Consider the following 72,089-nt stretch of genomic DNA (forward strand, 5'->3'; position numbering starts at 1 on the left):
CCTGTCACTTGGGAGAGACATATTTTGAGGAGTCAACATGTTGTGTGGACCGTTGAGATCGATTTTTCTCTTCCCATTGTGTGGACATTGTTGAGCGTTTTGTGAAGCTTTGAAAGAATGGAGAGGTTTTGATGGAGAATATTTCTTTTTATTGAATTTTTAAAAAAAGATTTAAGAGTGACATTTTATAACAGGTTTTACATGGAAAGAAGGTTTTTCTTCTAGTTTGACGATTTCTTTTTCTTGGGAGATGTTTCTATTGGAAAGATGGAAGGAAAGACGATTCCCACATTGAAGAAGGTTCATGAGAAGCTCGTACGGATCTTGGTTCTCTTTTCGAGCCGATATATCATACGGAATCCGGGACATGTTTTGCAATCGCTCCAGTTCCTCCTCGTATTTTTGCTTGCTCGCCAATTTCATGCGGGGACGAAACTGGTCCAGAATATACAATCCCTGTGGTTGAGTCACTCGAGAAAAAGCGACATATTGCTGAAATCGATTAAAAGGTCCGTGCATGTAAATTGCGATCGACGGAAAGGTGGCTCCTTGGGCTTTATGAGCCGTAATCGCTTCGGCTAACATCAAAGGAAACTGTTCGCGATAAAATGCGAGTCTTTTCGTCGAACAGGTGTCAATACGAATGGAGACGCGATCGATAGGAGCTAGACTATTGGAAAATTGCAGCCAGACACGCGTCACAACTCCGTCTTCGTCCTGGTCTATTTGGTGTAGTGTTCCAATCGCTCCATTCATCCATCCTTTGGATCTGTCGAGCGTTTTAGTCAATTGATATCGCGCTCCTCTTTGCAAATGGAGGACGGATTCGAGATTCGCCATCTGAGATCGATGTAAATGTCGACTCCGTTTCATCATCCTCTTCCGCAATTTTTCGCTCTCGGAATAAATTACGTCTCGAGCCAGACACGAACAGTACGTCCCTCGGGATTGGAGACGTTTCATATTATATTTCTCTGCATCCTTGCTCGAAAAACAGAGAATAATAGCTTCGCGAGGAATTTCGTCGAAGCTGCGAACGCGGGACTGGAAAAATGCCACATCGTCCGGTTCTAAAAAGTGATTTGTCGTTAAACGATCGAGTCTCTCCTCGTAATCCAGAGAGAATCGCATACATTCGACTAGTTCATAGTAGAGCGTGGATTGAGGCGTCCACCACCCTTCAGAATAAAAAATGGGCGTGTCGCGAATCGGTTGGAGCTGCTGCAAATCTCCGAATTTAATCATATGCACATTCCCAAACGGCTTATCCGGCACATGACACAATTGTCGAAGTTGCTGCTCGAGGCGTGAAAATAAATTGGATCCGATCGTGGAAACGTCATCCAGAATCACCATCCGTAAAGGAGCATACAGGGGTCTGTAATAGTCTAAAGTCTCTTGGGTCAGAGGTCGAACAAAAGTCCCGTTCATTTGAAGACGCAGGGCATGATGCAAAGTATCTCCCGTAATGTAGACCGCTCCTTGAGCACTGAGTGCGAGTTTGAGAACCGAGCACGCCTCGCTAAAAAGAGGCGTTCGAATCAGAGTTTGGTATAAAGCTTGGATCAGGAAAGATTTACCCGTTCCGGCAGATCCTTGCACAATAATATCCAGAGGAGGGGGACGTTTCGATTCAGGTAACGCGTAATAGGTGTACAAACGGACGAGAACGTAGATCAGGAAATTGTATTGCTCTTTATTACATTGTCGAATACATTTTTGATAGGCTTCTTCGGACCACATATCCTTATACTGCAAATTCGTATAGCTTTCCCTCTGCTTGGGAGGAAGATGTTTCTTTCGCGGTCGGAAGTTCTTTTTAAGAACAGCATAACGTTCCCTTTGAAGTATTCGTTCTCGCTCTCGATTAGCTGAATTGCTTCGCCAGCGTCGTTTCTGTTCACGCATTCTTTCCCTAAGACGTTCTCTACTGGACAGGCTCATCGTGACACCACTCAAAAAGGTGAAGTGTGTGTATGAAAATCACTTCCTTTAATTTATATATATATATACTTTTTGAGGAGGAGGGGGGTGTGTGTGAAATGACCTCGTCTCGAAACGAACCAATAGCACTTCGAGAAGACTTGGAACGAGATAGGTTTCTTAGAGAGAGAGAGACACAAAAAAAATATATAAAAAATCAGAATGATTTATCCGTCGACCTCTGGGCTAAAAGTAAACAAACAAAATTTGAAAAGGTCAAGGTGAACTCACTGAATTCATCTTAGAAGTCAGATAGGAAAAAAAATGAGGGTACCCATGTTTCCTCTTCAACAACATAGACTCATCTAAAACGAAACTCGGAATGCTTACACAAATAAACAAGAATCCATTCTTAACTAAAAATGGGGACGTCTTGTCGATCGAGTCGGCTGGAAAAAATTTCTATTACTCTGAAAAAAAAAAAAACAAAAAAACTTTTGTTTAATTTTATCGTCTTCTAGACATGATAAAAATTAATGAATCCCCCCTTTTTGTCTGGGAAGGATGTCTCACTCTTTCTAAAAATAGACCATCACTCACACTTTCTAATAGCAACCATTCCAAGAATGAGTCATGGTTTGCTTTTTCGAATGGGTGAGACATCCTTCCCAGACAAAAAGAGGGGACAGTTAATTTTTATCATGTCTATAAGACATGATAAAAATTAACCAAAAGTTTTTTTTTTTTTTTTGAGCTCTGAGAATTTTTTTTTCTAGCCGACTTGGATGGACAAGACATCTCTGGATTCTTTCTGAAATGGACTCTATGATCTATTTAAACATTTCGAGTTCCGAGTTTCGCTTCAGTTGAGTGTGAGCCGTTCAAGAAGAAGAAACCATCCTGTGACTGGATAGAGAGAACTATTCCTTTTTCCATTCACCCATTGTGTTCAGATATTTGCTTTTATTATTATGTTTTTTTTCCTAACCCACCCGTCTTTAAACAATGGAATAGTTTGAAAGGGTCAACCCATTTTATAGATATCAACCTCATACCCTCATCTCAACGGGTCTCGAGTGGGAGGAAGGAAAGAGCAGGCGACGAGAACTAAGCATGTCTGTTTATCGAGTAGACGCATCGGGGAAAGAACGATACCCGACCGACCCCCAACATCCTCATTACGAATTATACGTTACGGATCCTGAAGGAAATCCTATCTTGGCTCGAGACGAAAACGGTCATGAGTATTACGCGGTAGATTTAAACGGAAACCAATACATTTTAGCTCCTCGACGGTATGCCCGAACGTCTTTTGGACGAGAATACTACCCGAAATTTCAAAATGGGGACGAGTATTCGCTTTATACGTCTGTTTTATTCCCTTATGCCAAAGACGAATCGGGGCATGAAATGTATCCTAAACAGGCGGATGGAGTCGAATATTTTTTAACGGCCGGCGATCGAGTTCGTTATGCTCGCGATGCTTGGGGAAACGAGTTTTATCCTCGAAGAGCGGATCAGCAAACGGAATACCTCTGTGAAGAAGTGGGGTATGCGAAAAGAGCCGACGGATCCGAAACGTATCCTAAATTTTATATCTACACTTCGGGTTAAGATCTCTCTCTCTATCGAAAGAGAAGAAAATAATAAAGAGTGTGTTACTGCAATGGAGCATTCTGACGCGGAACCTATTTCTTATTCCATTTGGTGTGTGAAATGCCGAGCCAAGACCGATACGGTCGACGTCCACTATCGCATGTCGAAAAATCGACGGCCGATGGTCACGGGAAAATGTCAGGCGTGTGGAACCAAGAAACAACAGTTTATTACAAATGCTTCCGTTCCACCTGGAATTCAGTTCCTGGTTGAGGAGGAAGAAAAAATAAAATGTTCCGAGTAAGAAGAAACAAGTATATTCAAATCAAAAATTGAAAAAAGATGGATCTTACTATTATCTGCTCTCCTAAAGCGGGTGGTTCTCCTTTACAGTTTGGCATACAGACGGATTCGCATAATCCGTTTCCAAGACTCGTGAATTTTCCTCAACCGGCAACTCCACCTTTAGATACTTCTTCTTTGAATGAGTTTTCTAGCATTCTGAAAGAATATCTAAACGTCGTGAAAGAATTGATTCTTTCCCTGCAACGAAATGTTGAAGAAAAGAGCTCTGAATGTGGAAGCAAGGACACGGATCCAAAGCCAAATTCGGAGGTTTGAAAGGGATAGGTGAAAGTCCATTATTAAAAAAAAAACAATGGTCATGTCATGTCGATCGAGTCAGCTAGAAAAAATTCTCTAGATGAGATTGAAAAAAAAAAAAAACTTTTGGTTAATTTTTATCATGTCTTACAGACATGATAAAAATTAACTCTCTCTTCTTTTTGTCTGGGAAGGATGTCTCACCCTTTCTAAAAATAGACCATCACTCACCCTTTCTCAAGGCAATTATTCCAAGAATGAGTCATGATCTATTTTTAGAAACTGTGAGACAACATTCCCAGACAAAAGGGGGAGGTAGTTAATTTTTATCATGTCTAAAGACATGATAAAAATTAACAAATAGTTTTTTTTTTTTCACTCAGAAAAATTTTTTCCAGAGCTCTGAGAATTTTTTTCCCAGTCGACTCGATGATCCAAACAACAAGACATCCAAAATTGTTTCTAGAAGAAACTCTCGCTTCTCTATTTAAACCCCTCGCGTTTCCAACTTCAGATCCGTGTGTGCTGTGCACTCAACCTAGATAGGCGCTTCTCCTCCCTCCTGGAAAGAGCCTTTTTTTTCTGAGCTCTTAGCGTTTTTTCTCAGCTTCATTTCCATTCTCCAGGTTTCTGTCTCCTCCTTTCCGTTCACTGCAAAATTTCTAAATTTCTCATCACTCGGAGCTTGGAAATCTGTCATCAAAAAAACATGACATAGCTCTGCTTTCAAGGAGTCGATTTAGATTCGTCAGGATCATGGCTGATTTTCCATGACGGCTCTCCAACCTCAATATTAGAGTTTGAAAGGAATAAGGTAAAAAAGTTCGTCCTAGATATCCAACGAAACGTAAAAAGAGCGACGAGGATCTAAAAAAGCTACGACTCTTTCCAGAAGGGGAGGGAGCAATGGATATTCAGGTGAGTCCATAGCATGGACTGCACGAAAATGAAACGGCTTCCGCAGATAACAGAATGTTCGATGTCTCTCGTCGATCGAGTCAGCTGGTAAAATTTTCTAAGAGCTGAGAAAAATGTTCGCATACCTTCACAGAAATTCTTTCCAGGAGGGAGAAGTGTGTATCCAGGTCGAATTCACAGAACAGACTGAACTGAAGTTGGAAACACGAGTGGTTTAAATAGAGAAGGGAGAATTCCTTCTAGAAACAATTTGGATCTGTCTTATTTGGATCATCGAGTCGGCTGGGAAAAAATTCTCAGAGCTTTGGAAAAAATTTCTGAGTGATGAAAAAAAAAAAAAAACTTTTGGTTAATTTTTATCATGTCTTCTAGACATGATAAAAATTAACTCTCTCTTCTTTTTGTCTGGGAAGGATGTCTCACCGTTTCGAAAAACAAACCGTGACTCATTCTTGGAATAATTGCCATGAGAAGGATGAGTTTTGGTTTCGTTTTCGAAACGGTGAGACATCCTTCCTTGACAAAAAGAGAGGACAGTTAATTTTTTATCATGTCTATAAGACATGATAAAAATTAACAAAAAGTTTTTTTTTTCTTTTTTACTCAGAAATTTTTTCAGAGCTCTGAGAAGTTTTTTCTTCCCCAACCAACTCAATGGACTAGACGATGAGTTTTTAAGAATGGACGTTTTGTTATTTATGCAGATATTCCGAGTTTCGAGTCAGGTAAATGCGCGTTCACCTTAGATTGGATTCCCTTCAGACAGGTCTAGAGATTGGATAACCCATCAAGAATTCTTCGACAGGTTTTTGGAAAAAGAAATCGTCAAGAAGTGAGTATTGATTTTGATTTTTCTTTTCAACCTTGGGTCAGTTTCTAGTACATTCCTATACTAATTCCATTGTATTTAAAAAAAATAATGTCAGCACGGACTGATCTGACCCGAAACGCTTGCCCATCCAGTTGGCTGGAGGGAGGAAAAAAAAAGAAATTTGTTGTGAAGGATATGTCAATTCTTTTCTAAAAATAGATTTCTAAGAAAAGAATGAACCTTTGTAGGAAATATATTTTTAGAAACATGTCTAGACAACAGGTTGACAAGAAAAAAATTCTTTTTCTTTTCTGAGAGTGAAATGATATTTTTCTTTCCACCCACTTTTCTTTCTTTGGGAGGAAGGAAGAACTTCCCTTCCTACCGCCTTTTTTCCACTAGTATTTATATAGATCCGAGTTTTTCTGCCTACAGGGTTCATTCTCGTTCTTCCTTCCCAGCCAAGCAAAACTAAAATGTCGACCGATGCCGTTGCAGTTCTACCTACCCTGGTGGAAATCACGCCCGTCTGTCATCTCGAACGAGCTCATCAATGGGAACCTCTCTCCCGTTTCGAAGAATGGTTTCGGGACCCAGAGCGTATGGAACAAATCGTCCAAGAAACCATGTGCTATTTATCCTGTTACGATGGAAAAATCCTGCATTATTTTTCGTCCATCGAAGCTTTCAAGCATTTTGCTTTCCAATCGATGATGGAGGCAGGAACCTTTCGCTTACACGCTTATCTGCGATGGGAAAATGTGATCGCCGTCGATGCTGGAACCTTTTTAAAACTGTTTTACGTTTCACCCGAGTGGGTTCATATTCTTCAAACCGGAGAAGCTTCTATCCGTCTTTATGGATGGGAAATGGAATCAGAAGCCGACGGGTATCGTATGATTCCCTATCGACTGCGAGCTCGCTCCGTGTACATTATTCACGGACCGCTTTACTACCAACTCCAATTTCATGACAAGACGGTGTTTGCCGTAGACGCCCTCTCCAGGAAGAAAATGGAGCCTTTACGAGCGTTGCATCCTGAACAGCATTTCCAATTCCCTGCTCGCGAGGAAGAGAGGAGAAGGAAAAAAAACAGAAGGAGGAGACACCTAAAGAGGTACTAAAAAGAAGTCGGAAGGTAGAAGCATTTTTTTTTCATTAACGGAAAAAAACAGTGAATCATTCTTTGTATATTTCTTGGAAAATAAAGAAAAGACTAATAGTCATAATAGAGGGAGTTAGGAGGGACCCTATCTATATATAGCTCTCTATATAAATCGGAAGCGTCAACAGGACGGTCCACCCAAAACAATCTATCCTATCTTTCTCAGAGCAGAGTGGAAGAAAGGCCAAGATGCGTGGACTCATTGGAAGCCAAATTCGAGTGGTTTAAATAGATAAGTGAGAAAAGATTTTGAGAGGTGTTGTTTTATGGATGGAGCTGGCTGGGAAAAAAATTAGCAAAGCTCAGAGAAAAATTTCTGAATTGAAAAAAAAAAAAAAAAAAAAAAAACTTTTTGTTAATTTTTATCATGTCTTATAGACATGATAAAAATTAACTCTCTCTTCTTTTTGTCTGGGAATGATGTCTCACCGTTTCGAAAAATAGACCATCACTCATCATCCTTTCTAAAATAATAGAATTTCAAGAATGGGATATGTTCTATTTTTCGAAACGGTGAGACATCATTCCCAGACAAAAAGAAGAGAGAGTTAATTTTTATCATGTCTATAAGACATGATAAAAATTAACCAAAAGTGTTTTTTTTTTTTTTTTTAACTCAAAATTTTTTTCCACAGCGCTGAGAAATTTTTCCCAGTCGACTCACTCATCCAAACAAGACATCTAAAATTGTTTCTAGAAGGAGCTCTTATTTTTTTCTATTTAAGAAACTCGAGTTTCGGCTTCCCATCAGTCTGTACTGTGCATTCAACCTGGATACCCATTTTTTGGAGATAGGGGGGGGGAAACATTCGCAGTTTTTTTTCTGAAACTCTCTATGGATCAGAGAATCTCACACATATCCTCCTCCGTGGATCGAAATGGACTGACCGCCACATCTGTTTTAGATAATAGTTTTGAATTTTCCACCTCCTCCCCAAGATTGGACTATCTCAATATTTTTTTAAAGAAAAACAAAATTATTTTTTATGATTATTCTACAATTTTTAGTTTTTCTTTCCCCCCCACTCTTTAAGAAGAATAAAAACATAAAGCACATTGAAACAGTTCCGATAAATTTTGAAACTGAAAGTCCATCACCTTGTTTTCCACGGGACTAAAATAAGTTTCCCTGGTCTGAGGATCTTCTTGGATTTGAAGAGGTTCTCTCATCACACTCTGAAGCCAGGTCGAAAAGAGGAGAGCGTCTGGACCCAAATCGTTGAGCAGTCTTTCCAGGGAATCGAAGGTGATAAAAGGGGTATGGCGGAGAATCCGGCTGGGGCGGTCCGACGTATCGATCCAGAGATCCGTCGTTAAGGATCGGTAAGGGCGAAAAGGGGCTCGAGAGATCCATTGCTGAAGGGTCCGTTGACTTTTCGGACTCATCCAAGTCCCTTGCTGGGAAAGGCAAGTCACGAGTTCCGATCCTCGAAAATAGAGCGTGCCCGACCCCAAGTAAAACGTGAGGGTGATCGTCTTGGCGAAACGGAAACGAATCGTGAGGGAAAAAGACTCTCGCCGTAACCACTGCATGGCATTTGGTTTTCTCTCTCTCTCTCTCTCCTGAAGACGAGATGGAAAAAAAAAGAAAAGACAACTTTTCTCTCGGCTTCTTTTATATATAGGAAGAGAGAGGGGGAGAAGTGTTCTCGAAAAGACTCTGGGAAATTTCCTCTTCTTCTTCTTTTTGGGGTAGGTGGGAGGAACTCTTTTTTTTTTTTTTTTTTTTTTCGGAGAGAATGCGTCGGATGACATCCCTAGACATTTAAAAAAAGAATAGATAGGATGGGTTCTTCAAGTGGGAAATGCGGGGTGGTTAAGGGATCTTATTCCATTTTTTTACTTTTCTAAATAACAAATAGAATCGGGTGGATTCCATTTATCTCCGTCTAAAAAATATAGCAACACTTGATCCTTCCCGTCCTTTTTCATTTCCTGTTGACGTGTTAGATACTTTAGAGCCTCTTCGATTTTAATTACGTAACCCCGATAGACCATCCGATCATCAATACTCCCGATATTGCGTTCGAGAGCCATTCTATAAGCAGCTTGAGATTGGAAAGGAGAATAATTATCAAAGTAGGTATTACGGCGTAAATGTTTAGGATGTTCGACTATAAAAAGATATTGTGTATAAATGCATTGATCTAATCCCGTAAATTCTAGTTTGATTAAGGGATACTGAGCCACGTCCGAGGTTTGGTAGGCGAATCGGTAGCCGGACTCTTCTTCAAATTCCTGATACGCGACTCTGAACCATTTGAATCGAGGGTCGTAATCTTTCTTGAAGCGTCTTTTATCCATTTGTCCATGCGGGAAATCCCATTCATCTTCATAAGCTAATTTAGCCTTGTACCGATCATAATCGTCTTGTAAATTGGGATGGAGAGTCGGATAAATATGGTTTTCAAATTCATCTTGAAGCACCGATATTTTTTCCAAATCGAAGGGTGGTTCGATACGTTTATTTTTTAAAAGCTGAATTAAATAATTTTGAAAACAGTATGGCATTTTTCGATGAATCATCACCACCTGTCCTGATGAGGTCTTTACCACTAAACCATATGAAGTAGAGTATTTGTTTCTCTGGATCATCTGAAAAAAGGAAAAAGAGAGAAAAATTCCTTGATTACCTATCCACTCAATGAATACATTTATGAACAGCAAATTTCACTAATTGTTGGAGCGCTAGCATGGCCATAAATCGATGACAAGATTTCGATCGACAAGATGGACATTGCTGTGGCTGACGATGTTGAGGTTTGTAAATAACAGTCCATAAAAACTTGAGATGTACCTTTTGATGAATTTTTTCTCGAGTGGGTTCATTCGCCACGTAGAGTTTTTCAATATGAAGTCGTTCCAGATCCGCATTCAATTGCCGAATAAATTCCTTCGTATGTGTTTTCAGGTCTCTGGCTATAAATCGGACGCAGTTCGTAAGAGTATATCCATCAGAGGTGACAGCCAACACACCAACAATTTTTTGGTGGAGCTTGGTCTGCGAGGACTTCTTCTTCTTTCTAGAGCGCTGATGAGTGGATGACGAGGGAGGAGAAGACAGTATTTCCAAAGAATGAGTTGGAGAAGGAGAAGACTTTTTCGGTACTCTAAAAACGGGTGAAAATGGTCCATAGAAAGTGGGTTCCGTATCTGGAATATCCTCAAAGGGATCTTGTTCACATGAAATGACTAAGTTATCCGTTGCCATGTGTTCGCTATCTTTTTACGAAACAGAATGAACCCCGATTTCTTTTTCAACCATTTATATACTAAGAGAGGGGGAAGGGGAAAATAAAAGTAGGTAGAGGTATCGAGACATCGTAAATATTTTTGATTGAGAGCTGGGAGAAAAAATTCTTTAACCTTAAAAAAAAAAAAAAAAAAAAAAAAAAAAAAAAAAAACTTTTTGTTAATTTTTATCATGTCTTTTAGACATGATAAATTAACTCTACCCTCCTTTTCGTTTTGAATGATGTCAATATGTTGTCTACACATGTTTGTAAACAATAGACTTCAAGGAAAGTATGATTCATTCTTAGAAATCTATTTTTAGGAAAGTTGAGACATCATTCAAAACAAAAAGGAGGGTAGAGTTAATTTTTATCATGTCTTTAGACATAATAAAAATTAACAAAAAGTTTCTTTTTTTTTTTTTTTTTTTTTTAAGCCTTTAGAATTTTTTCCATCTGATTCGATTGACAAGACATCCCAGTTTTTTTTTAAGAATGGAATTTCTCTTCTATATATTTCAGCATTTCAAGTTTTGATTCAGATCCCTCTGTGCTGTTGAAAAAGCCTGCACTTCAACTCTCCTGGAAACAGTTTAAGCCATGTCTCTCTCAAGATTCTCTTTAGATCCAGCAAAGATGTGGATTGAGTCTCGTGAAAACAGTTCATTGTTCAAGAAATTCATAGAAGGATGGGGAGGTCTTTTTAAATGTATTATTTCTTTTTATTAACTCTTTTCTTATGTTTACGACCTTGACAACTTGTTGCTTTCTCAACTTCAGGTTCTTTGGTCGGCTGTCTAAAATCAGCTCTTATCTCAGTGGACGATGCATCAAATTCCATTGTACTGAATTCTCCATTTCCCGAAAAGACTTCTTTCAACATGTGGATGGCTTCTTTGGTCAGTTCTAATGTTTTATCTATCGTCTTATTCTTTTCATTTTCTCTACGTTGGAGGATAGCGGGAGTTAAAAAAGGATTTTGACAACAGGGTTCAAATTCTTTCGTTTTGTCTTTGCGATCATGACGATGTATTTCTATAATCTTGTCATCCGTATCATCGGGGTTTATCCATATTTCTAAATCTAACTCTTTACCTTCAGAATTTTTGGGAGATAGATGAATAAGTACAGATCCATCGCCATGGTTAAATTATTGCTTCTTCCTTTTTTATTACTCTTCTCCCTCTTCATTTTTTTTTCAAAGTTTTTTTATATAATCCACTCTTCAAGTCTCATATTCAACGAATATATTTCTGACTTTCTTTAAAAGCTTGCAATAGCCACTGAAATCGGTATCGTATCAAGTAGGCCAGAGCTCCAAAGTAAAATAATAGAATTAAACAGACCACATAATAATGAATTTTCAATACGTTGCCCAGTAAAGCAAAAAGAATCGTAGGACCCGCCGTTACCAGTAGTAAATGAATGGCGAACGTTTGTCTCTTCGACCATCCTTCCTCTTTGGGGCTTTCGTCTTCCTTTTCAAACCGACTCAATTCTTGGTCCGTTTGAAAATTTTTCTCGATTCGTTTGAAATGAGATGTCATTCTTGACCTCTCGAAATTTTAGGAACACTTGTTCCATGTACAATGACATAATCGTACGCTGTGTTGCCTCGCAAGACCCGTTTTGTGAACCGTAACACCGACTGATTCTCTGGACAATAAATCGGTCGGAATTCAACAGATTGGTCGGTCATACATTCTCGTTTTCCCGTTAACCTATGCTTTTCGTCTATGTGTGTATATTCCAAAACACAGGGGGAAGATAGATCGCCAGGACTCGATGCACGTAGGGTCCACATTCACAGACGTGTCGTTCGGCGTCCCATCCTAGTCCGGGCACGTTCGACAAATCTTGAACGCAGTAATCGACAGAACAGACCCACGGAGATGTTTGAATCATTCGATTACCTCGTCGATCTAAAGAATGGCATTGACACTGGTATCGGAACGATCCATCTTCTAACGTTTCGTAATAATCGGCTACTTCTTGAGCGGGTTGTTGGGTTCGACGATCTATTAAAACATTGAGAGAAGGATCACGGGCTTCTGGATGTTGACAGGGATGGGTGAAAGAGGAACGAGGAGCACAGAGCCATCCCGAGGCCGAAAAAATGGGAATTTCCGAGGAAGAAAGACAAGCGGTCCGAATTCCTTGGGAAATACAATAAGTACCCGGTTCGAGATGATTCCATGTTTTATCAGAAAGAGTGAGTTTTTCGTAAAACGTGGGATTTGTTTCACAGAGCTGAGACAATCGCAATGGCTATCGGGACACTGAAAGATTTGGAAAGGGCAATACGTCTCGGTTGAAATTTCTGGTAAGGCTAATGATGATGAGGGAGGAATAGAAGGCATCCGGAGATCGGGTTTATAAAAAAGATTCAAGAGAGTCACTAGAAATATAATGCATAGAATGATCGCGCTCGGGTGTATCATTTTTCTTTCTTTCCTCCTTTATAAATTAGAACCGGTTCCAATCCCTACGAGTTCTCATTATACTGTGATTCGACACTTTTCCAAGGACAAGTCGCTTCTGCAACTGTTTCCTCAAGACGTTTACGTGTTCGTCGATCAAGGTATTTGTTATTTGTACGAGAAAACCAACGAAGAAAAAACCTATATTTCAGCTATCCGGCTCGATACGCTGAAGCGGCACGATCTTTTACATTATAAATACATGCTAAAATGGCCTCATACGATTGAAATCGTGTCGTATCCGAATCATCTCACCCATCCGATGGATATTTTAAATTACAGAGCTTGAGGTTCGGTTTTGATGAAAGGAGCCGTATTCTTCACGGCAATATCGTTTTTATTCTCCGTAGTATACCAATGAGCATCGACCTCCCAAATATTTTGAATAGCCTTGCGTTGTGTTTCATAGACGGGATCGTCGAGCAATTTGAGAGGTAATAACGCGTTCGGTTGTAACCGTTGTTCGGCATTCAAACCTTGGTGAACGATCCGTTTCAACATAAACGTAAGAAACAAGCGACGTTTTCCAAAGAAAACCAGCGACTCTTCTGTATGGGTATCCATAGCCGGATGAAAAAGTGTGAAATGGCGTCCTTTTTGGGGATCCATCACGTATTGGATGACGATATGATGATACCAATCGCGTTGCCGCATTTGCGAGAGGAAGTGAAGCCGTTGCAATTGACGAAAATAACGTCGGGTTAGACGATACGAATCCATTCTGACTTACTTTTTTATCGCGCCAAGATCTTTCTTTTTTGTTGACAGGATAAACATTCACGATACAGAGCCGGCATTTCATCCAACGCGCGATCTTGTTTTAAAAAATGTCGATAATTCGGTTTGGAACAACACGCTGCTGCGTCCTTTTTCGGAATTTTTTGCTCTTTCCATAATTGGCCCATCTCGTTCATGAATAAAGGCTGGATGCTCGCCATACTTTTATTCGTTTTGGGTTTATACTACTGCTACTTGTATTTCTATAATTTTTCGGTCCCGTCCCCGAAAGTTCCTTCTTCTCCTCCGACAACGACGCGTTTCCAATATCAGATCGAGACCTCAAACGACAACGAGGTTTCGTTTCACACCTCCACGGGAAAAACATGGACGTTTCCTCTCCCACTCGAATATTATTTCGCGGAAGGACGGATTTGGGAAAAAGATGAATGTTTTGGACAGCCCGATGATACTCAGCTCCCCGCAACGGGGAAAAACCTCTACCTGTTTTTATTACGATCGCAGAGTTTTGTACCCCGCGAAAAGTCCATGATGTATTATTATTATCGATGTCGGCACGGTCGTGTTCTAGACGTGCTCATGTGTCAAGAAGAACATTCTCCTTCTACCTGCATTCCTGTCAATCCCTGCATCGATCAGCATGACGGATCGGTTTTACCCGATCCAACCAATCGACGTTTTTATTACGAATGCCAGAACGAACAACCGATTCGAATCGCCTGTCCGCCCAAGACATTTTTCTACTACGACGCTTGCACTTCGCGAAAACATTTCGTATCTTACTGTGAAGACGGTCAACATTTTCCGATTGACGAGGTGACGTATATCGAGTGTCGTGGTCATCGACCGAAAATGATTCGATGTCCGCCCGGAGAAAAATATTCGACACATTATCGGCGATGCGTGTCTGATCTCTGCGACGGATTTCCGGATAATACGCAACGACCTTTCCCTATCGTCCAAAAAGGATCTTTTCTGTACTCTCCGGGTTACGCGATTTGTGAAAACGGAATGGTTCGCGACACTATATCCTGTCCTCTTTCCTGGGACACATGGACCGGCGATGCCTTATTCCATTTACCGATGGTGTACGACGAAACGTCCCAAACATGTCAACCGCCTCTTTTCTGTGAAAATGTTCAACCGACCTCGAAAGAAACTGTCGTTCCCGCTCACGAGTATACGAAACATCTCCCGTCCTATCCATTTTCAACATCCTTGGATCGAGCTGTAGCTTACACGTGTGATCCAACGTACGGTTTTAGAACCAGGCTATCGAGTGTCGGATCAATATACGGTTGAATGGGCTTGTGAGGATAAGTCGTCGTCGTCGAAACTCGCGATAGGCAATACGAGCGATCAATATTTTGATTGCGCTCGGAGGGAAATTCAAACGTGTCCTCCAAAAACATTTTTTGACGGAAATGAATGTCGACCGCGCATCCCCGGCGCGTTTCAGTATCGGCATCTCGATGTGTTTAAATTCGATCATTTATCGATCGTTGCGAATTGGATTCGGCCCTGGACGACTCTTGATCATGAACCTCGTGCCTCTTGTGACGAAACCAACGAAGAAGTTTATATTCCCGGCTATAATATTTGTTCTCATCCCGACAGCACGCCGTACCCATTTCTCAAACAATTGAAAACGGCTATTTATTTACCCACTTCTCCTCACATGTGTCTTTTCGAAAAGGGAAAAATTCGAAAGAAACGCGTTCGACGGCAAGGTTTGAAATTTTGGTCGCAGCGATTCGTGAAACAGGCTTCGACTTATAGCGTTCCCGAAACGTGTCGTGAAGGCCATCGCATACGATCGGGACGATTTATTCCCGATTCCGTATTATACGCCACTTGTAATTGGCGTCAACCTTTTGTCTTTTGTCCTTCTTCCTCCACAGAAGGAATTCGAGCCACTCCGTACGGGTATCACGTATGCATACCCAAAGAAGAAGCCTATGAAGGGATTTTACCGGCTGGATTAACCCTTCGACTTGAAGTTCAAGAGTTGAGTCGTATTATACCGGAACATGGAGCGCGATATAAAATAGATGGACGAGAAGCTGTTTTTGATGCGACGCAGCATCCCGAAGGTATCCCCCTCCTTACCTCAGTCTATGAAATTTGGACCGAGCGCGACATGAAATTGTTTTTTAGAATTCTCGTCACGCATCCTCGTTCAGCTTACTGGGAAGACCGAAAATTAAAAGCCCTCCCCGATCCTGACATGACGTTGTTGTACACGGGTGAAATGACCGAAAAGCCCGTCACGACCGATGACTATCCGGCCTCGGCCGACTCATTGATTCAAATGGAATAAAGTAGAAAAAAAATGGATCGTCATTTAGGTCAAGGCATATTGTTTTACTCTACGGTTTATATCAGCATCATCCTAGTCGCAGTCACTCTCAACGAACAGCCATAAAATAATATTGTCTATAAACATTTCCATACGCTTCCACATAATCCAAAACATTGTAATACTTTTCATTATCCATGACAGAGCTTACTTTATCTCGTCTTCCTCGAAAGGAATAAGTCTACAGAGCCAACTTACACGCTTTATATATACAGGAGAGATGACGTCATTCAAGGACATAAACAAGGACGTTTATGTCTAGAAAAGTAAAAGCTGGCTGGGAAAAATTTCTCAGATAATCTGAAATGTAAAAAAAAAAAAAAAAAAAAAAACTTTTTGTTAATTTTTATCATGTCTTTTAGACATGATAAAAATTAACTGTCCCCTCTTTTTGTCAGGGAAGGATGTCTCACTCTCTAAAAAATATACCTTGACCCATTCTTTTATTGGAGTTCTATTTTTAGAAAGGATGAGTCATGTTCTATTTTCCGAAAGTGTGAGACAACATTCCCAGACAAAAGGGGAAGGTAGTTAATTTTTATCATGTCTAAAGACATGATAAAAATTAACAAAAAGTTTTTTTTTTTTTTTTTTTTTTTATCTACTTTAGAATTTTTTCTGAGCTCTGGCTAGAAAGAACTCTGGTTTATCTATTTAAGACGTGCGAAACGAATTTCACTTTAAATCATTCTGTGCCGTGAATTCAACAGTATATAGGAACAGACTTTATGAAGGTAAAAGTGCTCAGTTTATTTATTCTTTAGAGGAGCACGTGGAGATTTTATAGGATATTTACTTACAAAGCATTGCTTGTATTTTTTTTAAGAAATATTAATCAAGTTAAAGATATATAATCATGTCGCAGAGCCTCCATTATTTAACAAGGATTAATTCGGTTGGAGATGCGCCCAACGATGCTTACATTTTCTACCAGATGTCGGGAGGAATCTTTTACTGTAACCGAAAAGACTACGCACAATTTTCTCGATTTTATACTCGAACGTCTGCCGAAAATCTTTTTTTAACGATGGATCTTTGCTCGACGACCCATCATTCCCTTATCCTAGATATTGATATTAAAACCGAATGCGATGCATCCCTTCCTTCATCTATGCTCTACGATTATGTAGATTCTGTTATTCTCTCAACCTTAAAATTTTACTTTTTATCCCTTAAGCATTTTACTTTTATTGTGGCTGTTCGTCCAGGAGGTGGTATTCATGTCCATTTGCCGGAAATCTCGATCGCTCATGATGATTATATTCAATTCTGCAGCCAACTTCAACCCCGGTTCTATCACGAAACATCTGAATTTATTTTCCAGTTGGACGTTTTAGCGAATGCGACGCTTGTGAATTCCTCCAAGCCCTATACGAATAAATACGAACCCATGCTGATTATTTATGTAGACGAACAAACCACCTGGCGTTTAGATTTGACCAATCCCAATGCTTTCAGCATGCGATTGTTAGGCATTCAATCAAAATTTAAACGTCGCAAGGATAATACCAATTCCTTTTTTCGTAAACTGCTCCACCTCCAGCCAATGGATATTCAAAAACAACTTTATGAATATATGATGCCTGTGGTGACACTGTACGATCCTTTGTATCGAGTATCGTATCCCACGCTTATTAGCAAAGATGAGGAAGCTGGACCCGACGATGAAAAAGTGGCTACATTTGTGTATAAACTAAAAACCCCGATGTATATTTACAAAGGGAAGGATTTTGGAACCGAAGGTCATCATTGGTTAAAAACGTTTTACTTTATCAAGTTTAACGGGTTTGTGATTTCAGACTTTGAATCTAATAACCGGGCTCTAAAACGATGGTACCGGGAAAGTCAAAATTCTATCGTCATCGAAAACGATGTATTCCAGACGGTGAATCAAGCTCTCAAGTTAGACAATCCTAGTTTGCATTCCGATCCCAATCCCCTTCGTACGATTATGCAGTACAATCAAGGTTACTATTTTTTACCTGTCTTTTGTGCCTTGTGTCAACATTTACGAATGTCCTCCCATACACTCGCATCCCATTTGCGTACTATATTATAATCTCACGAACTCATAGATTCTGTGGAAAAAATCAACAGTAAAATTATAGATATCATTTCCCAAGATTTTACTCTCGACACGATCCTCTTTTGTGGTTCTAATCTCAATCCTAAAATTTACAAATTTAAAGATAAACTGGAAGCTATTATCAAAACCATGAAAGGCGTTATTTTATATTCGGTGTCTGGAGGAATATTTATTTTATATTCTGTGCTCGTGGAACAAATTCATCGAATTCAAGAGCGATATTTTCCGATTCTCGTCATTACCATGCACAATTCCTGTAAGAAACCTCAACGCCATATGTGGAATAATATCCACGAGTACTGGCAAGAAGTGCCCCACCAGATAGAAATTCTAAACCTGATGAATGCCATCTGGTCCTCCATTCAGGCCTATGCTCGGAATCAGTTTGCCGATAAAACTAAAAACATGTGTCCTTTCACAGACATTATGAAACAGGTCAACATTAATTATGTGGTCTCGTCCATTCTGAGTCGAACCAACATTGATCGTAAAATCATTCAAATGGATCGACATAAATGGCATATTCGAACCCACGATGGGGTTCTGAATCTCTTGACGGGTCATGTAGTAGGGACGGTTCCGGAATTTTACCTATCGGATCGACGTCTGGGCATCAATTTTAGTCGACACGAGTTGATACAATTTCGTCACGATCCGGATTTGATAGCCATCTATCGTTTATTAACCGACCGGAAATTTTTTCGACAATACCTGAAAAGCTGTTTTCTCGACCTCACGGACGATTTACTGGATACGCTGCGGGAAAAAGTGCGCGAGTTTCATGACAAACTAGAAACCAACCCGCTCATTCAAAGCATGCTTCATTTTTATGTGCACATGTGTAAATATACGTGTTTCGAATACGATCTGTTCATGTACCTTTTAGATGTCCTGGCCAGTCTTCTCATTGCGACCAATTACGGCCGCAAATTTTTTATTTTGAAAGGCAACACGCGCAATGGAAAAAGTAAATTCTTTCAAATGATTTCGAAGGTCTTTGGAGGCTATAGTCATGGTATTCGAGCCGTCAATTTACAAACGACGAGTGGTCAAGGACTATCAGCCCAACCCGAACTGGCCTCTTCGTTATTTTGTTGTCGGGTAGTGACTGTTGAAGAAATGTCGGGAAAATTAAACGAAAACCTCGTGAAAGAAATCACGGGTAATTCGACCACCAGTTTTCGGAATTTGTACGAGCAAAATGTAGGAGCGATTCCCAGTGCCAAACTCATGGCTTCTACCAATACGTTCCCAGTGTGTACGGCCACAGAGGCGTTTAATGATCGCGTGGTAGCAATTCCTTTTGACGCTGTGTTTACGAAAAATGCTCCATCCCTCACCTCAGAACAAGTGATGCAGGATCAATATTTACTCGAAACCAAAGATTCTATCGTCGAAGATTCCTATAAAGGTTTCTTTTTAATGATTTATCTGCATCTGGCCCACAATATTAACATGGAGGACGGCATGATCCGTTACCGTTCCGAACCTGAAATATTAGTAGAATTCAAAAAAGAATTTCTATCTTCGACCGATATTTTTACACAATTCAAACAGTATGCCGATGTACAAATCATTCCCGGTTCTGTTACGACCTTTAACGTACTGAAATCGGCCATTCGACAATTTTTGAAAACGATGCGCGACACCTCCATCCACGAAACGGAACTCATTATGCGTTTCAATGATGAATTTGGACATTTGAAACGGACCGAAATGGATTTCAGTTCCTTTTCAGCCGAAAATAATATTTCCTCGTCTTTGGATATAGTAGAACCCCTTCAGTTTGAAAATGCCGAATTGAATTCGTCTCTCAAACGAAAGCATGACGACGAAGAGGGAGAACACTCAAACACGAAACATTTAAAAGTGGACGATGAACCCATTGATCTGCCTCAGCATAAAAGACAAGTTATTTATTACGATAATGTTATCATCAAAAATCTGAAAAAAGACAAGAATTACTAACCTTTTTACATATGCATGAGGTAGGTTCCCAACATTTCATTGTGTAATGACTTGGAAAAAACAAAAGTTGACTGAAGAAAGCCAGATTACAAGATGTTTCTTCTTCAAAAACACAGAATCATGTGAAGTGAAACTCGCAATGCTGAAATATATAAGTGAGAGTCCATTCTTAAAAAAGGGTGATGTCCGGTCGATCGAGTCGGGTTGGAAAAATTTCTAACAGCTGAGAAAAAATTCTAAAGATTAAAAAAAAAAAAAAAAATATCCCCCTTTTAGTCTGAAAATTGATGTCTTCAATTTTTCGAAAATTGAAGACATCAATTTCGGAAGAAAAAGGTTTTTTTTTTTTTTTTTTAAATAGAATTTTTTCTCAGCCAGCTTCGAGTCATTCTTTCTTTTCTCACTGACTATATATAAGAACGTTGTTCTTACAGTCCTGGTATTGACATTAACGTAGCTGCTAAAATAAAAGCCATTGTAGGTATTTCAGCTAAGCACAAACAGAGGCATGGAAACGACTTTTTAAGAATTTCTTCAACGGGTACCGTGGATTGATAAACGCAGTTTCCTGCAGCATCGCATGTGCGTTTATAATGTTCTGAGAGAAGATACTTGTTCTGTTCAAAATAATTCCAGGGAATGAGGACTTTTCCACTACATGTTTTAGCAAAGTAGATTTCACCTTGGGCATCTTTCAGGACGTTAGGTTCTTCATTTTTCACTAAATAATATTCGTTCCCTCGGAAATCCACCGGGTATCGTTCTTTTCCGTCCGCGTATTTGGCCAGAACGAATTCGTTTTGAATTTGAATAACGAGGGATTTTTTACGTTGTAGAGGATATTTTTCATTTCCTTTGCGATCTTTGGCATAATATGGAAGGCCGTCTCGGGTTTTAGCGAAAGGATCACCTTTGTGGGGATAGATTTCCCCCTTTTGGGAGTGAATGGCATACCTTTCATGACCATATTCACTTTTCACAAAGACTGGATCTTTTTTTCGATATTTGTAATATTCGCTACCATATCGATTCGGATAAAATTCCATTATATTGCTTTATCTTTTCAAAAATAAATTTCTCGTCTAATGATTTTATTTTTACTTTTCTTCGTGAGCATGTTTAGCTAATAAATATTGATGATATTTATTGCCGTGCATTAAATAATCCATTGTGATCCAAGTATATTTCGGATTCGCGAGTAGTGCGTAAAAATATAAGAGATAGATGCAAGTGATATGGTAATGAGCAGAATCTTTAGGAAAAAACTGACTGGCCATTTTGCGAATAGGGTCTAAGACTTCTTCATTCGATAAAATAAATTCTTCATCATTCCATTCCAGGGCATTAAACAGGGGCTGCTGATCGATTAAAAGATATAGGTGTCCATATTGCGACATATTATCTAACACGTGACGGATATGAGCAACGGCCTGTGATTGAAAATCTCGAACGAGTCGAGGCGTAATCTCAAAAAATAAATTCAGAAACCGGTACGTCGCTTGATAGTTTTTAAGTTGAGGATTTTGCCCAATCACGAATTGGATGAGTCGATCAATCGGTAATTGAATAGTTTTCAAAACAGAAATATCGTAATACTCTGCCATGCTTGTTTAATCCTTCGAACCGAAGAAGAAAAAAAAATAAATTAAATTGAAAAAAAAATGAATCATTCAACCTTTCTTCCATGGCGAATCACCGAACGGTTCAATCGACAAATAGGTCCCTCCTTTCGATATATTGTTCTTATTTCCCATACTGCCACGTTTGATTTGGAAAGAGATTTAAAATCGACCTTGGGTCTTCAATCTTGGTCCTTAATACAATTTCTACAAAAGTTTCGTCAACATCGAGTGGGTATAGAATATATAACTCTGTTCACTCGCAAGGATAAGATACGTCTAGGACCTATTGCAGTACAAGTATCAGAGCGGATTTGTTTCCAACAATTAAAGAAAAAATATGGAACTCAATCCATCCACTTAGTTGGAGCCACCTATCTAAAAAACAAATTGAGAGATTTTCATGTGATAACCGTAGAGGATTTTAGATTCAATGTTCTCCTGAAACAAGATGACCGATAAAAATAAAACATGGAATCCTATATCGTTCTCAATTTCGAAGGTTTCGAATTGAATGGTGATCCTCTCGCCAAAGAACTCAATCTTTCTTATAATGATGACTTTTCCGACTATATTATTAAAGAAGTGGCTTATATCACCCATGATCGTTCCCAAGGCATTATCTACGTGGAACCACCCATACCGTGGTCTGAATTATCCTATTCCGCCAAACAAAGTGTATCGAGTGTTCATTTACCGTTAGCGGATATAACGCATGGCTTTTCATGGAATGAGGGTCATTTGCCGTACGATCAATTAAAACCGTTTCTCGTAGCTCTAACGGCAGGATATAAAAACATTTACTGCCCTCATTATTGGAAAATTAATGTTTTGTACCAGATACTGGCCCGTCCTATTTATTTCAATTTCGTCTCCAAGAACAAGGAGGCGTTTCATACCGCGCCCATACCAATGAACTATGAATATTCATCGTTTTGTCCGAAACATATAGGTCGGACCAAATATTGTGCTTTCCAAGAAGCTTTGTTTTATTTTCATCGCCTTCAAGAGTACAAGAAAGAAACCTTTCCGTTTGTCATTCATAAATCTTTAGAAAAAAAATGAAAAAGAAAGAGACTTACCTCCAACATTATCCAACACGTTATAGAATACTTTTCTTTTCCTTCCCCATGAATGAGTCAACTAGGATCTAGGTGGGTCCCTCTTCAACAGCACGTACACATTTGAAGCGAAACTCGAAATGCTTAAATAGATAAGGAAGAGTTCATTCCTAAAAAAAATGGTGATGACTTGTGAATCCAGTCGGCTGTAAAAAATTTCTCAGAGCTATTAAAAAAAAAAAAAAAACTTTTTGTTAATTTTTATCATGTCTTCTAGACATGATAAAAATTAACTATCCCCTTTTGTTTTCAATGATGTCTCACCACGTTTCTAAAAATACACCATGACTCATTTATTTCTTGGAATTTTATTTTTAGAAAGGGTGAGTCATGGTCTAATTTTCGAAAGGGTGAGACATCATTCCTAGACAAAAAGAGTAGATAGTTAATTTTTATCATGTCTAGAAGACATGATAAAAATTAACAAAAAGTTTTTTTTTTTTTTTTTTTTTTTTCAGCTCTGAAAAATTTTTTCCAACCGATTGTATTGACAAGACATCCCAATCTTTTTAAGAATGGATTGTTTCAGATATTTTTCTTTCTCTCACGACTTTAGTTTTTAAACAGTATATTAATGCAGATTAGGAACGCAAGTACGGCCAAGATACCTATCATAGAAAGAATGATTTTAGTCCAGTTGGTGGTGGATTGATGATTATTTTCGTCAGACTGTATCGGGTTGGCATATATTTTCTTCTTTCTTTTCTTCTTTTTCTCTTCCTCTTCCACTGGATCTTCCTGTCCTGGAAGACTGCTTTCCACTTTCTCGACCACTTTACCCTCCGAGTTATTATATATAACTTTATAGGGTTGGAACCCGTGTCGAGAAGCGCGTTTAGATCTCAAATTGGTCAAATAATCCATCGGTTTCGAATGCGATCGGTACAAGTAGCCTATCAAATTTTCGGGTTCAATTCTAGGGTCTCGTATAAACGCAGGCGTCCAGGGCTTGTCATTTAAATTGGGAACAATGATGATTTGATCACACGTGATGGGGTATCCACTCGCAAAAATTTGTTCCTCACTCACTTTCTTGAACTGGACAATGTACTCGTTATTATATCGATCGACCGGGTAGTAATATTCACCCAATTTATTTTGAGCGTACCGGTTTCCTAAAGGTTTTTGGGTAATGCGCTTATCGGCATGAATAATTTCCGGATAGATTTCATTATTGTCTGCATCTTTGGCGTATCGTTTCACGGCCGGATCTTTCATCAATTGATCGTACGATCCTTTGTCCGTCACTAAATATCGTTCGTTGCCGTGTTGATCGACCGGGTAAATAATGACCCCGTTCTTATCATGAGCATAAAAGAATTCTTTCAACCTCGTCATGGCGAATTGACCGCTGTCCGGGTAAATTTCGCCTCCATCCGCTTTCCGCGCATACACTTGGTTCTGATCGGTATCTCTTCCAAAGATGACTTGCTGAGTGAAAGGGTGAAGGATTTGATAAAATTCATCGCCTGTAGCATTTTTAGGATAGATGGGTTTACCCTGAGAATTGATAGGATAGAACGGAATACCGTTTTTATCGAGGGCGTAAGACATGTATTCGGGCTTGTGTTCCGTATCGTCGGCAAACAAGGGATATTTTTCATTTCCTGTCTCATCTTTAGCATAATAATACCGCCCGTCGGCATCTCGAGCAATCATGTCGTTCCCAAACAAATCTTTGGGATACATCTCGGCCCCGGAATGCTCTTTGGCATAAATTTCTCGACCCTGGTACTTTAGAAAGACGGGCAAGTTATTGATTTTTCCATAATACTCCTCAAATTTTTTTTCTCCACCGATATATACGGGTTTTTTAGCATAATGGGGAACTTTATATTTGTCTAGGGCATACAGTAGACTGGGATCGTCAGTGGTAATATATGTTCCAAATTCCCTTCGATCCTTTCTATATCGCTGATTTCCAAGATTGTCGACTGCATAATACTCATCTTTTGCCATCGAAGATCCTTTGGTAATCGTTTTGCTTTATTCGTCATTGTCGTCGTGGTAAATTCTCGGATAATATTCGTCCAAGTTTTCATCTTTCGCATAAATGCCTCCTCCTAAAGCATCTAAGGCCGGTTCGTCCCTATTTCAAATTCGAATATACGTTTCGAGACCGTTGAGTTGCTTGGGATAGTATTCGTCCCCACTCGCTCTCTTAGCGTAATAAGGGGTTCCATCGATGTTCCTAGCCGGCATTTCATTGTGCAAACGATCTCGAGCGTAAATTTCATCGTTGAATTCGTTGACGGGATAATATTCGCCTAGCGTATTGTTTCGGAAATACATTTCGTCCTGATCCGGAGAGAGTTCAAACAGCGGTCGTTTTGTGACGAGATTAAACGGGTATTGGAATTTATTGTTCTCTAAGGGAATATAGATCCGTTGACCGTTGGAATCGAGAGGGGCATATTCGATGGGGAATTGATTGACATCGAGTTTTCGAGCATAGTAAGGCTTTTGATGCTCGTCTTTGGCAAAATAGGGTCGATGGTGCTCGTCTAAAGCATAGATCTGTTCTTTGGTCTGAGGATTTTCCGGATACCATTCGTTTCCTCCGTAGAACAGATACACCATTTTTCCGTTTTCCATGGGAAACATGGGTTCCCCATCACTATCAAATCCATACACGGGACGGTTTTGGGCGTCGACGGGTAAAATAGAACGGTTCAGATGATCGACGGCATAGACAGGGGTTATTTTACCGGTGATGGGAGAGATTTGTTTTGCAAACACAATATTTCCATCGGGATCCAGCATATAAAATTCATCTCCTTGTCGATTCTTAGCATAAATCTCATTTCCGTCAGCCAATTTGGCATAGCGCTTATCTGATTTCATTCGATCGGGGTAGTATTCTTCGTAATTCAGGAGATCTCGCCTATGCCGACGAATTATTTTCTCATCCACGTCCATGGGAATATTGCCTACATTATCATTATTAGGAGGATTGTCATGGATTGGAGGAGGATGGTTAGATGGATTGCTTGGAGGGTGATTGTTAAGGGGGTTGTCAACGACTGGGTCTCCTACATGATTAGGAGGAGCTGCTTCCATTCGAAGCAATTTTCGTTCCGCTTTATCAGATTTGGATTTATCCCTTCGAACCATTTTTTTTAAAATTAATATGAGTTACTTTATTATTATCTCTTCTCTTCTGACTCAGAACAAAGAAAACAAAAATATGGTATCGATCCTCTTATGGATTTTATTATTTCTCTTTATCCACCATCCCGTTTATAATGCTTACCAGAATATTACGTATCGGACCCTTTATTACGAGACATTAGGTCAAGAATAGAGAAGAAGAAGAAAAAAAACAAATGGATTCCTTAACATTAGGAACGCTTTTAGTCGCTGGAGCGTATACGTCCTTCGTGATCCTGTTTTGTCTCATTTTAACACAAAGCTGGTTCTTTCTCCTTTTCCTCCTCATCAACGGACTCATTTTTCTCTTTCTGGCTTTTGGATACATTCGCAAGCTGACGATTCTTACAACCTTCGGCGAATTGCTCGGCAGTTTGGTGCAAAATAAAGACGTGGGAGATTGGTATTGCCGTTTTCGTCAATGGTGGTTTAAGTAAAGAGAATGGATGCTCAAACCTTTAAACGTTTAAAACGAACTTATTTAGAAGATGAACCGATCGTTTCGAACGAACTCCAAGAAAGCCAGGCTCGTGTTTCACCATTCGTGGCTCATAAAATTCATGAAATTTTACACTTCAAAACCCCTTCTTCTCCACCTCCTCCTCCGGGTATTGACGTCACCCACTTTACGACCGCTTTCCGAGAAGAAGAGCCCCAACAACGATTAGATGAAGTCGTCGTCACCTATTTATTATTCATGGCCAATTTAATGAACCAAGATAAATGGGGACGGACGTTTCTACGACCTGGAGCTTGGGTAGGCGAATACAGTTGGATTCAAGTCTTTAAATTGACCACGTACTGCGTCTTAACGCTCCTGTACCGTATTCGATGGAAGAGCGAATACTTTTTCTTTTTAGACGAAGCGGTGATTGAATTACTCCAGGGGAAAAGTCAGGCGATTCGAGACTTGATGACCCGGATCGGCATTTCCGTATCCCCACAACCTTTTTCAGCCGAAGATTATTTTCATCACATCAATTACCACAACACGTTGGTCTTTGGTCCTTATTACTGGCAGCTTTTACATTGGATGGCCGAAGCGTTTTCAGTTCAGGACGAGCAGGACGAGGATATTCGTCTCGCGAAAACTCTTTGGAGAGACTTTGTGACAGAATCTTTATATCGAACTCTCCGATGCGGGATTTGTGTGTATCATTACTTATCCAAACTCAAAACGTATAAAGAACGGTTTTTAGGCGAACACTTTGCCCACGTCTGGTTTCAATTTCATAATGAAGTGAATGCCAGTCTTCAAAAGCCACCTTATCCTGAATCGGAATTCCAGAAAGATCAAGAATATATGCGAGCTGCGTTAAAAAAATAAAGAATAAGAAGCATGGGATCTTTTCTGACTCGTCTCGGGAATCAAGTATGCGGAACAACCACCATGGGTTCAAGATCTTTTCAAGAAATGTCAAGACGCACCCGTGACCGTTGTATTAGGTAACTTAGGAAGGCATCCTTCCCTCTTATCCTATCATTTGGAAACCCTTTTTGTTCGACATCATAAAACGGTTCATATTCTTCTCGACGATTCCAACGATTGGTTCGTCAGCGGGTTAGATCCGTCTTACGAATGCGACGGCACGCATTGCGATCTTCTCATCTGGATCGAACCGAATTTTGGAGACTCGGTGGTCAAACCAGCCTATGCCGATCGTCTCATTGTTTTCACGAGCCATCTTCATCTCAATTTATCTAATTGTCAGTTACTGAATTATCATTTAGGCGATCCCTACGACCTTCCTTCCAGTACCATGAAACCGTGGATCGAAGATGAGGCTGAAATATATCCACACAATGAAGTGCTGTACCCAAGGAAATATCAAACTGGGAGATGGTGGAAGCAAGTCGAGAATGAAATGGATGTTGTCTTTCATTTGAAACTGTGTCGGACAGCTCAAGAATGCTATCTCAGCATGTTAAACGCTCTCGAGATTGTTGGAAAGTATCGTCCCAAAACCTGGCGATTCCTTCTTTCCGAATATATGAAAAAGTCATTGGCTTTAAATCTTCGGATGGGATTAAAGAAATGGGATGAATATCAGTCCCAATCCATTCCATCGGTTCGAGTCCAATCCCTACATCCGTCATCGGCTAATTTACTCAAGCCCATCTATGGTCTCGATTCCTTTTTCCAGTCTCAATTAGTTTCCTCACTCTGGTTTTCTTCCTCAGGTTCGGTTGATTCTGTTTCCTCCTCCTCTTCCTCCTCAGAAGTTTCCCAAGGTCCCAATAATTCATACATGAGTAAATCATCTAAATCAGCCTCATCCTCATCGTCTGAAAACCTGATGCGGTTTTCATAATCGTAAATTACATCATATAAAAAAGAACGTCGCAAAGGGAGAAACAGAAATTAATTTCTGCAGGGCATCTTCAAACGGTTCTCGGCAGACAGGACACGTCAATGCTTTTTCTCTCCAAATGTCAATACATTTCGTGTGGAACTGATGTTGACACGTTAAAGTAGAAATGGTTTCTACATCTTCGGCAATGAGTTCGTCTAAGCAAATTGGACAACATTCGGCCATTTTGTTTCTACTGTTTCTTCTTCTTATTATAAATATATTTTTTGATTCAAAACCTATTAAAAAATTATAAATAAGTAAGAGTTCTTCATTATACCAAAAATAAAAGAAGCATCATGTCTCCCTCAAAAACTAGTAAATTAGTCTACTCTATTTATGAAAATCAATATGAAACTTGGTGTTTACAAATGCATAAAGATCTAAATCATACCGAAACACTTCAAGAATATCACCAATATCTTATCGATCAAAAACAACGTTCCGCGGAATATATTTCAAACGCTTTAAATGCTATTCGACGAAATGGTTCTTACCTTCTGCAGATGAGGTGGTGGTCAAGAAACCTCGTAGTCGAAAACACCAACGTTTTACAGCAGAGCAGATGAATCAAATCCGTAATCACTGTCTCTCCAATTATGAAACAGATGAACTGTCGCTGATAGTCTTATTACTGTTAGAAACGGAATTGAGGATGATTCACATCTTGGGCTATCTAAACGATGATCCAGAGAAACGAAAAGCGTTTGCGTCTAAATCTTTAGAAGTCTATAAGGATCCAAATCAGATAAAGTTATTCCAGTTTCTTTTCAATGCTCCTCCATCCAAACTATTTGGAAAAAATCATTACCAGTATTTATTTAATCTAAAGCGACGATTGAAGAAACAGTATAACATCAAAGGGGCTTCCTTCGAAATGCTGAAGCGGTCTTGATATCTCGTGAAAGCAAAGGCGAAAACGAATGAATCAGAACCCAGTGAGTGAAACTTATATATCGACTTATATATCGTTATCAACATCTCCAAAAAAAAGAAAGTAAAACCGACCGACTGGTGGAAAATATTTCTCAAAAAATTCTAATGTGGTAAAAAAAAAAAAAAAAAAAAAAAAAAAAAAACTTTTTGTTAATTTTTATCATGTCTTAGACATGATAAAAATTAACTCTACCCTTATTTTTGTTTGGAATAATGTCAACATGTTGTCTAGACATGTTTCTAAGTATAAATTTCCAAGAAAAGCATGATTCATTCTTAGAAATCTATTTTTAGAAAAGGTGACATCATTCAAAATAAAAAAGAAGGTACAGTTAATTTTTATCATGTCTAAAAGACATGATAAAAATTAACAAAAAGTTTTTTTTTTTTTTTTTTTTTTTTACTATCAAATTTTTTTTGAGAAATATTTTTCAACAGTCGGTCGGTTTTACTTTTCCATTTGGAAATAGATCTGTTGATATAACGATGTATAGGAGATGGATCTGTTGATAACGAAATATTATACACCAGTCATCAGTCTTACTTTTCCATTTTTGTTTACTGTTTTTATTTTTATTTTAAGAATCATCTAATTCCTTCTACTTCGTCTTTGTCGTCTCATTTCTCTCCAAAATGCATTCGGTCGACCAAAATAAGGATTGACTTCCCGTTCTTCATCATCTGAGGTAGGTGAACTTTGTCTAGGTGTATCCATATAAGCATAATCTCCCACTAAATCTTCTCTTCTCTGTCTTCTGGGTCTCGTCTGACTGGTACTAGGCCCTGAAAAAATGAGACCATGGCCTCCCAGATCGACTAATTCTTCTTCGGGTCTTCGTCTTCGTCGTTGCCTTGGCGGTTCTTCCACCTCTGGTTCTTCCTCCTCCTCCTCTTCATCCGAATCTATTCTTAAATGTTCCATTTGCAATGTTCCGCTGGTGAAATAGAGCATATCATCCTGGCTGATACGAGTCCGACAGGTCGGGCATTTCTTTTTACCATACTCTCGAATCCATTTCTTTATACATTTAATATGAAAGGAATGCTCACAATCGAGATTGTAGACTTTATGGCGTTTCGTTTCTTTGAAGGCTTTCAGGCAAATTCCACAGATTTCTTCCTCTGCGTCTGCCATTTTTCCCAATGATTTACTTGATTATGACATATCCATCTCTTCGCCGTCTTCGTTTCTTCTTCTTCCTCCTCCTCCTCCTTGACATATTTCTTGACGAGAGGGAACTTGAGATTCCTTCGTCGCTACATTGAGTAACATTCTCAATTCTTTTTCCATATACCCGTCGGAACTTAAGAACAGTTTCACCATTTCCATCGTCCAGAAAATTTCTTCGTCGGATTTTTCAAATTCGCGTATTTTCAAGGCCACTTTCTGTACAAGACGGTAAAATTTCTTACCCGTCGCGATCGAACCTTTCACTAATCCTTTACCTTTGAGCTTTGAAATAATAAACCCGGTCCCGAAAAGATATCCGAGGTACTCATCAATTTGGGTGGCTTTTTTCGTCGTCTCTTCGTCTTCTTTCGGAACAAACAGGACGTAGGGGAAATTTTGTTTGAACGCAAACTGCTTTATTCGATCATCCGCTTTTCCTAGGAACACTTTCGCTAAAAAGGTTTTGATTCGACTCATTTTTTCAATAAATTCTTGTGATAAGGCATCGCACGTGCCGCCTTGTTGAATCTCTCGAAGGAGGTAGTAGAATTCTGTATTCCGATGGTACGTAATTTGAGAAGTGACCAGTTTTCGCAATTGCTGGGTCAAGAACGATTCTTTGAAGAAGAAGGGGCGACGACAAATGCGAACTCCAAACTCAAACACGAAATTCGCCACCACGTTGAGTTCGTTCCGGCATAAATTGCAATAAATCATGACGTGCACAAGATCAAATAGGGTCGTGTAAGGAGAATAACGAGCCCGAATTTGATTCGAGGCTTTCATTTCCAAACATAATTGATAAGCGGGATCCTTTTCAACATCCTTGGAAGTAGGAGGTAGAAGGAACGAAGCATCGTCGCCGTCACATATTTTTACGTAGGGAGCTAGGACTTTGTGATAATAACTTAAGAAATTGAAAGGTTGGTCCTCGTCTTGATGGACATTTTCCATGAGCGATTTCATGTTGGTGAAAAGAGCGTGCAGAGCCGCTTTATCGACTTGGGAGTGATTCTCTTCGTTGGCGATTTTTTCAATATGCTGGGCGTATTCGTCCATGTATTCGATCATGAACCGTTCGAGCGATTCATACGATTCAAAAGGTTCGGCCTGGGATCGAAAAGGGGCATTCACGCATAGTAATAATCGAATCCCGTTTAATAAAATACGTAACGTGACGGAAACATTACGGATCGGTAAAATACCAGGAATCCCTATGAGAGGAAATGGGCAGGGTACGTTCAAATCTCCCGTCCAATTCGCATATTCTCGAGCTAGACGAGCTGATAAGAACGGATCACTGTCATCAGGAAAAGACGCTTGTAAAATAAAAGCATACGCATCTTGAATTTGATCACATTCCGTGCACTGCAATTGACCATTGACACCTGCTACGATTTTATCGGGACCGTGACACGTTGAAATGAAATCAAGGAAAATGGTAACCAAGATCCTACTTGTATTATTCTTATTCTTATCATGCCGTATACACCTATTGAAATAAGACGGGAAATTCGTCGTTCGTATTATGAACGAGGGCAAACGGTTCGTCAAATTGCTCGACACTTGAATGTCGCTCCTTCCACAGTTCAATATTGGATCTCCCGATCCTCGGAAAATGAGGAGAACTATCAAACCAAACACAAATCCGGCCGACCTCGAGCCACGACCCAAGAAATGGATCAACGTATTTTTGAAATGTCGACGGGTGATCCCTTTTTACCCGCGACGGATATTGGTCGTCGATTACAAGTGCCTTGCACCGCTCAAACGGTTCGTCGACGATTAAAAGAAAAAGGATTAGTGTCGCGCATCCCCGTCCGAAAAGATTATTTGCGGGAGATTCATCGTCAACGACGCTACGACTTTGCTTCTCAGCGTGCGGAATGGACGGTTGACGATTGGTCCCGGATTATATTTTCCGACGAGAAAGTATTCAGTTCGATCGGGTACGGTCCTATTCGCGTATGGCGGCCTCGACAGGTCCTGCGTTATCAAGACGAACGTTATTTTTCTTCTGCGTTAGAAGGCCGTCAACGTTCCGGTCGTTTTAATCTCAGTGTCTGGATGTGCATGAGCGGAAAATTTCCCAACCAAATCCGTCGAATCGGGATCCAGCATTTAAATGCCGACTATTACCTCTCTAATATTTTAGAGCCGGTGCTTCTCGATCATAGTCAACCTCCCGATGTTTCTTTAAACCCTTTGATCACCGAACACCGTCTCTTGTTCATGCACGATCTCTCTCCGATCCATACGAGTTTACGCGTCACACAATGGATTCGAGAACATGAAATTCCTATGGTCGAAGACTGGCCTCCTAAAGGAGCCGATTTGAATCCCGTCGAAAATGTTTGGGCGGAATTAGAACGTCGATTAGCGAATCGGGTAGCTCGAAACCGACTGGAATTATGGGACTTGGTCCGCGATGCTTTTTATAGTTTGGAAGAAACTTATTTTGAAACATTAATCGCGTCCATGCCTCGACGAATTTCATCTGTCATAGAACACAGAGGAGGTTGGACAAAATACTAATCATCATCCATAAAAAAAGACACTTCATTTGGTTCTTCAATGAATATATTTATTGACACCATATTTCACTATTTGTTGCAGGGCGATCATAGCCATAAATCGATGACAATATTTCGTTCCACAATACTCACATTGCTGTGGACGACGAGAAGGTTTATAGCTTACTGTCCATACAGATTCAACACGGAGCAATTGATAAATTTTTTTTCGACAATGTTCATTCGCGATATACAGTCTTTGAATATGAAGTTTTCGCAGATCCTCATTCAATTGCTGAATCCATTTGGTATGCGGTCGATACGTTTTCATGTCTCTAGAGGCAAACCGGACACTGTTTGTCAGAGTGTATCCATCAGACGTGATGGCCAGCACACCTATGACACTCGGATGAATTTCAGTTCGATATTTCTTTTTTTTAGTAGAAGGAGTAGAATGAGATGGGGAGGGAAGATCTTCTTCGATTGTAGAACGCATGCGTGGTGGAGAGGATTGGTCCATTATTTCTGAATAATGAGAGGAAGAAGACGAAATGGGCGATAACGGCGGATTGAAATTCAGAGAAAGAGTATCACGAATTGGATTAGGTTTCTTCTTTTTGATCCTACGGCGGACAGGTGGAGGAGAAGGAGTTGGCGATATATCAGACCACGACGTCATATACTCATTCTCCGAAGAAACACATTCATATAAAGGCGAAGAAGGTTGCAAGTCCAAACAGGGTTCATCATCGTCTTCACACGTCATGATTAAGTCTCCCGTAGCCATCTGTTCTCGACCTATCTGCTCAAGAAAATGAGCCGCGATTCCTTCTGCAATCGTTTATATAGAGAAAGAGTGAGAGGGGGGGAATGAAAGTAGGTAGGAGTAAAAAAGATAAGTCGTTGGGGAAAATATTTCTCTCAGAAAAATTTTCAACCTTTAAAAAAAAAAAAAAAAAAAAAAAAAAAAAAAACTTTTTGTTAATTTTTATCATGTCTTTAGACATGATAAAAATTAACTATACCCTCTTTTTCAAATGATGTTGATAACCTGTTGTCTCGATATGCTTCTAAAAATAGAACATGACTCATTTCTTTCTTGGAAATTTATTTTTAGAAACATATTCGAAAGGAGGAGACATCATTCTCAGACAAAAAGAAGAGAGAGTTAAATTTTTATCATGTCTTAAAACATGATAAAAATTAACCAAAAGTTTTTTTTTTTTTTTTTTTTTAAAGGTGTATAGATTTTTTTCTTGGCTCTCAGAAATTTTTCCCAGCCAACTCGATGGACAAAACCATCCAATTTTTTAAGAACGGACTATCATCTATTTAAGCATTCCGAGTTTCGCTTTAGTTCAATCCGTGTTTCCTTTTAGAATGAGTGTGTGCTCTCCAACCTGGTTCTACCCTCTCTTCTCAAGAAGCCCGTCCAGTGAAGAATTTAAGGATATCTCCTACCTATCTATCAAAGAAGCTACGCGTAAATTTAATAGAGTTGAATTCAATATGAGTTTTTCTAACAGTTTTCATCAATGGATATTCACAAAATTAATAATAAACGCGAAACCATCCGTTTTTTATGAACACACAGGCACGAAAAGAAATGCTTTACATTTCGCTATTTTGTTCTCCATGGATAATATCGTTCGGCAACTGATTCTTCTTGGATGCGACATGAACAAACATGATATTTTTGGTTTTACCCCTTTACATTATGCCTGTCAATTACGATGCAAACTCATCGTGGATATGTTGTTGCTTGCTGGTGCAAATGTCCGGTGTTGCGATCCCAAAACAGTTTTAGAACGCTGGTGAAAAAATGGAAAATTGGAAGAGGAAAATATGCGGTTACTCAATTATGCTGTTGAACCACGTATTCTTAGCCTGGAAAATTTATGTTACATAACTATTAGAAAACATATGAGGCATGTCAAAAGGAATGCTCATCATCTCGGATTACCTGACTTAATGGTAAGACGTCTCACCCTCGAAGAATGGTAATAATATTCTTTAAAATAAGATCCCTTAGCCACCCCGCATTTCCCACTTGAAGAACCCATCCTATCTATTGTTTTTAAATGTCTACGGATGTCATCCGACGCATTCTCTCCGCCAAAAAAAACGAGTTCCTCCCACCTATCCCAAAAAAGAAGAAGAAGAAGAAGAAATTTCCCATGAGTCTTTTCGAGAACACTCCTTCCCCTCTCTCTTCCTATATATAAAAGAAGCCGAGAGAAAAGTTGTCTTTTCTTTTTTTCCATCTCGTCCTCAGGAGAGAGAGAGAGAGAGAGAGAAAACCAAATGCCATGGAGTGGTTACGGCGAGAGCCTTTTTCCCTCGCGATTCGTTTCCGTTTCGCCAAGACGATCCCCCTCACGTTTTACTTGGGGTCGGGCACGCTCTATTTTCGAGGATCGGAACTCGTGACTTGCCTTTCCCAGCAAGGGACTTGGATGAGTCCGAAAAGTCAACGGACCCTTCAGCAATGGATCTCTCGAGCCCCTTTTCGCCCTTACCGATCCTTAACGACGGATCTCTGGATCGATACGTCGGACCGCCCCAGCCGGATTCTCCGCCATACCCCTTTTATCACCTTCGATTCCCTGGAAAGACTGCTCAACGATTTGGGTCCAGACGCTCTCCTCTTTTCGACCTGGCTTCAGAGTGTGATGAGAGAACCTCTTCAAATCCAAGAAGATTCTCAGACCGCGGAAACTTATTTTAGTCCCGTGGAAAACAAGGTGATGAACTTTCAGTTTCAAAATTTATCGGAACTGTTTCAATGTGCTTTATGTTTTTATTCTTCTTAAAGAGTGGGGGGGAAAGAAAAACTAAAAATTGTAGAATAATCATAAAAAATAATTTTGTTTTTCTTTAAAAAAATATTGAGATAGTCCAATCTTGGGGAGGAGGTGGAAAATTCAAAACTATTATCTAAAACAGATGTGGCGGTCAGTCCATTTCGATCCACGGAGGAGGATATGTGTGAGATTCTCTGATCCATAGAGAGTTTCAGAAAAAAAACTGCGAATGTTTCCCCCCCCCTATCTCCAAAAAATGGGTATCCAGGTTGAATGCACAGTACAGACTGATGGGAAGCCGAAACTCGAGTTTCTTAAATAGAAAAAATAAGAGCTCCTTCTAGAAACAATTTTAGATGTCTTGTTTGGATGAGTGAGTCGACTGGGAAAAATTTCTGAGCGCTGTGGAAAAAAATTTTGAGTTAAAAAAAAAAAAAAAACACTTTTGGTTAATTTTTATCATGTCTTATAGACATGATAAAAATTAACTCTCTCTTCTTTTTGTCTGGGAATGATGTCTCACCGTTTCGAAAAATAGAACATATCCCATTCTTGAAATTCTATTATTTTAGAAAGGATGATGAGTGATGGTCTATATTTCGAAACGGTGAGACATCATTCCCAGACAAAAAGAAGAGAGAATTAATTTTTATCATGTCTATAAGACATGATAAAAATTAACAAAAAGTTTTTTTTTTTTTTTTTTCAATTCAGAAATTTTTCTCTGAGCTTTGCTAATTTTTTTCCCAGCCAGCTAATTTTTTTCTCCATCCATAAAACAACACCTCTCAAAATCTTTTCTCACTTATCTATTTAAACCACTCGAATTTGGCTTCCAATGAGTCCACGCATCTTGGCCTTTCTTCCACTCTGCTCTGAGAAAGATAGGATAGATTGTTTTGGGTGGACCGTCCTGTTGACGCTTCCGATTTATATAGAGAGCTATATATAGATAGGGTCCCTCCTAACTCCCTCTATTATGACTATTAGTCTTTTCTTTTTTTTCCAAGAAATATACAAAGAATGATTCACTGTTTTTTTCCGTTAATGAAAAAAAAAATGCTTCTACCTTCCGACTTCTTTTTAGTACCTCTTTAGGTGTCTCCTCCTTCTGGATCTTTTCCTTCTCCTCTCTTCCTCGCGAGCAGGGAACTGGAAATGCTGTTCAGGATGCAAAGCTCTTAAAGGCTCCATTTTCTTCCTGGAGAGGGCGTCTACGGCAAACACCGTCTTGTCATGAAATTGGAGTTGGTAGTAAAGCGGTCCGTGAATAATGTACACGGAGCGAGCTCGCAGTCGATAGGGAATCATACGATACCCGTCGGCTTCTGATTCCATTTCCCATCCATAAAGACGGATAGAAGCTTCTCCGGTTTGAAGAATATGAACCCACTCGGGTGAAACGTAAAACAGTTTTAAAAAGGTTCCAGCATCGACGGCGATCACATTTTCCCATCGCAGATAAGCGTGTAAGCGAAAGGTTCCTGCCTCCATCATCGATTGGAAAGCAAAATGCTTGAAAGCTTCGATGGACGAAAAATAATGCAGGATTTTTCCATCGTAACAGGATAAATAGCACATGGTTTCTTGGACGATTTGTTCCATACGCTCCGGGTCCCGAAACCATTCTTCGAAACGGGAGAGAGGTTCCCATTGATGAGCTCGTTCGAGATGACAGACGGGCGTGATTTCCACCAGGGTAGGTAGAACTGCAACGGCATCGGTCGACATTTTAGTTTTGCTTGGTTGGGAAGGAAGAACGAGAATGAACCCTGTAGGCAGAAAAACTCGGATCTATATAAATACTAGTGGAAAAAGGCGGGGGGAAGGGAAGTTCTTCCTTCCTCCCAAAGAAAGAAAAGTGGGTGGAAAGAAAAAAATCATTTCACTCTGAGAAAAAAAACGATGAATTCAGTGAGTTCACCTTGACCTTTTCAAATTTTGTTTGTTTACTTTTAGCCCAGAGGTCGACGGATAAATCATTCTGATTTTTTATACATTTTTTTGTGTCCCTCTCTCTCTAAGAAACCTATCTCGTTCCAAGTCTTCTCGAAGTGCTATTGGTTCGTTTCGAGACGAGGTCATTTCACACACACCCCCCTCCTCCTCAAAAAGTATATATATATATAAATTAAAGGAAGTGATTTTCATACACACACTTCACCTTTTTGAGTGGTGTCACGATGAGCCTGTCCAGTAGAGAACGTCTTAGGGAAAGAATGCGTGAACAGAAACGACGCTGGCGAAGCAATTCAGCTAATCGAGAGCGAGAACGAATACTTCAAAGGGAACGTTATGCTGTTCTTAAAAAGAACTTCTGACCGCGAAAGAAACATCTTCCTCCCAAGCAGAGGGAAAGCTATACGAATTTGCAGTATAAGGATATGTGGTCCGAAGAAGCCTATCAAAAATGTATTCGACAATGTAATAAAGAGCAATACAATTTCCTGATCTACGTTCTCGTCCGTTTGTACACCTATTACGCGTTACCTGAATCGAAACGTCCCCCTCCTCTGGATATTATTGTGCAAGGATCTGCCGGAACGGGTAAATCTTTCCTGATCCAAGCTTTATACCAAACTCTGATTCGAACGCCTCTTTTTAGCGAGGCGTGCTCGGTTCTCAAACTCGCACTCAGTGCTCAAGGAGCGGTCTACATTACGGGAGATACTTTGCATCATGCCCTGCGTCTTCAAATGAACGGGACTTTTGTTCGACCTCTGACCCAAGAGACTTTAGACTATTACAGACCCCTGTATGCTCCTTTACGGATGGTGATTCTGGATGACGTTTCCACGATCGGATCCAATTTATTTTCACGCCTCGACCAGCAACTTCGACAATTGTGTCATGTGCCGGATAAGCCGTTTTGGAATGTGCATATGATTAAATTCGGAGATTTGCAGCAGCTCCAACCGATTCGCGACACGCCCATTTTTTATTCTGAAGGGTGGTGGACGCCTCAATCCACGCTCTACTATGAACTAGTCGAATGTATGCGATTCTCTCTGGATTACGAGGAGAGACTCGATCGTTTAACGACAAATCACTTTTTAGAACCGGACGATGTGGCATTTTTCCAGTCCCGCGTTCGCAGCTTCGACGAAATTCCTCGCGAAGCTATTATTCTCTGTTTTTCGAGCAAGGATGCAGAGAAATATAATATGAAACGTCTCCAATCCCGAGGGACGTACTGTTCGTGTCTGGCTCGAGACGTAATTTATTCCGAGAGCGAAAAATTGCGGAAGAGGATGATGAAACGGAGTCGACATTTACATCGATCTCAGATGGCGAATCTCGAATCCGTCCTCCATTTGCAAAGAGGAGCGCGATATCAATTGACTAAAACGCTCGACAGATCCAAAGGATGGATGAATGGAGCGATTGGAACACTACACCAAATAGACCAGGACGAAGACGGAGTTGTGACGCGTGTCTGGCTGCAATTTTCCAATAGTCTAGCTCCTATCGATCGCGTCTCCATTCGTATTGACACCTGTTCGACGAAAAGACTCGCATTTTATCGCGAACAGTTTCCTTTGATGTTAGCCGAAGCGATTACGGCTCATAAAGCCCAAGGAGCCACCTTTCCGTCGATCGCAATTTACATGCACGGACCTTTTAATCGATTTCAGCAATATGTCGCTTTTTCTCGAGTGACTCAACCCCAGGGATTGTATATTCTGGACCAGTTTCGTCCCCGCATGAAATTGGCGAGCAAGCAAAAATACGAGGAGGAACTGGAGCGATTGCAAAACATGTCCCGGATTCCGTATGATATATCGGCTCGAAAAGAGAACCAAGATCCGTACGAGTTTCTCATGAACCTTCTTCAATGTGGGAATCGTCTTTCCTTCCATCTTTCCAATAGAAACATCTCCCAAGAAAAAGAAATCGTCAAACTAGAAGAAAAACCTTCTTTCCATGTAAAACCTGTTATAAAATGTCACTCTTAAATCTTTTTTTAAAAATTCAATAAAAAGAAATATTCTCCATCAAAACCTCTCCATTCTTTCAAAGCTTCACAAAACGCTCAACAATGTCCACACAATGGGAAGAGAAAAATCGATCTCAACGGTCCACACAACATGTTGACTCCTCAAAATATGTCTCTCCCAAGTGACAGGATGCTTCTTCTTCAACGGCTGACACTCATCTAAAGCCAAACTGGGAATGCTTAAATAGATAAGCGAGAGTTTATTCTTTAAAAAAATGGCGCTGTCTTGTCAATGGAGAATCGATTCGGCTGGGAAAAAATTTTGAGAGCCGGGAAAAAAAATTCTCTATGTCTAAAAAAAAAAAAAACATTTTTTTGGTTATTATTAACTCTACCCTCCTTTTGTCTGGGAATGTTGTCTCTCCGTTTCTAAAAATAGACCAGAACCCATTCTTGGAATTTTATTCTTTTTAGAAAGGATGAGTGATGGTCTATTTTAAGAAACGGTGAGACAACATTCCCAGACAAAAGGGGAAGGTAGTTAATTTTTATCATGTCTAAAGACATGATAAAAATTAACCAAAAGTTTTTTTTTTTTCAAAGTTAGAAAATTTTTTCCTGGCTCTCAAAATATTTTCCCAGCCGACTCGATTCTCCAATTGACGACACAGCGTCATTTTTTTAAGAATGGACTCTCGTTTATCTATTTAAACATTTCGAGTGTCACTTCAGATGAATGTTAGCCGTTTAGGAAGAAAAACGCAGATTCCCATTTTCTCATTTCCTTCAGAGAGAGAGGCCTAGATTTTCGAGACTCGATGACTTTTCAAGCATTTTTGTTTAAGCTATTCGACTTCATATTTGTCTGACGTTCAAGAGTATGATCTCTCGTGGATGGATCTCTTCCACCTCATTCTCTTTCCAGTCGATTTGGAAAGGGGGAGGGGAGATTTTTTTCCCTCATGGAGGATGTCTCCTGAATACCGTTCAAAGAGTCTATGGAGAAATTATATGGTCAGAGTCACGGATTTCCAGGACAATCTGCTTCTCAGCTAAAAAAAAGATCTCTCTTTCCCAGTCTGTCTTCGATTGCCTCGTTAACTGTGAAACCCATCGCTTTTCCGATTTCATGGTTCTTCCAGTATAATCAGACAGTCGGTCACAAAAGTATTCGAACACCGGTACCCTATCAGAAAATGACAAGATGGCGTTTTTTTCTCTTTCTCTCTGTGTGTCGTGTTATTCCATCCTAGGTTTTCTTCTCCCCCCATCTTGGGAAAAACTGGAAAAAATTGGTCACGATCTCTTTTTGAATGGGAAGATGCCATTTTGAGAAAAAGCTGACGACCCTATCTTGGAGAATGAACATGACCGCTCTACACACCCTTTCACTCTCTCTCTCTCTCTCTCTCTTTGAATTGGGAAGTCATTTTGGGAAAAAAGCAGACGACCCTATCTTGGAGAATGGAAATGAACACCTCTCCCTCTCTCTTTGAAATGGAAAGCCATTTTGGGACCCTCTATTCTTGGGGAGGGAGAAAACTGAAGTCTGCACTTCGCTGTCTCTGAATGCGGAAAGCCATTTTGGAAAAAGCAGACCCTCTTCTTCTGATCTTGGAGAACTGGAAATGAACGCTCTACACGATCTCTCTTTGAATTCAGAAGGTATTTTGGGACCTTCTAATGTTGGAAAACTGAAATGGACGCTCTACGCTTTTTCTCTCTCTCTCTCTCTTTGAGATGAGTAGCCATTTTGGAGGATTCTCGACCACCATCCTAACCTTGGAAAACTGAAATGAACGCTCTACACCTTCTCTCTCTCTCTTTCTCTCTTTCTCTGAAATGGGTAGTCATTTGAAAACTCCCTAACTTTGGAAAAAAACAGAAATGAACGCTCTACACCATCTCTCTTTGAAAATGGGGGGTGTCATTTTGAGACCTTATCAGGTTCAATGTTTCTTCTAACTTTCTTCGGAAACATACAATGACCTGACTAGAACAGAGAGCTTACTAAAGCTATGTTCACTAATTGTAGTAAGTGGACAGGATACAGACGAAGGGTATACAAAACCCTTTATTTTTTTCTTTATATACAATGACTTCCGTACTTCGGAATACAATGACCCTCCACTCGGGGTCTAACTTAAAAGATATCAAAATAAAACTAAACTCTAATTTAACTTTAGAATAAGATTGGCCTTATAATAACAGAAAGCGTATGTAGCACACAGACTGTGAACACTACAATACGTTTAATTTATCAAGAGGATTAAAACCTCTGGCCTGGAAGGCAAAGTAGCAACTGCGTAACTTCTAAGGTAAGCGGCCTGCTTCGAACTCACGGCTTCCTCTCCTCTGCTTGGCAAAAAGGCCACACTTAAATACTTGGCGTTCGCCAGACAACTTTGCATAAACTCCTTCACGCTTATAATTCTGGCCGGAAGTAGAAAATAAGAAGTGATAGTAAAGATTTAAAATAAAATAAACGTTAGTAAAACTTAAGATCCTTACATACTTCCCGCCAGAGTTAATTAGTTTGAAACTGAGGTCTAAAACGACCTTGTTGAAAACTTTTAGCTCTAGAAACTAACGCGAGGCCAACCTTTAACAAAAAATGCTTCGCTAGAAACTAGAAAAATTTAAAAGAAAGAAATTTGTTACAATAGCAGCTCCCGGAATATACAACAATCTTTTTTCTTTTTCATCTGTACTGCATCAAAACAGGAGCTTTATTCAATTCTGGTTCCTTCCAGAGATCTGGAAGGAAAACTAGTTTAATGAAATGTTACAGAATGACATTGCAAATAACATATAGAATATACTTTTCTTAACATTCTTATTTCATTCATGACTATTTTAATTATCTCTCCCCGTGCTCTCTGACATGTGTTGTAAAAACACCAAACACGAATGTGTTTCTGTCTATGTGTTCAACACTTCCTCCTATAATCAAAACACTAACGTGTTAAAATTCAACATACGAGACCTCTTAACACACCCTAATTTCAACTCTAGACCCTGAGGTACTATTCTGAAAGTGGCTAACTCTAAAGTGTAGCGTCAGAGAGCCTAACTACATCATTCAACCTTTAACACATATTCAGCATGATTTAATCTTTACAGTCACACGAATAACAAAATTTTTTAACATTACTTTCACTTTTACCATATCACGGTATTTCTAAACATTCAAAATAACAGTTCACATGTATACAAGAACATATGAAGATGCCGTTAATTTTACACATTTGAAAACATACATTAGTAGTACATTGTTAACTTCTATTCTTTTCAAAGCAAGTGCCAATTCTTTCTACATTGAAATAATACTACATTTCAAAAAGTCTTTCAGACTAAAACGTCTTTCTCGTTAGAATGTTTTAAATAAAATTTATACAATAACTTTTTACAATATTTAAGTCTTTAGACAACGCTATTATACATCAACTTTAGTTTTACGCGCGAGTAATTGAAAAACATAATAAGAAAATCGGTCACAACTCATTTCTCGCCCTTTTGGCGATAAAGGTAGACCTCGCATGAGGTAAAACTTCTTCAAATCTGCCACTTGCAGTAAGAATGAAAGATTAACTTAAGTTTGTAAAGTAACACAAAATTTTACTTATCTTTGTAATATTCAGACATCCTTTTCTGGGCCCAGTCTTTAAAGGTGCTGCAGACCGTTGCTTGGTTGATCCTCCTTCTTGTACGGGCTCGCCCTTCAGTGCTTTCCTCTGGAAGCTTCCGTTTTTCACCACTACGGCCACCCTTGAACATCTTCCTTCTGTCCTCTGCTTGTGGTCTTGGCCGCTTGAAGGCAGCTGGTCTTGGTGGAACCGGGAAACTTCTGTCGTGATCCTGCTTGGACCTCGTTGTTGGCCGTTCAAATTTTTCTTGTACTTTTTCCTCCGCCGCTGATGGCCCTTCCGCAGTTCGGCGACTTTTGCTGCGGAGAGTTCTGTCGGATGAGTCAATCTTCCGTTTCACAGCCGGGTTATAGTTGCCGTCCTTTCTCCCGGTCTTTTCCACATACGTCGTCCTTCTCCCTTCTTCATTCTGGGGGTGTTCGTGAACTCTGTTTTTTGGACGGTGGAACGACTTCTTTTTCTTTGTACCTTCAATTTTTCCGCGGGGCAATTTTCTTTTCACTTGCTTCTGTCTCTCATTGGCTTGCCCTTGTACTTGTCGTTTTCCCACCTCTGGAACTTGTACCTGCGGTGTCTGCCGTACCGGATCCTGCAAAAGATCTGAAAAGATTTGCATTTTATTACGGTCATAGAATGGTTTTATCTGGTCAATGTTTGCGGAACAGGTTTCGCCATTTCTTGCCTTTAATACTACAACAGCGTGAGTTATTTTTTCTATAACATATGGTCCTTCAAAGCGTGGGAAAAATTTGGCAGTTTTATCTTCTGGTGCTGAAGAAAGTGAATGCTTAATTTTTAGTACTTCATCCCCTACTTTATAAGTTACTCCCCGTCGTTTCAAATCATAATAGAGCTTCTGTTTTCTTTGTGCTACTTCCGTATTCTTCTTTGCTTCCTTAATTAGTTTTTCTATATCACCCATTTTAAATTCTGGGGCTCTTTGTTGCACATAAAATAATTTATCTAACGGTGTTATAATCTTTCTGCCTAGAAATAACTCAGCAGGAGTTTTGCCCGTTGTATCATGTTTTGCGGTCCTAAGGGCGAAAGCAAATTCATTGACATAGTTATCCCAGCTTTTATGAAAATTTTTAACATAACTACGGATAATTTTCACTATATTTCTGTTGACCCGTTCCGCTATATTTGATTGCGGCCGATACGGGACCATTTTTAAATGACGTATGCCCAGTTTTTGGCACATGTCTTCAAATATATTACTTACAAATTGAGGACCATTATCCGATATAACTTTTAGGGGCGCCCCGTATTTTAAAATATATTTATTTAAAATAGAATCGGTAACTAATTTCGCGGAGGCTCGTTTTAAGGGAACAATTTCGGTCCATTTACTAAAATGATCAACTATAACAAGGAGATAGCGACTTTTGTTTAACTGACTTTTTGGGAAAGGGCCCAATAAATCGATACCGATTATTTCATTTGGAAATTCGGATTTAATACTATTTAGAAACCCGGCCGGGCGGAAATTAATATAATTAACGGCTTGACATGTTGGGCAGGACTGGACATACGCCCTTGTTAACTTTTGCAGTTCAGGAAAGTAGACTGCCTCGCGTACGCGTTGAGTAGTTTTTCGAATACCAGCATGAGAAGCTAAAGGGCTGTCATGGAGCTCTTGCAGGATATTTAATCTAAGACTAGCTGGGATAACAGGTCGAAATTCGTTGTTGGAATTCGTAGTTTTTGTATAAAATAATAGACCATCTATTAGTTCGTAATGGGCCGCCCTATTTCTTATCGCCACAATATCTTGGTGGCTAAAATTTTCAGGATCCTTCAAATACTCATAAATACTTCCAAACTCAGGATCCTTACCCAGTTCGGTTATTACAGTTTCTCGGGAATTTATTGTACACGCTGTCAGCATTGCAACTTTTACGGTATTACCCTGTTCGTCTAATTTAATTCGTGACAGGGCATCTGCTACGATATTTTCCTTTCCGGGGGTATGCTTGATTACCAGATTATATTCTTGCAGCTTGAGTGCCCATCTTATTAACCTTGGGGATAAATTTTTTCCAGAGTACAATCTAGTTACCGCCGCATGATCAGAATATACTGTTATCGGCGCCTTTCCAAAATAGACTCGGAACTTTTGCACTGCTAACAGAACTGCAAGTGCCTCTCTCTCGGTCGCGGAATAGTTTCTTTGTGTTTGATTTAAAGTTCGGCTAAAAAATGCTACTGGCTGCTGATTTTGCGAAAGTACCGCTCCTACCGCATAATCCGAAGCATCCGCTGAAATTTCTAAATTTTCATCCTTTTCAGGAAATTTCAACACAGGGGCTTGCGTTAATGCTTGTTTTAATTTTTCGAAAGCACTATTGGCTTCGGCCGTCCACGAGAATCTTGCCTTTTTCCTTTTTAATTTTAACAATGGCTCAGCGATAGCCGCAAAATCTTTTATAAAGGACCTATAATATGAACAAAGTCCTAGAAAAGAAGAGAGCTTCTTTGCCGTGTTTGGAGTGGGATACTTTTGTACCGCGATTATTTTTGATTCATCTGTCTCGATCCCTTTTTGCGATATTTTGTAACCTAAATATTTTAATTCAGGGGCTGCAAATTTGCATTTTTCGACATTAACTTTTAGACCGGCCTCATTTAATAAAGAAAACACCTGTCTTAAATCCTGTACATGTTGGTCTAGATTATCACTAGTAATAATGATATCGTCTAAATAGATAAATGTGGACTTTCCGAGAACAGGTCTTAACACAATGTCCATGCATCGCTGAAATGTTGCTGGGGCGCCTGAAAGGCCAAACGGCATTCGCAAAAATGCATAAGTGCCAGACTTGGTTATAAAAGCAGTCTTAGGCACGTCCTCAGGCCTGATCCCTATTTGAAAATAACCATTCGTTAAGTCTAAAGTTGTCATAAATTTGGTTGATTTTATGTTCCTTAAAATTTCTTCTATAATCGGTAACGGATATACCGGATATTTCGTTATGGAATTTAATTTACGGTAATCAATAGCGAATCTCCACCTTTTTGGATGCTCCAAAGGATAATCATTATTTTTCTTACATAAAACCACCGGACTAGCATAACTACTTGAGATAGGCGTTACGATCTTTTTACGTAGCATATCGGTAATATGCCATTCTATAATTTTTTCCTTATTCTTATCATACCGGTATGGTTTTTGACGAACCGGCAATGCATCTCCGGTGTCAATACTATGGTTGGTAACCTGGGTAAATCCTGGAATATCACTAAATAAGGAAGCAAATTCACTTACCACTTGTCGGATTCTATCTTGCTCGTCATTAGGCAGGTGGTCGAGATTTACCCTTGGCGGTTCAACCTTTTCTACACGCACTGGCTTCATCGTCAGCTTAAGAGACGCTGCATTAAAATCCAGTGTAGCTTGTGCGTCTGAAAGAAAGTCTATTCCTAGTATTAATTGTGCTTGCAAATTCTTTACTATAAAAAACATCACCTTTACTTGTTCGTCCTTGATACGGATGTACAAAGGTACTTTACCTACGCACTTACATTGTTCTCCTTGCGCCGCTAATACTGTTGTATTATCCGCATTATATATGCGGTATTTGTGAAAATACTTTCTAAAAAAGACTTCTGCCACACAGGAACACTGCGCGCCGGTATCCAGGAGTGCGGTGGCCGGGATATTATTTACCAAGACTTCAATCTTCGGAAGAGTTAAATTTTTCACCATTACTGTATTTAACTTGTAGGAAGAGGGGTTTTCGTGGCCTTCGGATTTCCGCACCCTCTCGTCAGCAGAAATCCGTTTTAGTTTAAATTATTTTTTCTTTCGGTGCTTTCCTTCTTTCTCCACTGGCCTTGAGACTTTTTTCCTGGGTTGCTATTGAACTGTCGACGTTCGCCGGCTGTTTTTGAATGCTCGGGTTTCCTTGCCCACTGATTCGCTTTTTCTCCGTAGCCATGTGCTTGAGTTTGCTGTAGTCTTGGCGTACCAAATTGGTTTCGCTGTTGATATTGGCGTCTTCTTTCGACGTCCGCCGTTCTTCTACTTTCAAACTGGATTGCTAGCTCAAATAATTTTTCCAGTGTAGTCGGATTTCTCAATTCAATAAAGTCTTGCACTTGGGGTAGTAACCTCGGCAAAATCACTTGAATTATTTCAGGATCCGGACGGTTTCCATACAAGAGCTTGAAAACGTGAATTTTTCTTAAAATAAACCTGGAGAGGTTTTCCATTCTTTGTTGATATATACTGAACAGTTCTGTTTCTAATTTCGCACGATCCCTTACAACAGGGAAGGCTTTTAGTAGGGCAGTCTTGAAATTTTCGTAGGTATAGGTGGGACTTCCTGCTTGACCCAAGAGACTTCTGCCGATACATTTGAACCAGTTAAGCGCTTGGCCCCTCAAAGCGCTGGTAGCTAAGGTAACTTTTTGAAACTCGTGCACGGGGTAGAGCATGAAGTGGTCATCCAATTTTTCCAAAAAACTGGTTACCTGTGAGTTTCCATTAAACGTTGCTTCCGGTTTCATCGAAGCGCGCATGGTCTGGACAATATACCCAAATCCTTCCAGGGCGGCAGCTGGCATTTCTGGATTCTGAGCTGTTTCTGCAGGCAGCACAGGTTCTTCTTGAAACTCGGCCATGGTTATTCTTCGTCGGGCGCCACTATCAGGTTCAATGTTTCTTCTAACTTTCTTCGGAAACATACAATGACCTGACTAGAACAGAGAGCTTACTAAAGCTATGTTCACTAATTGTAGTAAGTGGACAGGATACAGACGAAGGGTATACAAAACCCTTTATTTTTTTCTTTATATACAATGACTTCCGTACTTCGGAATACAATGACCCTCCACTCGGGGTCTAACTTAAAAGATATCAAAATAAAACTAAACTCTAATTTAACTTTAGAATAAGATTGGCCTTATAATAACAGAAAGCGTATGTAGCACAGAGACTGTGAACACTACAATACGTTTAATTTATCAAGAGGATTAAAACCTCTGGCCTGGAAGGCAAAGTAGCAACTGCGTAACTTCTAAGGTAAGCGGCCTGCTTCGAACTCACGGCTTCCTCTCCTCTGCTTGGCAAAAAGGCCACACTTAAATACTTGGCGTTCGCCAGACAACTTTGCATAAACTCCTTCACGCTTATAATTCTGGCCGGAAGTAGAAAATAAGAAGTGATAGTAAAGATTTAAAATAAAATAAACGTTAGTAAAACTTAAGATCCTTACAACCTCCTTCCCCTAAACTTGGAAAAAAAACTGAAATGAACGCTCTACACTTTCTCTCTTTGGACATGGTTAGCCCTTTGGGACCCTCTCCTCTTGGTATATAAAAAAAAGAACTGAAGTGAAGGTTCTACACAATCTCTCTTGGAATGGGATCCATATTTCTGGAAACGTGGATCACCTCATGCTGGAAAACTGAAGTGAACCACCAAGATTGGACTCTATATAATATTTTTTTTTAATTGACATCATGACCCTCCTCCAATTTTTTATTAAAAAAGTTTTTTTGTATTGGTTTTTATCCCATTTCCGATGTGATTTCAGAAATGCAATTCCATAACAGTTCAATTTCATTCGAGGTTAAATGATCTAAACAGTCTTTGACCCACCCATCCGTATGATTATTTTCTTCTCCTTCCTGTTGCATCAAATTTTGTAAGTCCATATAATCATTCCATACGGGAAGGGCTGGATCCTCACAAGGCTGTCTTGAAACACTTGGAGTCTCTTTGGGATGAGTGGAGGGATCTAGGATGTCTGGACCCGGCTGCGATTCTACCTCTACGATTTCTGGACCCGTTGGAGCTTGTGAACCCGGCTGTGATTCTACCTCCATGATTTCTGGACCCGTTGGAACTTGTGAACCCGGCTGTGATTCTGCCTCCATGATTTCTGGACCCGTTGGAACTTGTGGACCCGGCTGACATTCTACCTCTACGATGTCGGGACTTTTTGAAGCTTGTGGACCCGTCTGACATTCTACCTCTACGATGTCGGGACAGGTTGGAGGAGAAGAAGAAGAAGAAGAGGATACTGGAAGAGGTTCTGTCTGTGAGGAGTCCGAAAGAGGCTGCCTGTTTGAACAAGTCGGGGAAGAAGAAGAAGAAGCTTCTGGATTCTGAAGCGGATCTTGCACGCCAGGTAGGTTCCGGTAAGTCGACCGTTTTTTAAGAGGTAATTTTTTTTCTTCCTCCTCATCTTCAATCGTGATGACTTCAATTTCATTCCGTTGCCGGGTCGATTTTGTTTCGGGCCATAACGGTTTGGTCCAGCTCCTCTTATCATCTAAGGAAGGGAAGGGTAAAGGTGGCGGAGGGTTCTCTTCTTCTTCTTGAAACATCATCGGCGATTGGAAAGAAATCTCCTTTTTCAATTGTTTCCAAAGCGAGTACGAGCACCGATCGACGAGAAAGAGACTCTTCTGGGTCGTGACGATGAGATATTGCGTTTTCGGGGGAACGACATAGTTTTGAAAAGGTCTTAGAATATATTTCTTATATTTCATCCTGTCGCTGACTTTAAAACTTCTTTCCTTCAGATTAGGGGACGATGATTCGTAATAGGCGAGAGGAGCGGCTGTGGTCTGAACAATATGAACTTCGTCCTCAGCCGTCGTTCTCACTCCAAACGTAAAATATCGTTTCGTGAGAAAAATATTCTTCCACCGAAAACTCGTGCGCGGATCCGTATATCGCCGGTCTGTTTGAATGGGCCGTCTCAAAGCTCGATCCATCCGATTCCAAGAGAAGGGTGATTCCTCTTTCGTTTGTTGCGATTCGAATAAATTTCTGTATATATTCTGAACGAGCAGGTTGGAGGATTCGACATCTTGGTTGAAAGAAACGATCGCTTGATGAGGTGGTAAATGCGGAATAAATGTCGCACAATGACACGCCAAAAAGATTTTCAAGTTCGAGATTTGCTTTAGCGTCTTCAAATCCTCCCCATTCGAAATCCGTTGAGTTGGGAAAACGTCTAACAGCGACATGGCTCCCAATGGAAAAGAAATGATCTCGCCCAGTACTCTCGCCTTTTTATATATATAGACACACACAGACACATATAGAGGCTCTATGACGTCCGTTTTATTTGTTTTTTTTTGTTTCTCTCTATCTTCTTTCCAAGAAATCTTATCTCCATGACCTCTTTTTCTTTTCTTAAAAGATGAATGTGTGTGGGAATGAGGAAGTGAAAGTAATAATTTAATAAACAAAAAATTATCCAACCATGACCTTCTTTTTTTTTTCAAAGTCACCCTTTCCAATCCAAGGACGTCCAGAGATAGAGGAAGCAGGGAGAGAGGAGGAGGGAAGGGAAGGTCACACTCTCTTTCTCTCTATAAATAAAAGGGGAGAGCCCCAAAGTCGTATTTTTGTCCAAGTGGATCATGAGGAGGCATCCCCAGCTCACTACGTGTATTCCTTTCAAATATAAATATGTTGATCTTTCCTTTTATATCATCCAAGAAGTCGTTTACCTGAAAGCCTCCGATTTTTCAAAATGTGCGGGTTATCATACCGTGGGGAGTTGTCAAAAGATGCGGGACGAATTTTTATCCGACGAAAACGTGTTGATGGCTCGTGACATTCCACCTTTGGATGCACAAATTTTGTTAATGAAACGAGCCAAATATTTTTACACGTCCCACTTTCTAACCGTCTCGCAAATGAATAGGATTATGGATCGTCTTGAGAAGACAAAAGGGATTCTCGTTCATTTTAGTGAATGGTTGCACAAATGTCTGCACGAACCTCTCTCGATCGAGAAGACTGGGAAGAATACCTATTATATTCTTCTCCAGGACTCTCCTCCTTCGTGTCATCTTAAGGAGGCCACGACGTTTGAAAAAATCCTCGAGCAAGAAAAAATAGAATGGTGGAACAACTACCCCATCCCTCTCCCCGAGCATCAAGAGGAGCCTGTTCAGAAGAAAAAGAAAAAATCTTTCCAAAAGCCTATCCTCATCCTCCTCGATAATGATGGGGATGAGGAGAAGCCTGTTCAGATTCCTCTCCGTTTATCAAAACCCGTCGAGGATGAAAAACCTCTCCCTTTCTCAAGACCCCTTGAGGAAGAGAGACCCCTCGAGAAGGAGAGATCTCTCCCATTGTCAAACCTCCTCGAAGATGAAAAACCTCTCCCTTTCTCAAGACCCCTCGAGAAGGAGGGACCTCTTCCTTTATCAAACCCACTCGAAGATGAAAAACCTCTCCATTTATCAAGACCCCTCGAAAATGAGGGACCTCTCGATTTGTCAAAACCCCTCGAGGATAAGGGAACCAAAACTTCTCTCTCTTTCGAAGAGAAGGGACCTCTCAATTTGTCAAGATCCCTCGAGAATAAGGGAACCGAAAATCCTCTCCCTTTCTCAAGACTTCTCGAGGAGGAGGAGGAGGAGAGACCGCTCCATGTCTCAAGACAGGACCCCCCTCTATCTCTTGAGGATCCGAGGGAAACGATTCCTATTGAAAAACCATCTATCGACGATCCCCAGAAAAGGTCTTGGGAGGAGATTAGACTTCCATGTAGAAAACGAATCTGCCACAATCATCATCATAATAATAATAATAATATACCCCCTTCTCAACAACAGAATCCTACAACATTTGCAGATAAATGCATTCAAACCAATGCCTTTATAGTAACCCTTTTGATTGGAGAACCCGTGCATTAGCCTCGAAAAAAAAATGAGATTCTAGACTGTTTCCATGACCAGAATGTTAAGCCAATAGATAGGTCTAGCTCAGAATTTTTCTTTTTAAAAGAAAATAAATAAATAATCCAAAGACTAAATCGTAAATATAAATGGTAAAGTCTCGAGTCGGCTGGAAAAAAATTTTCAGAGCTGAGAAAAATTCTCCAACTAAAAAAAAAAAAAAAAAAAACTCTTTGTTAATAGACATGATAAAAATTAACGACCCCCTTCCCTTTTCGTCTGGGAATGTTGTCTCACTCTTTTGAAAAACAAATCGTGATTCATTCATGGAATGATTGCCATTAGAGAAAGGATGAGTCATGGTCTATTTTTAGAAAGGGTGAAACATCCTTCCCAGACAAAAAGGGAGGGTCATTAATTTTTATCATGTCTAAGACATGATAAAAATTAACCAAAAGTTTTTTTTTTTCATTAGAGAATTTTTATCTCAGCTCTGAGAAATTTTTTTTCTCCCAGCCGAATCGAGACTTTACCATTTTTTTAAGAATGATTTCTCCCTGATCTATTATTTCAAAATTCCAAGTTTCGCTTCAGAACCATCTGTGCTGTTGAAGAAGTAACGTGATATATGTATTTTTTAATGAGTTCTGTCAAGATTGAATTGTGCAGGATCGACCTTGCGAATTTCTTCTCTGTGTCTTTAAATAATAATGATACCGAACCGCTTTTTGTAGAGCGCAATGGAAAAAACCTTTTGTATGGTTAGGACAATTCATGTGTTCGATCCCATTGTATTTGAGAATCTCTTGCGTCGATCCCGAAATGCAATAAATGGATCTTTGCAACCATTTCTCTAGAAACCGCCGTTTCATTTCTCCTCGCACCCAAATCATGGAAAAAGGTTCCGTCAACATCGTTAACACCCATGGAAAATAACTGTACGGAATTTCTCCTTCGTACCACGACAAGCCGTGATAATAATCACTCGCCCACACAGCGGTTCGTTTTTCTTTTTCTGTGAGCATTTGTAATGGAAACGGGGGTTTAAAAACAAATACCCCTCGAGAAGTACCGTCCAATGTGACGTAAGCCAATTCTTTCACAATAAAGGCTCCTTGAGAATCGTAGAAACCTTCAAAGTCGAGCACGAGTTCCATGTTTTTTATTTCTTTTTCTTTCCAAGGTGACCTTTATTATTATTATGATGGATGTGTATTGAGATGCGCACGATATTATTCAAAAACAAATATATATACGAATGTGACCTTTCCCAGAATTCATACGACCTGTCACGTGCAACCTTCTCTCTCTCTATAAAAGAGGAGACGGCGAGAGAACGCTATCCATTTTTTCCTTCAGGACACACACAGCGAGAGAGAGAGAGAATTTTGTTTTCTTTTTTCCTCAATTGGAGAAGATGGACATTTTGAGTACCAAACCTCTCAAAGATTCCTACATTGTTCTGGACATGGAATACTTTCACTGTTATGATCCAAAGACGGGAGATGTATGTTTCATCTTGAAAGAACTGGGCTACATCACTTGCGATTTAACCTTATGCGGATCCATGATTTTTCTCCCTCCTGTCCATTACGATGACTTATCGTCCCGCAATCAAGCTGTGGTCAACCAGACTACAAACAACCGACACGGCCTGCAATGGACCGAGGGTCGTCTTTCCTACGAGCATCTTCCTACGATCCTGAAAATACTGACCGAAAATGTGGAGGCGATCTACGTCAATGGATACGATAAAGCCGAATTTTTCAGCAAGCTCTGCCAGCGATCCGTTTACGAGTTTTACATCCCAGGGAAAACCGAGTGGCGGAACAAGTCGAAATGCACGCGACACCAATTTTTGCAAAAGATGATTCATTGTGCCGAGAACAAGGTGAGAAATTTTCGACACCATTTGATGGAGGGTAGTTACGTTCTCCGGAAACTACATTGTTACCCCTCCGAGAGCAAAGCTGTCGAAGACGAAGAGGAGGCGGAAGAATCTCCCCAGGAGAACTCGTGCGACGATGAGGAGGAGGAGGAGGATGAACTTTCTAATAATAATAAATGTCTAAGTTGGGATGCTTTAGAGACCCAAGAATATTGGTCTCAACCCTTATCTGACCTAGACCTGAAAGAGGATCCCCAAGTGTACTCTTTCTGGTCCTCTTCTAAAATTTGGTCTTGGAGAGAACCCTTGAATGTTCATGAATGAAATGGTATGTAAATCCCTAGAGAAAAAAATAGAAAAAAAAGTTCCTTTTTTTTGTAATATGTTGATTTCTTTCCAATCCCATTTCTTTTCCATAACTCCACCCCAATCGACGAGAAGAAGAAGAATTTTCCAAGTTACACAAGACGTAGAAAGATTTCACAAGGATTTATAAATCACACTTTCCCACATGATACATGTATAGAGAGAAAAAGACCCTCTTTTCTCTAGCCAATACGTCAAGACTTCCCTAAACTAAGAGAGACCATGAGTACCGAGGAAACCTTAGCAGAGCAAGTGGAAAGACTTTCAAAGAGATTAGAAGAGTTAAGACGGGATAGATTTACAGTTCCGCCGACTAAAGAGGAAACTATCATCGATTTCAACAAACCGCTGTACTTTCATCCCCTACCCCAAAGAATGAGACGAGTGGACTCGCCGTTGAACAGTTCCAATGAGAAACAAAATGTCACTTATTTGAATAGCCAATTTCAACACATGAATATTTCATAAGTATTTTTTTTGTTTTTTTCCCTAAAGCGTAGGGAGATCGGATCAGTAGTTTTTTCCTTTCCATCGTCGAAAAAGATTGGGAGGAAAAATCTTTCTGATCTGTTTCAGAAAAATTTTTTAGCCTTAAAAAAAAAAACACTTTTTGTTAATTTTTATCATGTCTTAGACATGATAAAAATTAACTCTACCCCCCTTTTGTCTGGGAATGTTGTCTCACACTTTCTAAAAATAGACCATCACTCCTCCTTTCCTAAAGAATAGAATTCCAAGGATGGGATCTGGTCTATTTTTAGAAACGGTGAGACCCTATTCCCAGACAAAAAGCGGGTAGAGTTAATTTTTATCATGTCTAAAGTTCAGGGTCCATCCATCTTCTTATGTGAAACGGTGACCCTGACGAGATCGAGATAAACAAGTCCTGTGCGTTGTTTTGTAATCTTGACGCGATCCAAGAAAGACTTTTTTTTTTTTTTTGAAATAGGCGGGGGGTGGGGAGAGAAAATGTTCTCACGACCCTCAGATATCTATTCATAAATATATTTTTTATCAAAGTGTTTCTTTCATCCCGATCCTTTTAAGAGGTTGGAATGACCCTGACATTTAGATGGGGTCGCGATCCCGACAGATGTCGCGCGAGTATAAAAGTGTGTGTCCTCCGCGAGATTTCTTCAGAGAACAGAAGAAGACGTGAACTGAGCTGGTAAGTCCCTTTGGTCCTATGAATATGGTTATCTATAAAATCGATTTGATTCTTAGTTTTTTTTAATAATCATAATAATCATAACTTCATTTAAAAAGACCTTTGAAACTTTGAAACTTCTTAACCCTTTGAAAAGAAAAATGTCTCTTTCAAGACGACGACTCTAAAACGTTTTATTGTTTTTTTCCCTTTCTAGATCTTCCCTGTTATACATATATACCTTTTCGACTCTTTTTTTTTTGCTCCTGTTTGTGGAAGACATCACCGTATTCATCGCCATGGCGTGTTCAGAAAACTTTATCGTGCTCGATCTAGAGGGTTTCCAGTCCTACAACCACAAGAAGGTGAATTTACCTACGTTTTAAAAGAATTGGGCTATGCGACAAAAGATTTTTTGACCGTGGGATCGTTGACGTTTGCTCCTCCTCAACCCTTCCACCAACTGAGTGACAAAAACCAAAAGACGAATGCCTGGCTGACGAGAAACCGGCACGGACTTCGTTGGAACGAGGGTCATATTCCCTACAACCATTTAGGACGCATTCTCCAATCGCTCACTCACAGCTTCTCCACGATTTATGTGGTGGGATGCCAGAAAGCTAAATTCTTTGCTAAAGCCTTGGATTATCAAAAACCCGTGACGGAAATTTATGTGCCAGATGGAATCATTTGGAAGTATCGGGGAAAATGTGCCCGACATCATCAAAGGAGGAAATATTTCCATTGTGCCGAAAACAAAGTGCGCAACTATCGATGGCATATTACGGAAGGAGATTTTCATATCAATCACGTCTATCCAGACGGAACGGAGAAAGAGGAGAGGATCCAGGAGGAAGCAGACAATCCTCTGCAAGCTTTTCATAAGGCCTACGATCAGTTAGAGAAGGATCCGTCCCCAAAAGCGTACGATAACCTCATCCAGAAATGGGATAATCTGTCCTGTTTCCAAGTGATGGAACATCCGGATGAGCATACGCCTTTCCACTTGATGGGCTCTTCTACTTCTTCTTTGTCGTCAACTTCCTCCAATAACTCTAGGAAGACGGAGGGTTGTGGAGACATACCTGAAAATATTCCCCATTACGATCCAGCAGCCTGTTGGGACGAACCTTCCAAAGAATCTCATGAGACCCCCAAAATATATTCAGAGGATCCAAAGACAAAATCCACTGAGTGTTGGGACGATGAACGGACGACTCATGCTCCAAAATCCACTAAGACTATGTCCACTGAGTGTTGGGACAATGAACGGCGACTCATGCTCCAAAATCTACTCAGACTATGTCCACTGAATGTTGGGACAATGAACGGGCGACTCATGCTCCAAAATCTACTGACACTATGTCCACTGAATGTTGGGACAATGAACTGACGACCCATGCTCCAAAATCTACTGAGACTATGTCCACTGAGTGTTGGGACGATGAAACCGAAAAGACGACAGAGAATTGGGATGACCGTTTTCAAAAGTATTTGAATTGATATATACATAAACTCAGGAGAAAAAAAAAGAAAAGATTTTTAGAAATAAGTAGGGAAAGGTTCTCCGCTTTCCCTATATTTATGGAAATGGACTAAGAAGAGAGAGAGACGAATCAGGAGACCAAAAAAATGGGTCTTGGAAGGAATGAGTGCAAATGCATTCGATTCCTTCCGAGACCCATTTTTTTGGGTCCCTCTCTCATCCAATCTTAGAAAAGAACTTTGTCCTATTTTTCTAGGTCCATTCAAAAAGAAATGAATCTATCCATAAATTTTCTTAAAAGAAAAAACAAAAAGATCCTTTACCTCTTGACGGTCCAAAGTCGAGAATCTTGGAAAACGTCATCCACTCTCCATCCAGTCAAGCTTCTCTGTAGAAAATCTAGTAGGTGCATCTGCATTCTTGAACACCCGGCAGTTATTATTGGACGCGAAACGTCGAATGCTGAAATAGTTAACAGTGAGCCCATTCTTAAAGAAACGGGGATGTTTTATTCATCCAGTCGAGTGCGGAAAAATTTCTGAGAGCCGGAGAAAAATTTCTCTGGTTGGGAAAAAAAAAAAAAAAAAAAAAAAAAAAACCTTTTAGTCTGAAAATTGATGTCTTCAATTTTTCAAAAAATTGAAAACATCAATTTTCAAATTTTCAGACTAAAAAGGGGGGTAATTTATTTTTCTAATTGCATCCAATGTAAGATCCAAGTCACGGTTTGTGTTTTCAAAAAATTGAAGACATCAATTTTTAGACTAAAAGGGGGTATTTTTTTTTTTTTTTTCATATCTAACTTTGAGCCACAGAAATTTTTTTCCGGCTCTCAGAAACTTTTCCCAGCCGACTCGATGTGAATAAAACTTTACTGTTTTTTAAGAATGTTATTTAATGGATCGATTTCAACCTATCGAGTTTCGCTTGAGTTCCGGCCGTGCTGTGGGCCCACCTGGATACAAGTTTTCCCCTTTTGGAATAGAATAAAACTTTACTGTTTTTTAAGAATGTTATTTAATGGATCGATTTCAACCTATCAAGTTTCGCTTGAGTTTCGGCCGTGCTGTGGGCCCACCTGGATACAAGTTTTCCCCTTTTGGAATAGAATAAAACTTTACTGTTTTTTAAGAATGTTATTTAATGGATCGATTTCAACCTATCGAGTTTCGCTTGAGTTCCGGCCGTGCTGTGGGCCCACCTGGATACAAGTTTTCCCCTTTTGGAATAGAATAAAACTTTACTGTTTTTTAAGAATGTTATTTAATGGATCGATTTCAACCTATCGAGTTTCGCTTGAGTTCCGGCCCTGCTGTGGGCCCACCTGGATACAAGTTTTCCCCTTTTGGAATAGAATTTCCGTCAAGGCTACTTTTCCTCTTTTTGCATTTTTCATGTCATTTCATTTGTATTACAATATACTGAATACGGGCGTTCGAACTGATTTCTAGGCTATATCTATGCAAATGGAGCTCGATCCAAGAAAGAAATCATGTCTTTTTTTATTTTGTGGACTGCCAATTTGTATTGGAATATACTGAAAACGGGTGTTTGAGTCGGTTTTCAGTATATTTCAATACAAATGGAGCTCGATCCAAGAAAGAAATGATGTCTTTTTTTATTTTGTGGACTGCCAATTTGTATTGGAATATACTGAAAACGGTTGTTTGAGTCGGTTTTCAGTATATTTCAATACAAATAGAGCTCGATCCAAGAAAGAAATGATGTCTTTTTTTTATTTTGTGGACTGCCAATTTGTATTGGAATATACTGAAAACGGGTGTTTGAGTCGGTTTTCAGTATATTCCAATACAAGTGGAGCTCGATCCAAGAAAATAATGATGTCTTTTTTTTATTTTGTGGATTGCCAATTTTGTATTGGAATCTACTGAAAACGGTTGTTTGAGTCGGTTTTCAGTATATTTCAATACAAATAGAGCTCGATCCAAGAAAGAAATGATGTCTTTTTTTTATTTTGTGGACTGCCAATTTGTATTGGAATATACTGAAAACGGGCGTTCGAGTCTGTTTTCAGTATATTCTAATACAAATGGAGCTCTATCCAAGAAAAAAATTATGTCTTTTTTTATGTTGTGGACAATCAATTTTTTATTGGGATATGCTGAAAACGGGCGTTCGAGTCCTTTTTCCGACTATTTCTATACACATTCCACTATATTAAACTGACGTCATGGTTGAGTCCAAACAGAGTCGTCCCCGGACAGAGTCGTCTCCGGACAAAGTCGTCCCCGGACAATTTTATACCGAATTTGTATAGAAATATACTTAAAATGGGCTTGGAGGGGGGGCGCTTTCTAGTATATTCCTATATACATTCGGTTGCATTCAGAAACAAAAAGAATGTCTTTTTGAATGGACAGGATGACTATGGAAACCGGATCACTCTCTCTCTCTCTCTCTCTCTCCCAAGATTGGATGAGAGAGCGGCCCCTATTTGTATTGTAATATACTGAAAACGGGCTTTCGAGTCAATTTCTAGACTATTTCTATACAAATGGAGCTCTATTTACGAAAAAAATTATTTCTTTTTTATTGTGTGGACAGCCCTATTTGTATTGCAATATACTGAAAACAGGCGTTCGAGTTGGTTTCTAAACTCTTCCTATACAAATTCCACCATCTATATAGAAATGATGTCCAAACAAAGTCGTCCCCGGACCATCTTGATGACCGAATATGTATAGAAATAGTCTGAAAATGGGCTTGAGGGCCGGTTTCTGGACGATTCATCTACAAATTCGGCCGCATCCAGAAAAACAAAAATACATAATTTCTTTTTGGGTGGACAGGAGATGATAAATTTCTTTTCTCTCTATCCCAATATTGGAGGAGAGAGTGGCCCAAAAAAAGGGGTCTCGGAAGGAATCGAATGCATCTCGAAATGCACTCATTCCTTCCAAGACCCATTTTTTTGGTCTCCTGATTCAACTCTCCAGTCTATGGTATAGGGAAAGCGGAGAACGTTTCCCCTTCTTTAAGCGACTGGAAACCGTAGCGCATCATTCATCATCATCATCACCATCATCCTCTTTCTGATACTTTTCAACGAAGGCTTGATGTCTCTGGATGATTTTGGGGAGATGATGGATCCCGAATTGAGTCATGAAAAAGAGAGGACTCTTTTTCCTTTCTTGTTCGTCTTGCACAGTCTCTCGGAGGGTGATATACGTTTCCCCGTCCTCTTCAATTTTCGTCAGAGGTCTCATGAATATTTTACACATCCAAGGGAAGAGCGACTTGTTATGCAGGGATTTCGAAGCGACGAAGGCCGCTTCATTCGAAGTGAGGACAATCTGGTTCGGATGACCCCATTCTTTGGAGTAGTTGTCAAAATCGCCTAGTCGAAGAAAATGGTGTCGATTGGGGAAAAAGACATGGAGAACACTCGTCGTATGCGAGACATTCGTAGGCAAGAGAGTCAAGATATCTTTGGCATTCCAGTACAGGAATCCTAGATCCACATACGCGTGCACGTAATAGTCATCGTTATATTCCAGTTTGAGCAGCATGGCTTTTGTTTTTTTTTTCGTTCTCAAGGCGAAACACTCGTCTGATATGAACAAGAGCTCGCTGGCGATCCGTTTATATAGACTCCTCAGAGAGAGAGAGGGAGAGGGGAGGAGGAACAAGGTTGATGAATTCTAAAATAAAAAAAATGATAAAACATGAGTGTTTGTGAAGGTCATAGAGAGATGATTATAAAGTTGTTTTATTTTTTATTTCCTCAAAAGAAAAAACCAAAAGGGTCCCATTCCATACGACATAACCTTTGAGAAGGTGACGGGGTCATGTGTCTACAAAGTTGATAAACTCTAGAATAAAAAAAAGCTTTCATCACGTAGCTCTCGAGAAGAAAATGACAGGGGTCTCTAGGAGAAGGTCATAGGTAGTATACAAAGGATGGTTGTTTTTTTCGTTCCTCTCAATCCCATGACCTTTGAAAAGGTGACGGGGTGTCATTTAGGAAAAAAATAGGTCATAGAGAGAGAGAGAGAGAGAGAGAGAGGTAGACAAAGTTGATTTCTTTTTTCTAGAAGTCAACCGTCACGTCGCCCATCACGTGGTCTTCTCGTATATATAGAGAGGCGAGTGGAAGACAGACTCTATTTCCCAGAGAGAGAGACTGCTGTGCGTAGCTGTATTTCTACTCAAGATGATGATCCGCGTCTTATATAATGAGTTTGTGAGCATTCGCTGTTATGTGGATGACGGAAGATTGTTTTGGAACGCTACGGACATTTTGCCTCTGATTCATACTTCCAGTAAAAGAACCTGAGACATTCTCTCCGTGTTTTTCGACGAACACCACGTCTTCAGGAAAATAAAAGATCTCGAAAGTCTCGGGAGTTCTCCAGAGGGATATGTCCTCTCCAGCGAAGAAATGTTACATCTGGCCGAAAAGAATCCTAAAAATAATCAGCTTCTGGCCTGGGTGTATAGCATTTTAACTCAGCCGATGGTTCGAGTTGTACCCAATCAACCCGTTTACCGACTGCTCTATCCGGGGGAGAGATTTCCCTTCATCACCCTCTTTAATCTGGGAGTGCGCTACATACCGCCGCATCCAGGCATGACGGACTCTTCTACCTACCCTAAACAATATGCCAGCGCTTATTGCCAGACAGACCCCCGTCAAGAAAAGGTCGTCGAGACTCAAACGGATCCTCTGGTGGTCTCTTTAAATGTCACTAAAGTTATCACCTTCTAAAAAAACCACCACCACCACACAAAAAAAAATTTGCTCCTCCTCCAAATTTTTTTTTATCTTCTCGAAAGAAAAAAAAAAGAAACTTTTCCATCTAGCCTCTTTCTTTCAATCCCTCTTAAGAGAGAGAGGGAGGAGAAAAGAAAGAGAGTTCTGAGGAGGCAAAAGAAATGGGTCTGGAAGGAAACGTGTGCATTGCGAGAAAAAGAGGGTCCTCTTTTTTTTCTCGAAATGCAACCGTTTCCTTCCAGACCCATTTTTTTTATCACTTCTTCAAGCCAATCTTGGAAAGGTGGGGACACAATAAATTGTGCGTAAAGTCCATTTCGATCAAGACTGGATTTTTTTTTGAAAAGAAAACATAATGTTATATATAGATAGCTAAATCTTTATCATGATATTCTTTAAGAATTTCTTAGCCATTTGTCAAAGAAGGGGACTATAATTGAAGAATTTATGAATTTGGGAACATGTCACCCATGGCAAATCTAAAATCTTGGAAGTGGATACTGGAAAGCCCCGCTCTGATTATAATTCTGAGTTCTAGCATGGGACATTTTTTAGATCAATGAGCTAAACTCTTTTTCTAGTCTCATATTCTCTCGTGACTAGGGTTTCAGATTTGGGTAGAGAGAGACACTGTTCTGAACAGAAACGTGGAATGCTTTTATAGAAAAGTGAAGAGTTGAAAGTGAAAGTCGAAAAACGAAATGGGATCGGCTAGGAAAAATTTCTCAGAGCTCAGAAAAAAATTCTGAGATGTAAAAAAAAAAAAAAAAAAAAAAAAAAAAAACTTTTTGTTAATTTTTATCATGTTTTCTAGACATGATAAAAATTAACTCACCCCCTTTTCTCTGGGAATGTTGTCTCCCACTTTCTAAAAATAGACCATGACTCATCCTTTTAAAGAATAGAATTCCAAGAAAAGACTGGGTTCTGGTCTATTTTTAGAAACGGTGAGACAACATACCCAGACAAAAGGGGGATCAGTTAATTTTTATCATGTCTAGAAAACATGATAAAAATTAACAAAAAGTTTTTTTTTTTTTTTTTTTTTTTTTTTTTACATCTGAGAATTTTTTTCTGAGCTCTGAAAATATTTTGCCAGCCGATCTCATTTCGTTTTTCGACTTTCACTTTCAACTCTTCTCTTTTCTATAAAAGCATTCCACGTTTCTGGTCAGAACACTGTGGGCTGTTGAAAAGGCAACACGCCTCCCTCTCTACCCTAATCGGGAATCCTGATCCAGGTGTCCCCCGCTTCACGCTACCCATCTTCACTCATTTCTAAAGAATCTCAGAGAAAACTAAAAGCGAGATTGCAAAAAAAGAAATAGCCTCCAGTGAACACAATTCCAACGACAGTGGATAGCTTTTTGGGGTCCTTCCAGATATATTACCGGTGACCGATAGGTTGTTCAGGGTCTACAGCACAGACTCAATGTACCCCCTTTTGTCTGGGAATGTTGTCTCACCGTTTCTAAAAATAGACCACAACCCATTCTTTTCTTGGAATTCTATTCTTTAGAAAGGATGAGTCATGGTCTATTTTTAGAAACGGTGAGACAACATTCCTAGACAAAAGGGGATAGTTAATTTTTATCATGTCTAGAAGACATGATAAAAATTAACAAAAAGTATTTATAATATATATTATATAATATATATTATATAATATATATATTATATAATATATATATTATATAATATATATATTATATAATATATATATATATATATATTTTTTTTTTTGACTCAGAATTTTTTTCTCGGCTCTCAGAAATTTTCCCAGCCGATCCCATTTTGCTTTTTGACTTTCACTTTCAATTCTTCTCTTTTCTATAAAAGTATTCCACGTTTTTGTTCAGAATAATGTGGGCTGTTGAAAAGGCAATATGTCTGGTCATCAAGATGGTCCGGGGACGACTTTGTTTGGACTCAACGATGACATTATCTCTATATAGATGGTGGAATTTGTATAGGAAGAGTTTAGAAACCGACTCGAACGCCTGTTTTCAGTATATTGCAATACAAATAGGGCTGTCCACACAATAAAAAAGAAATAATTTTTTTCGTAAATAGAGCTCCATTTGTATAGAAATAGTCTAGAAATTGACTCGAAAGCCCGTTTTCACTATATTACAATACAAATAGGAGGCACTCTCTCATCCAATCTTGGGAGAGAGAGAGAGAGAGAGAGATCCGGTTTCCATAGTCTTCCTGTCCATTCAAAAAGACATTCTTTTTGTTTCTGAATGCAACCGAATGTATATAGGAATATACTAGAAAGCGCCCCCCCTCCAAGCCCATTTTAAGTATATTTCTATACAAATTCGGTATAAAATTGTCCGGGGACGACTTTGTCCGGAGACGACTCTGTCCGGGGACGACTCTGTTTGGACTCAACCATGACGTCAGTTTAATATAGTGGAATGTGTATAGAAATAGTCGGAAAAAGGACTCGAACGCCCGTTTTCAGCATATCCCAATAAAAAATTGATTGTCCACAAAATAAAAAAAGACATAATTTTTTTCTTGGATAGAGCTCCATTTGTATTAGAATATACTGAAAACCGACTCGAACGCCCGTTTTCAGTATACTCCAATACAAAATTGGCTGTCCACAACATAAAAAAAAAAGACATCATTTTTTTCTTGGATGGAGCTCTATTTGTATTGAAATATACTGAAAACCAACGTGAACGCCCGTTTTCAGTATATTCCAATACAAAATTGGCTGTCCACAATATAAAAAAAAGACATCATTTTTTTCTTGGATCGAGCTCCACTTGTATTGGAATATACTGAAAACCGACGTGAACGCCCGTTTTCAGTATATTCCAATACAAAATTGGCTGTCCACAAAATAGAAAAAAGACATAATTTTTTTCTTGGATCGAGCTCCACTTGTATTGGAATATACTGAAAACCGACGTGAACACCCGTTTTCAGTATATTCCAATACAAAATTGGCAATCCACAAAATAAAAAAAAAGATCATTTTTTTCTTGAATCGAGCTCCACTTGTATTGGAATATACTGAAAACCGTCTCAAACACCCGTTTTCAGTATATTCCAATACAAAATTGGCAATCCACAAAATAAACAAAAGACATAATTTTTTTCTTGGATTGAGCTCCACTTGTATTGGAATATACTGAAAACCGACTCAAACACCCGTTTTCAGTATATTCCAATACAAATTGGCAATCCACAAAATAAAAAAAGACATCATTTCTTTCTTGGATCGAGCTCTATTTGTATTGAAATATACTGAAAACCGACTCAAACAACCGTTTTCAGTATATTCCAATACAAATTGGCAGTCCACAAAATAAAAAAAAGACATCATTTCTTTCTTGGATCGAGCTCTATTTGTATTGAAATATACTGAAAACCGACTCAAACAACCGTTTTCAGTATATTCCAATACAAATTGGCAGTCCACAAAATAAAAAAAAGACATCATTTCTTTCTTGGATCGAGCTCCATTTGTATTGAAATATACTGAAAACCGACTCAAACACCCGTTTTCAGTATATTCCAATACAAATTGGCAGTCCAAAAAATAAAAAAAGACATCATTTCTTTCTTGGATCGAGCTCCATTTGTATAGAAATAGCCTAGAAATCAGTTCGAACGCCCGTATTCAGTATATTGTAATACAAATGAAATGACATGAAAAATGCAAAAAGAGGAAAAGTAGCCTACTTTGACGGAAATTCTATTCCAAAAGGGGAAAACTTGTATCCAGGTGGGCCCACAGCAGGGCCGGAACTCAATCGAAACTCGATAGGTTGAAATCGATCCATTAAATAACATTCTTAAAAAACAGTAAAGTTTTATTCACATCTAAAACTCAACCGAAACTCGATAGGTTGAAATCGATCCATTAAATAACATTCTTAAAAAACAGTAAAGTTTTATTCTATTCCAAAAGGGGAAAACTTGTATCCAGGTGGGCCCACAGCACGGCCGGAACTCAAGCGAAACTCGATAGGTTGAAATCGATCCATTAAATAACATTCTTAAAAAACAGTAAAGTTTTATTCACATCGAGTCGGCTGGGAAAAGTTTCTGAGAGCCGGAAAAAAATTTCTGTGGCTCAAAGTTAGATATGAAAAAAAAAAAAAAAAAATACCCCCCTTTTAGTCTAAAAATTGATGTCTTCAATTTTTTGAAAACACAAACCGTGACTTGGATCTTACATTGGATGCAATTAGAAAAATAAATTACCCCCCATTTTATTTTGAAAATTTGAAAATTGATGTCTTCAATTTTTAAAAAATTGAAGACATCAATTTTCAGACTAAAAGGGGGGTATTTTTTTTTTTTTTTTTTTTCCAACCAGAGAAAATTTTCTCCGGCTCTCAGAAATTTTTCCGCACTCGACTGGATGAATAAAACATCCCCGTTTCTTTAAGAATGGGCTCACTGTTAACTATTTCAGCATTCGACGTTTCGCGTCCAATAATAACTGCCGGGTGTTCAAGAATGCAGATGCACCTACTAGATTTTCTACAGAGAAGCTTGACTGGATGGAGAGTGGATGACTTTTTCCAAGATTCTCGACTTTGGACCGTCAAGAGGTAAAGGATCTTATTGTTTTTTTCTTTTAAGAAAATTTATGGATAGATTCATTTCTTTTTGAATGGACCTAGAAAAATAGGACAAAGTTCTTTTCCAAGATTGGATGAGAGAGGGACCCAAAAAAATGGGTCTCGGAAGGAATCGAATGCATTTGCACTCATTCCTTCCAAGACCCATTTTTTTGGTCTCCTGATTCCTCTCTCTCTCTTCTTAGTCCATTTCCATAAATATAGGGAAAGCGGAGAACCTTTACCTACTTTTTTCTAAAAATCTTTTCTTTTTTTTTCTCCTGAGTTTATGTATATATAAATTCAAATACTTTTGAGAACGGTCATCCCAATTCTCTGTCGTCTTTTCGGTTTCATCGTCCCAACACTCAGTGGACATAGTCTCAGTAGATTTTGGAGCATGGGTCGTCAGTTCATTGTCCCAACATTCAGTGGACATAGTGTCAGTAGATTTTGGAGCATGAGTCGCCCGTTCATTGTCCCAACATTCAGTGGACATAGTCTGAGTAGATTTTGGAGCATGAGTCGCCGTTCATTGTCCCAACACTCAGTGGACATAGTCTTAGTGGATTTTGGAGCATGAGTCGTCCGTTCATCGTCCCAACACTCAGTGGATTTTGTCTTTGGATCCTCTGAAGATATTTTGGGGGTCTCATGAGATTCTTTGGAAGGTTCGTCCCAACAGGCTGCTGGATCGTAATGGGGAATATTTTCAGGTATGTCTCCCCAACCCTCCGTCTTCCTCGAGTTATTGGAGGAAGTCGACGACAAAGAAGAAGTAGAAGAGCCCATCAAGTGGAAAGGCGTATGCTCATCCGGATGTTCCATCACTTGGAAACAGGACAGATTATCCCATTTCTGGATGAGGTTATCGTACGCTTTTGGGGACGGATCCTTCTCTAACTGATCGTAGGCCTTATGAAAAGCTTGCAGAGGATTGTCTGCTTCCTCCTGGATCCTCTCCTCTTTCTCCGTTCCGTCTGGATAGACGTGATTGATATGAAAATCTCCTTCCGTAATATGCCATCGATAGTTGCGCACTTTGTTTTCGGCACAATGGAAATATTTCCTCCTTTGATGATGTCGGGCACATTTTCCCCGATACTTCCAAATGATTCCATCTGGCACATAAATTTCCGTCACGGGTTTTTGATAATCCAAGGCTTTAGCAAAGAATTTAGCTTTCTGGCATCCCACCACATAAATCGTGGAGAAGCTGTGAGTGAGCGATTGGAGAATGCGTCCTAAATGGTTGTAGGGAATATGACCCTCGTTCCAACGAAGTCCGTGCCGGTTTCTCGTCAGCCAGGCATTCGTCTTTTGGTTTTTGTCACTCAGTTGGTGGAAGGGTTGAGGAGGAGCAAACGTCAACGATCCCACGGTCAAAAAATCTTTTGTCGCATAGCCCAATTCTTTTAAAACGTAGGTAAATTCACCCTTCTTGTGGTTGTAGGACTGGAAACCCTCTAGATCGAGCACGATAAAGTTTTCTGAACACGCCATGGCGATGAATACGGTGATGTCTTCCACAAACAGGAGCAAAAAAAAAAGAGTCGAAAAGGTATATATGTATAACAGGGAAGATCTAGAAAGGGAAAAAAACAATAAAACGTTTTAGAGTCGTCATCTTGAAAGAGACATTTTTCTTTTCAAAGGGTTAAGAAGTTTCAAAGTTTCAAAGGTCTTTTTAAATGAAGTTATGATTATTATGATTATTAAAAAAAACTAAGAATCAAATCGATTTTATAGATAACCATATTCATAGGACCAAAGGGACTTACCAGCTCAGTTCACGTCTTCTTCTGTTCTCTGAAGAAATCTCGCGGAGGACACACACTTTTATACTCGCGCGACATCTGACGGGATCGCGACCCCATCTAAATATCAGGGTCATTCCAACCTCTTAAAAGGATCGGGATGAAACAAACACTTTGATAAAAAATATATTTATGAAAAGATATCTGAGGGTCGTGAGAACATTTTCTCTCCCCACCCCCCGCCTATTTCAAAAAAAAAAAAAGTCTTTCTTGGATCGCGTCAAGATTACAAAACAACGCACAGGACTTGTTTATCTCGATCTCGTCAGGGTCACCGTTTCACATAAGAAGATGGATGGACCCTGAACTTTAGACATGATAAAAATTAACTCTACCCGCTTTTTGTCTGGGAATAGGGTCTCACCGTTTCTAAAAATAGACCAGATCCCATTCTTGGAATTCTATTCTTTAGGAAAGGAGGAGTGATGGTCTATTTTTAGAAAGTGTGAGACAACATTCCCAGACAAAAGGGGGGTAGAGTTAATTTTTATCATGTCTAAGACATGATAAAAATTAACAAAAAGTGTTTTTTTTTTTTTAAGGCTAAAAAATTTTTCTGAAACAGATCAGAAAGATTTTTCCTCCCAATCTTTTTCGACGATGGAAAGGAAAAAACTACTGATCCGATCTCCCTACGCTTTAGGGAAAAAAAAATACTTATGAAATATTCATGTGTTGAAATTGGCTATTCAAATAAGTGACATTTTGTTTCTCATTGGAACTGTTCAACGGCGAGTCCACTCGTCTCATTCTTTGGGGTAGGGGATGAAAGTACAGCGGTTTGTTGAAATCGATGATAGTTTCGTCTTTAGTCGGCGGAACTGTAAATCTATCCCGTCTTAACTCTTCTAATCTCTTTGAAAGTCTTTCCACTTGCTCTGCTAAGGTTTCCTCGGTACTCATGGTCTCTCTTAGTTTAGGGAAGTCTTGACGTATTGGCTAGAGCACAGAGGGTCTTTTTCTCTCTATACATATATCATGTGGGAGAGTGTGATTTATAAATCCTTGTGAAATCTTTCTACGTCTTGTGTAACTTGGAAGATTCGTCTTGTGTAACTTGGAAAATTCTTCTTCTTCTCGTCGATTGGGGTGGAGTTATGGAAAAGAAATGGGATTGGAAAGAAATCAACATATTACAAAAAAAGGAACTTTTTTTCTATTTTTTTCTCTAGGGATTTACATACCATTTCATTCATGAACACTCAAGGGTTCTCTCCAAGACCAAATTTTAGAAGAGGACCACAAAGAGTACACTTGAGGATCCTCTTTCAGGTCTAGGTGAGATAAGGGTTGAGACCAATATTCTTGGGTCTCTAAAGCATCCCAACTTAGACATTTATTATTATTAGAAAGTTCATCCTCCTCCTCCTCCTCCTCATCGTCGCACGAGTTCTCCTGGGGAGATTCTTCCGCCTCCTCTTCGTCTTCGACAGCTTTCCTCTCGGAGGGGTAACAATGTAATTTCCGGAAAACGTAACTACCCTCCATCAAATGGTATAGAAAATTTCTCACTTTGTTCTCGGCACAATGAATCATCTTTTGGAAATATTGGTGTCGCGTGCATTTCGACTTGTTCCGCCACTCGGTTTTCCCTGGGATGTAAAACTCGTAAACGGATCGCTGGCAGAGCTTGCTGAAAAATTCGGCTTTATCGTATCCATTGACGTAGATCGCCTCCACATTTTCGGTCAGTATTTTCAGGATCGTAGGAAGATACTCGTAGGAAAGACGACCCTCGGTCCATTGCAGGCCGTGTCGGTTATTTGTAGTCTGGTTGACCACAGCTTGATTGCGGGACGATAAGTCATCGTAATGGACAGGAGGGAGAAAAATCATGGATCCGCATAAGGTTAAATCGCAAGTGATGTAGCCCAGTTCTTTCAAGATGAAACATGTATCTCCCGTCTTTGGATCATAACAGTGAAAGTATTCCATGTCCAGAACAATGTAGGAATCTTTGAGAGGTTTGGTACTCAAAATGTCCATCTTCTTCAATTGAGGAAAAAAGAAAACAAAATTCTCTCTCTCTCTCGCTGTGTGTGTCCTGAAGGAAAAAATGGATAGCGTTCTCTCGCCGTCTCCTCTTTTATAGAGAGAGAGAAGGTTGCACGTGACAGGTCGTATGAATTCTGGGAAAGGTCACATTCGTATATATATTTGTTTTTGAATAATATCGTGCGCATCTCAATACACATCCATCATAATAATAATAAAGGTCACCTTGGAAAGAAAAAGAAATAAAAAACATGGAACTCGTGCTCGACTTTGAAGGTTTCTACGATTCACAAGGAGCCTTTATTGTGAAAGAATTGGCTTACGTCACATTGGACGGTACTTCTCGAGGGGTATTTGTTTTCAAACCCCCTTTTCCATGGCAAATGCTCACCGAAAAAGAAAAACGAACCGCTGTGTCGGCGAGTGATTATTATCACGGCTTGTCGTGGTACGAAGGAGAAATTCCGTACAGTTATTTTCCATGGGTGTTAACGATGTTGACGGAACGTTTTTCCATGATTTGTGTTCGAGGAGAAATGAAACGGCGGTTTTTAGAGAAATGGTTGCAAAGATCCATTTATTGCATTTCGGGATCGACGCAAGAGATTCTCAAATACAATGGGATCGAACACATGAATTGTCCTAACCATACAAAAGGTTTTTTCCATTGCGCTCTACAAAAAGCGGTTCGGTATCATTATTATTTAAAGACACAGAGAAGAAATTCGCAAGGTCGATCCTGCACAATTCAATCTTGACAGAACTCATTAAAAAATATATATATCACGTTACTTCTTCAACAGCACAGATGGTTCTGAAGCGAAACTTGGAATTTTGAAATAATAGATCAGGGAGAAATCATTCTTAAAAAAATGGTAAAGTCTCGAATCGGCTGGGAGAAAAAAAATTTCTCAGAGCTGAGATAAAAATTCTCTAATGAAAAAAAAACTTTTGGTTAATTTTTATCATGTCTTAGACATGATAAAAATTAATGACCCTCCCTTTTTGTCTGGGAAGGATGTTTCACCCTTTCTAAAAATAGACCATGACTCATCCTTTCTCTAATGGCAATCATTCCATGAATGAATCACGATTTGTTTTTCAAAAGAGTGAGACAACATTCCCAGACGAAAAGGGAAGGGGGTCGTTAATTTTTATCATGTCTATTAACAAAGAGTTTTTTTTTTTTTTTTTTTAGTTGGAGAATTTTTCTCAGCTCTGAAAATTTTTTTCCAGCCGACTCGAGACTTTACCATTTATATTTACGAATAGTCTTTGGATTATTTATTTATTTTCTTTTAAAAAGAAAAATTCTGAGCTAGACCTATCTATTGGCTTAACATTCTGGTTATAGAAACAGTCTAGAATCTCATTTTTTTTCGAGGCTAATGCACGGGTTCTCCAATCAAAAGGGTTACTATAAAGGGATTGGTTTGAATGCATTTATCTGCAAATGTTGTAGGATTCTGTTGCTGAGAAGGGGGTATATTATTATTATGATGATGATGATGATTGTGGCAGATTCGTTTTCTACATGGAAGTCTAATCTCCTTCGAAGACCTTTTCTGGGGATCGTCGATAGATGGTTTTTCAATAGGAATCGTTTCCCTCGGATCCTCAAGAGATAGAGGGGGGTCCTGTCTTGAGACATGGAGCGGTCTCTCCTCCTCCTCCTCCTCGAGAAGTCTTGAGAAAGGGAGAGGATTTTCGGTTCCCTTATTCTCGAGGGCTCTAGACAAATTGAGAGGTCCCTCCTCTTCGAAAGAGAGAGAAGTTTTGGTTCCCTTATCCTCGAGGGGTTTTGACAAATCGAGAGGTCCCTCATTTTCGAGGGGTCTTGATAAATGGAGAGGTTTTTCATCTTCGAGGGGGTTTGATAAAGGAAGAGGTCCCTCCTTCTCGAGGGGTCTTGAGAAAGGGAGAGGTTTTTCATTTTCGAGGAGGTTTGACAATGGGAGAGATCTCTCCTTCTCGAGGGGTCTCTCTTCCTCAAGGGGTCTTGAGAAAGGGAGAGGTTTTTCATCCTCGACGCGTTTTGACAAACGGAGAGGAATCTGAACAGGCTTCTCCTCATCCCCATCATTATCGAGGAGGATGAGGATAGGCTTTTGGAAAGGTTTTTTTCTTTTTCTTCTGAACAGGCTCCTCTTGATGCTCGGGGAGAGGGATGGGGTAGTTGTTCCACCATTCTATTTTTTCTTGCTCGAGGATTTTTTCAAAAGTCGTGGCCTCCTTAAGATGAGACGAAGGAGGAGAGTCCTCGAGAAGAATATAATAGGTATTCT

This window comes from Stegodyphus dumicola, chromosome X1 (assembly GCF_044657685.1).
Source record: "Stegodyphus dumicola isolate Sdum_Otavi_A_Nest chromosome X1, ASM4465768v1".
NCBI classification, from domain to species: Eukaryota; Metazoa; Arthropoda; class Arachnida; order Araneae; family Eresidae; genus Stegodyphus; species Stegodyphus dumicola.